The sequence below is a fragment of the Drosophila miranda genome (assembly GCF_003369915.1).
Source record: "Drosophila miranda strain MSH22 chromosome Y unlocalized genomic scaffold, D.miranda_PacBio2.1 Contig_Y1_pilon, whole genome shotgun sequence".
NCBI lineage: Eukaryota > Metazoa > Arthropoda > Insecta > Diptera > Drosophilidae > Drosophila > Drosophila miranda.
The window spans coordinates 3,499,843-3,570,207 of record NW_022881603.1 but is presented as its reverse complement, the minus strand read 5'-3'; the positions used below and the strand labels follow the sequence as shown (position 1 = coordinate 3,570,207).

The window sequence follows — 70,365 nt, the reverse complement described above, 5'->3', positions numbered from 1 at the left end:
CATGGAAATTGACGACTACGCGGAGACGTCAACACGACGCACCCCGACGCCCGAGGCGTACGAGCCATCTGCTGCCGAGTACGCCGCCCGGTGGACGGTGGCTCCGCCAGCATGGACAACGAACACCGCCAGCCGGATCCTGCCGACGCCTCTAATCCAGGAGGTACGGTGGCGACTAGAGCCGCGGGGTCGAACCCTATTCGACAGTTGGTGGTTCGAACAAAGGTACAGGACCCACCGCCGCGCACCCGACGCACGAGTCTTCGTAACTCTCGTCGGGGAAGAAAGGGGAGGGTGTAACGATGGCCGTCAGCCATCGGGTGCTACAGGGGGACAAACGGATGACGGGTCGGCTCGCACAACTGTGAACTCGGAACTGAGGCGCAGCCGCTCCGGTTAGTAATACCCGGTGCGGTCTGCGTCTCACACCCCCCCCTAGGACACAGAGGGTTGCGAGCGAACCGTCACCCGCCGTAACTGTGCACACCGGTGGAAGTGCGACTATACTCTCCCCGTGAGGGCGGCTGGAAACAGGTCCTAGCACGGTCATGTCTCTGCTATGATGCTGGCGAATGGTAGTCGGGCGGAGAGAAGAAAACTCTCAGTGAAATTACCCCAATCCAAGGTGACACTGTTATATGCCGAGGGATGCATGGCCGGGGGGGTGCCCGGTCGCTAATATGAGGACTCTGGATACCTGCCGACCTCCAGTTTAAACCAGGCTTCCCGGGGCAAGCGGGCTATGCCTCGGGTGACCATCCCCTTCCCGCCTACTCGTGGGAACTACTATGCCAAATAATAAACAAATAAAAACCAACAAAGCCGCAAAGGAGCTCGGTACTCCTCTTAAAGTACCGGAGGGACAAGCCAATCCCTCTGCACCAGCGCCTGGGAAACCGGGTCCAAAGAAGACGGGGAAGGAGACTGAGTCGGTCCACCGTCTTCAGGCCGCAGCCGCAGTGAGGGGGGGCCCGAAAAGCCAATCGGGTCCTTCCAAGTCGGGTGGCTCCAAGGGCGAAGCGGATACCGGGGTGGCTGCCAAGCAGAGCGTAATCGCGGCTGGTGAGCGCACCGGGACCGAAGAACCCATGGGAGCCCCGGCGGGCAGCGTCTCTGCACCACGGGGTGGAAAGCCGTCGTACCAGGACAGGAGACGAGCGGCTTTCATCCTGTCCAACGAAGACCCGAACTTCAAGGCGTCAGCCGAAGGAAAGGAGCAGAGGCTGTGGGCCTGCTCAATCCTTCCACTGTTCCAGCCAGCCAAAGCCGGAAAGGGCGCAGCCAAGGCCGCCAACAAGCGGCAACGCTCAGCGGAGGACCCCGCAAATCAGCCAGGCCAAGCCCAGCAAGCCAAGCGGGTGAAGACCCACCTCACGAACCGGTCGTTCGCTGAGGTGGCGAGGGGCAGGACCCTGATCGGTGTCCTGGACAGGGGCGCCGAGGACGGCCATGTCCCTCGCGATAAGTGGCACCTGGTGGAGAACGAGCTCCAGGACCGGTTCCTACTGGAACTGGAGGAGAACGGCGGACCACCGCCAAAGTGTGAGGACGCAGGGTGGCATCAAGGCAAGGTGAAAGCCATCGCCTGCCAAGACGCTCGCTCTGCGGCCCTCTACATGAAGGCGGTGGCGGCCCTAAAAGAGGTCTATCCAGGGGCGAAACTGGAGGCCGTGAAGTGGGAAGATGTCCCTAGTCGCCCGAGAGCCAGAGCGTGGGTCTCGGCTAAGCCTGCAGAGCCTGAGAAGATCCTCAGGTTACTGCAGGTCTGCAACCCCCACCTTCCTACAGCCGATTGGAAGGTGGCAAAGGTAGAGGATATCCAAGGGCAGAGGCGCCAAGTTATCCTCGTCCTAAATGAGGAATCCATTGATCTCCTCGCAAAGTCGGACGGTGTAGTGGATTATGGCTACAAGAAGGTCACCATATCCACTTACAAGTCCGATCGCAAGGGCAGGCAAGTGGAGGTCGACCCAGACCCGGAGCTGCCGGAGATCCCGAAAGAGAGAAGCCTCGTGCGAGGAAGACAACCCGGCGTCGGATGCGGCGTCCATGATGTCGGACGATATCTTGGACGACTACGCGTTCGACGAGAGCGACCTAGCCAGAGGTCTCAGCCACATCGTTGTCGGGGAGGAGCCGGAGTCCCCTGACAGCGATCTAGAAGTAACAATGGTGGAGGCGAGCCTCAGGAATGTCGTTGACGCTCCTGCAGATAAACCTCCACCATTGTAAGGCAGCATGCGCTGCTCTACTGCTCCACCTGGCCAAGGATGGAGCCGACATAGTCCTCATTCAGGAGCCCTGGATCCTCGGAAACAGGGTCTCCGGTCTGAGGACTTCTGACTACAAGCTATATGTAGCTGAAACCGCAGGTAAAATTCGTACCTGCATTCTTGCAAAAAGAGAGTTGCACCTATTTTTGCTCCCAAATTTCAGCAATGAAGACCACACCGCAGTGAGTCTCGAAGGCCAGGAGCGCTCACTGAGGATCTGCTCCGCATACATGGGGCATGAACAACCAGACCCCCCCTCCACACGCGCCTCTCCGGGCTCTAATCGCAGACTGCTCGGCCAAGGACATCGGCCTAATTGTGGGGTGCGATGCCAATGCACATCACTGTCAGTGGGGAAGCACTGACACAAACGAAAGGGGTGAGTACCTTTTCAGTTACTTACTGACCACTCAGATGGTCTTACTAAACCGGGGTAGTGATCCCACCTTTATCATTAAAAACCGCAAGGAGGTCCTGGACCTCACGCTTGCCTCTCATGAGATACAGCGTAACATTGTATCCTGGAGGGTCCTGGAAGAGCACTCCTTCTCGGACCACAGGTACGTGGAAACTGTCTTCTCCTTCTCAGTACCGAAGCCAGTCCGATTCCGAAACATCAGGCGGACAAACTGGACTCGGTACTCTGATTTCCTCTGTCGTGTTCTCCCTGAGCCCCCATCTGAGGAGGAGTTCTCCACGGAGGCCACGACTCGTCTTCTTAAGATCTTTACCGACGCCTGCAATAAGGCGCTCGACAAAGCATGCCCCTCTGGCAAGAACAGAGGCCGGAAGAAACCTGAATGGTGGAATCCGAAACTGGGTGAACTCCGGAAAGCCTCCCGGAGACTCTTCAATAAAGCTAAGGCTGAAAACGTTGAGCAAAACTGGGCCGAATACAAGGCCAGTCTGTCAACCTACAACAAAGAACTTAGAAAAGCCAAACGCGCCTCCTGGCGTAAGTTCTGCAGCGAAATCGAGAGTAACTCAGAAGCCTCACGCTTGCGCAGAGTTCTCTCGAAGACAACACCCACCCTGGGCTACTTGAAGAACACCGACCAGTCGTGGACTACGTCCAGCGAGGAGTCGCTAAATCTTCTCCTAAATACCCACTTCCCTGGCTGCGATGAAAACAGACCCAACTACCTCGCGCCTCCTTCTGTCGCCTCAAATGCCATCTTGGGACTGCTAAGCCAGGAAAACATTTCCTGGGCGATCAGAAGCTTTAAACCCTACAAGTCCGCGGGGCCAGACGGCATTTTCCCTGCCCAACTGATTCACGCGGGACATAAAGCCATTAACTGGCTCAAAATAATTTACGAGGGAATCTTCTCCCACGGGTGCATTCCTGACACCTGGCTTCAGACCAAAGTCGTATTCATACCCAAGGCAGGCAAGCCCTCGCACACTGCCCCAAAAGATTTCAGACCCATAAGTCTATCGTCTTTTCTTCTAAAGGCGATGGAGCGGCTCCTGGGGCTGCATCTAACGGCGTGCATTCCGTCCAGTCTGATCTCAGACTCCCAGCATGCCTATCGGAAGGGAAGATCCACCGAAACGGCCCTACACTCGATCACATCGATCATCGAAGCATCCCTTAATTTTAAGGAGTACACCCTAGTAGCCTTCCTCGACATAGAAGGCGCTTTTAACAACATCCTTCCGACCACCATCACGGGCGCACTGACGGATCTGGGCGTTGACTCCAGGACGGTGAGCCTGATCGATCAGATGCTACAATGCAGGACGGTTGAGGCATCACTGGGGACGTCAACGTGTACCAGATTTGTCAGCAGAGGCACACCGCAGGGCGGAGTCCTCTCGCCCCTCCTATGGAACGTGGCAGTGAACACACTGCTGCGGGAGATAGAGGGGGGTGGCTGCCGTGTGGTGGCGTACGCGGACGATGTTGCCATAGCATTCTCCGGAAAATTTCCGCAGACATTGTGTGAGTGCATGACAAGTACTCTCACGAAAATGTCGAAATGGGCAGACAAATGCGGGTTAGGCGTCAACCCGTCTAAAACGGAACTGGTGCTTTTCACTAGGAAGTACAAAGTTCCGGTACTGATTCCCCCAAGACTATGTGGGGAAACGCTAGTCTTCAGCAACAACGCCAAGTATCTTGGCCTAATCCTCGATAGAAAGCTCGATTGGAAATTGAGCATAGAGGATAGAGTAAAGAAGGTCACAGTGGCCCTCTATACCTGCAGGAAAGCCATCGGACTAAAATGGTGAATGACCCCCTATATAGTTCGGTGGCTCTACACCGCCATCATACGACCAATCATGCTCTATGGAGTGGTGGTATGGTGGCCAGCCTTGGACAGAAGGACATGCCTCAATAAACTCAGCAGAGTTCAACGCATGGCAGAGCTATGCATAACTGGCGGGCTACGCACTACTCCAGGGGAAGCCCTGGATACTGTGCTGGACCTCCTCCCTGTGGATCTCATGGGAAAGAAGGTGGCAACACTTTCCGCCCTCAGAATGAGAGAAGCCAGACTGTGGAAAGCATCCGCGGTTGGGCACTCGGGAATCCTGATGAGACTTCCGCAATTACCAGAGAGGACAGATTACTGTATCCCCAGTGATCACCTCTCGACGCCCTTCCAGGTATCAATCCCATCTAGGGAGGACTGGGAGATGGGCGAACCAGGACCTGCAAATGCGGTCCACTTCTACACTGATGGCTCAAAGCTAGACGGCCGCGTGGGAGGCGGAGTCTACTGCAGCGAGCTGAACATCAGTCATTGCTTCAGGCTCCCGGATCACTGTAGTGTGTTCCAATCGGAGGTTGAAGCCATCAAGGAGGCCATTTCGATTGTCTCCAAATTACTTCTAGATACGCACTTAGTGTGCGTCTTCTCGGACAGCCAAGCAGCTATCAAAGCTCTAGGCTCAATATCGTCGAACTCAGCGACTGTAAATGACTGCCGCAGGTCTCTGCACGAGATCGCCGAGCAGTTAGATCTCTTCCTTATATGGGTCCCCGGCCACAGGGACATCGAGGGGAATGACGCCGCCGACGAGCTAGCCAGGCAGGGTACTACGATTCCTCTCCTACCGGAGAGGGAGCAAGTAGCGATGCCCTTGGCTACCTGCAGGCTCCTAACGCACGAATTGTTCGAGCAAAATGCCAATAGGAGATGGCAGCAAACCGTTTCCTGTAAAGTCTCAAGATTGATATGGCCATATCGATCGAAGAAGCGCTCAGCAGAGCTGTATAAACTCAGCAGAGCACAGTGCTCTGCAGTTACTAGAGCCATTACGGGACACTGGCAGATCGGCACTCACGCGTCTAGACTGTCAATCCCTCATAACGACTTCTGCAGGAGTTGTCGCGACGAGGAGGAGGAGGAATCGGTCCCCCACTTCTTCTGCCACTGCCCAGCCCTTGGAAATCGTCGTCTTCGTATTCTCGGGGCCACTTTCCTCACGGACATTTCGGACCTGTCTGTAATCAAACCAGGGACCTTGTCCAAATACATCCAAGCCACCGGATGGGACTGCCCTTAACCTGCAGTAGTATGCTCTCACGGTTCGGGCAACGCGAAGGGGCACATGCCCATGCGGCAACACAACGGACCTTTTATAGGTCCAAGTGAGCTTGGGGGCGGGAGGCTCTTATCCCCCCCTCCCGGCTACCGCCTTAACCTAACCTAACCTAACGAACCCAAAAGGTTTCGATACAATCCGTCTACCGACCTATAATGGGCGCATCGGACCGCACCCCACAACCAGCGCCCCCTCCGCAAGCAACTAACGATCAACACGCGCCAACTCTAGAACGATGACCAAAGACATCAGGTCACACGAGCTTTCCCCCCACTCCAGGCCAAGCCATCGGCCAAGTGCAGTCTTCCGGGTTCATCGACTGCGGAAAGATGACACCGCGAAAGTCTGCGACGGTCACCAAAAACGGCGAAGTGCACCCCGACGCGGAAGTGCACTTTCGAACCCGCGGAGTCAGCAATACGGGCCTATAAAAGGACGGCGACGAGAACCAAAGAACAACTTACGCAGAGACCCGGCCCGGAGTACAGACGCGGTACCCAGAACTCACCAGAAGACATCGGCGCCCAATTAAAAATAAGTTCATTTAAACCGCTAAGAAATACAATAAAGTGTCAAATTATCAAAGTAAAAACACCCGATTGCGTAAGTTCACCCCAATTAGCCGAGGCACTGACGTCGCCCCGCCCGAGTCCACACGGTCGTTTCGTATACACGACGAGCGACGCCCATTCTAGCCCCGATCCACCTCTCTACGACAGGCCGCCCCCCTGACGACACCTTAAGGTTCCATCACATTTCTACAAATTTCTTGTGGATTGACCCCTGGACGGGACTGAGCTTACCTCAGCCTGAAATAGGTACATCACAAACGTTTGCAATTTCCGGAACTTTTAGAACTTTTTTTGCGCATACAATATATGTATGTATAGTAAATTGAAAGTTCTGATTTGGAACTTCAACTGCTTATGTTGACGGAAACGAATAATGTATATAGAAACGCACTATGATAATAGATACGTCACGCAAATATTTTTCTTCTCGAGTCAATTTAAACTCATCACGAAAAATATATTTTTTAAGGACATCCAGTGTACATGGTGCAGTGATTCAGGTAATTGCACATTACTATAACAAGTTGAATGTTAACTATTATTTATAGATATCAATATTTTGATACATCAAGTACATAGCTGCCATAGGAAAATATGGTATTTTTCAACTTTGAGCTCAAGGAAGGAACATTGTTAGACCCTGATATCCTTGATATCTTCAAAAATTACACTGATATAAATAAGCCCAACAGTAATGCCCAGAGTATAGAATTTGGTAAATACAATATTGTTTAGACACCACATCCCATGACGCGAAGTCATCTGAAATAAGTCCTGAATTAGTTCGTATTATCTTGAGGAAGTGGAAACCGGCCCTCGTATAAATCCGTACTCATCCTGCATTTAACATAGTCAAGCAGAAATTTGCTAACCTAAAACATCACAGTTTAGAACTCGGTGAAAGAAGTTCCATTTGATGATTCATCAAAACTGTACTCACTATATAAGCACACAAGATCACAACAACGATGGCGTAATAGGTGAAATCCTGATCTCTGAATACCTTGAAGCATGATTCCTTCACGTTGCTCTCATCATGCAGGCAGCTTTCGGGAAAATATTTTGGCTTTCCCAAATTCATGTATATATAGTACTCGGGGTCCATAAAGCCGCAGCAATTGAACTGTAATAAACCAACCTGAATGACCTTCAGAGCTAAAAAGTGGCGCCTGGAACGTACCTTCTCCTGACAACGGAACATTGCAGCCGTGTTGTTGTTAGACTTTAGATCAGTCCATGCGTGAGCCAGGTTCTGCCAATTGGACTTGTGGTCCTGAACTCCCGTCCAAAGGAAATAGTAAGTCACTCCAAAGATAACCAACAGCAAGAGGTGGCAAAGGGCTTCCTGTTTAAGGAATGTTCCAACACAAATACTATTAGTTTTCCTGTGGACACTCACCTGTTTGGATTGCTTATAAATATCCTTCAATTCAAAAAAAACGAGGGGGAACGTTGTGAGTTGCTGCGGACACCGCAACTCTACGGTTATACCCGATACTAAGTCAGTATGGCTCTCCTCCGGCAGACGCCGCTAATATTAAACGACACGACAAAGAGTGCGTGCGAGAGAGACAGAAAATCAGTCTGAGCGTGACGTCGGGCGCTGCGTAGCCACTGCAAATTGATTTGTTCCTATTGGCTATAAAAATGGTCTGATCTGATCCAGATTCAGCAATCTGATAGATATGGTCATTATCTATGATTCTGCGTTTTTAGTTTTCTCGAATGTGCAATATTGTGGATGCCACAGATTTTCGTCCTTTGTGTGGGCGGAAGGTGGTAAGGCGAAATTTTGAGATACACGTTTTATAGTGAGATCTAACAGGAGTGCGGATAACAAATTTGGTTACTCTAGCCTTAATAGTCTCTGAGATTTTTGAATATCCCCAGATTTTCGTCCTTTGCGGGGGCGGAAGGGGGGGGGGCGAAATTTTGAAACAAACTCGTCTCGGTCCGATATATTAGGAGTGTGGATACCAAATTTGGTTGCTCTAGCTTTTGTAGTCTCTGAGATCTAGGCGCTAATGTTTTACTCTAAGCAAAGCCGCCTATGCTACGTGTGTGTTAGAGAGAGACAGGGCGAGAAAAAATGAAATTGTTTTCTTGATGCTGGCTATAATAATAATACGATCCAATTCAGATTCCGCAGTCTTAAAGATATGGTCATTCTCTACAATTCTACGTTTTTGGTTTTCTCATATCTTTAAAATTGTGGATGCCACAGATTTTCGTCCTTTGTGGGGGCGGAAGTGGGCGGGGAGAAGTTTTGAAATATTTTTGTATCAGTGACATATCACAGAAGTCTGGATCCAAAACATCGTTTCTCTAGCTCTTATAGTCTTTTAGCACTAGGCGCTGAAGGGGACGGACAGACGGACAGACGGACGGACGGACAGACAGACAGGGCTCAATCGACTCGGCTATTGATGCTGATCAAGAATATATATACTTTATGGGGTCGGAAACGATTCCTTCTGGACGTTACACACATCCACTTTTACCACAAATCTAATATACCCCAATACTCATTTTGAGTATCGGGTATAAAAACAGCCTCCATATTGTTAGTACAGAACAAAGTAAGAGAACGGCTAGCAGCAGATTATAAATGATACGAAATAATCCACCCACTTCGACGTAGCTGGGAATGCCGATCCCAAAAATAATAAAGACCAACAGCTGACGGAGAAGGTAAACGACGGGGAACGTTGTGAGTTGCTGCGGACACCGCAACTCTACAGTTATACCCGATACTAAGTCAGTATGGCTCTCCTCCGGCAGACGCTGTTAATATTAAACGACACGACAAAGAGTGCGTGCGAGAGAGACAGAAAATCAGTCTGAGCGTGACGTTGGGCGCTGCGTAGCCAGTGCAAATTGATTTATTCCTTTTGGCTACAAAATTATATGATCTGGTCCAGATTCAGCAATCTAATAGATATGGTCGTTATCTATGATTCTGCGTTTTTAGTTTTCTCGAATCTGCAATATTGTGGACGCAACAGATTTTCGTCTTTTGTGTGGGCGGAAGGGGTTGGGGCGAAATTCTGAGATATACGTTTTATAGTGAGATCTAACAGAAGTTCGGATACCAAATTTGGTTACTCTAGCCTTAATAGTCTCTGAGATTTGTGGATGCCCCAGATTTTCGTCCTTTGCGGGGGCGGAAGGGGGCGTGGCGAAATTTGGACACGAAACGGTCAAGGTCCGATATCACAGGAGTGTGGATACCAAATTTGGTTGCTCTGGCTCTTATAGGTTCTGAGATCCTTGAACTCATATTTTGCAATTGGCAAAACCGACCATGAAACCTGTGTGTTAGAGAGAGACAGAGCGAGAAAGAATGAAATTGTTTTCTTGATTCTGGCTATAATAATTATACGATCTGGTTGAGATATTACTTTCTAAAACATATAGTCATCCTCTACGATTCTGCGTTTTTGGTTTTATCGTATCTTTAAAAATGTGGATGCCACAGATTTTCTTCCTTTGTGGGAGCGGAAGTGGGCGGGGCGAAGTTTTGAAATATTTTTGTAGCAGTGACATATCACAGAAGTCTGGATCCAAAACATCGTTACTCTAGCTCTTATAGTCTTTGAGCACTAGGCGCTGAAGGGGACGGACAGACGGACGGACGGACAGACGGACAGACGGACAGACAGATATGGCTCAATCGACTCGGCTATTGATGCTGATCAAGAATATATATACTTTATGGGGTCGGAAACGATTCCTTCTGGACGTTACACACATCCACTTTTACCACAAGTCTAATATACCCCAATACTCATTTTGAGTATCGGGTATAAAAAGTGACAGCAAGCTATAGATAACAGAAATAAAGATAACCGAACAAAAAGTATTACCATCAACAGTAAATGCTGAACGAGGAGCAGGAAATTTGCGGGGCAACCCATTTCGAAGAAAGCTTACAAGCGACTGACCCGATTATCAAATATCTTTGCATTCAAAGAAATTACTGTTTCTGTCCTGATAAGATCCAACAACAAAATATCAGTGAATCATTTAAATAGTCACAACAAACTGGTGTCCCGATGATAATAAGTGTGACGGTGTATATATATATGTATGTATATATACTGTATGTGGTTAGTATATACTAACGTTTTGATAACAGCAATCAAATCAATTATTCCAATAATTATATCAGACAATAAAAAGTCTTTATTTGGCAATTTTTGGTACAATTTAAAAGTGTTTTCCAAAATATTCGATTATCCAAAAGCGATTAAAATCAGACTGATGTTCTCGAGCATTCTACACAAAATTTGAAGAGATTTCAGAGTCTATGGATATGCAAGGTACGACAGCGGCGTCGTCCATACTTAAATGTTACGTTGTTGCACGGGTATGTGGCGCACGAATGCAACGATCTATAAGAGAAAGACGGAGAGTCGGTGAAATGCAGGCATAGGAAGTGAGAGCTCAATGAACCTACCTCAATCGCAAGAAATATCCACCCAGCTACCTTGGAGCCCTTCAGGACTTGCACATAGAATTGGGTTAGCTCGGAAAAACAACCCTCTTCGTAGACTTTTGTCTTGCTGTTGGGATAAAAGCAGCTAAAGGGAAGTGTGAGATTCGCAGCGGTATAGTCTCCGGGCCCATTTATTCCGCAGCAATGCATCTATAATACATACATATATACATAGAACGGGAAAGAAAAGTGAGCAATGTTGTTTTACACCTACTTTCGACTGGAGAATGGACATTGCATTGGTGTGGTTCTTTTCCTGTGCCCAGGCGGCGTCCAATTGATTTTTGGCCAGTGTTTTCTCGTCGCTGTTCCCAGCGAGGATACACAACAGGGTGATGGTAATGATTCCAGCAGCAAGCACGGTAATAGCATACTGAAAAGTGTGGAAAAGTTTTATTAAAATGCAGTTCAGATAGGGCTTCACTTACCGTCCAGGTCATGCACACATTCGCCTTAATAGCGCCAAGGCATCCGAGAAACGAGACCACAAACATAATCACACCGACCAAAATAAATAATATGAGAAGGGGTTTCCCCTCAGAACTCATCTCGTTGAGGGCCAGCGAATTTACCACCGCAATGACAAGGCCCAGAACCTACAAATAAATTCACAAGGGCATTGTATAAAACACACATTTTTATTATACACACAATATTAAAATTATATTTTAAATCCTCAAAAGCAAACAAAGCGGCTACTGGAAAAATAGTTGTTCCGTGGATAGTTTTGGTGGAAAGAAGATAACGAAATTGAATGAATTCGGCGCGGAATTCCCTTACGAAAAATGACTCATATTGTGTTTTCACTCACCGAACTTAAGGTATTGAATAGGAACACCATATACATAATTGTTATACTACCACAGCCCATCATGTTCGATTTATATATAATTGATACTATGAAATATATATGTACAAATTTTGATCAAGCTTTGATGAGAGCTCACCAACGGCTAATACTGGACTGAATAACTATACAAACTAGAGCTTTGTTTACGCTTCGAAGAACAGAACAGAACATAACAGATTTCAATTGAATCAGCCACAAGGCAGAAATCCTGCCGATATGCAAGGCGAAAAATAGGCTTGTGGCTTTCGCAACTCCCATCTGACTCACTGTCCAAGTCGCGTCAGTAATCGGTAGGGGCCAGTCCATCGCGGGGCTGCGGTTACGCCTTCTTCTTAGCAATGATCCTAAATATAATATAATGATGGAAGTAGTGGAAGAGGTTTGCCCTTGGCCATAGTTTAGTTGTATCAATACCCATTGTTTCTATGCGAATACTATAGGAGCAGACGTCTCTGCTTGGTTCTGCGAAAAAAATATAATTTTCATACGTGTAAATCGAAGTTTAAGTTCTGTTACACACTTCTAAAAGTACAATACATCGATGTGAATTAAATGAAAAGGTAAGTGCAATGTGTATAAAGACAGTAAATTTATGTTATTTTGTGATTCCATAACGACTGCCAGCACAATTGTACGTAACCTATATTTTTTCGTAACGTTTTAAAATCACTTCAAAATTAGTGATTGGCCACTCAATTTTTATCGGTTGTGGCCACACCTTATTTGAAAAATATGTCAAAATAATGTAGCACTGCTTTCTTCTAAAACCACTGCACATATATTATTAGTTCTTAGGCCCACTTTAATTGCTTCGCAGCTGACTATGTGGAACCCGTTGAGCTTTCATACTCAATTGCTACCAGCGGGAATCAAATGGACGAGGACGACCCGACTGTTGGCCACGTCAAAGAAGCTCGGATAAAGTCACAGGATCACTACTTCTTTGATTTATCTGGGCCCTTGTCAATCTAAAGTAGTCCAATGCAGAGCACCATTCTCACTTCTGAAAACGAGCTGACTGATTTGAAAAATAAGGCGAAAAAACAGCCAAGGCCTTGATGCTTGCGCTCCACATAATTTATTATACCCGATACTTAAAATGAGTATTGAGGTATACAAGATTTGTGGTAAAAGTGGATGTGTTTAACGTCCAGAAGGAATCGTTTCCGACCCCATAAAGTATATATATTCTTTATCAGCATCAATAGCCGAGTCGATTGAGCCCTGTCTGTCTGTCCGTCCGTCTGTCCGTCTGTCCGTGCCTATCCGCACCTAATGCTCAAAGATTATAAGAGCTAGAGCAACGACATTTTATATCCGGACTTCTGTGATATGTCACTGTTACGAGAATATTTCAAAACGTTGCCCCGCCCACTTCCGCCTCCACAAAGGGCGAAAATCTGTGGCATCCACAATTTCAAAGATACAAGAAAACTGAAAACGTAGAATCGTAGAGGATGACTATATGTTCTAGATTGTAAAATCTGAACCACATCGTATCAAGAAAACAATTTCGTTCTTTCTCGCTCTGTCTCTTTCTAACATACAGGTTTCATGGTCGGTTTTTCCAATTGCAAAATGTAAGTTCAAGGATCTCAGAACCTATAAGAGCTAGCGCAACCAAATTTGGTATCCACACTTCTATGATATCGGACCTTGGCCATTTCGTGTCAAAATTTCGGCACAACCCCCTTCCGCCCCCGCAAAGGACAAAAATCTGGGGCAGCCACAAATCTCAGAAACTATTAAGGCTAGAGTAACCAAATATGGTATCGGCACTCCTGTTAGATCTTACTATAAAACGTATATCTCAAAATTTCGCCCCACCGCCTTCCGCCTCCACAAAGAACGAAAATCTGTTGCATCCACAATATTGCAGATTCGAGAAAACTAAAAACGCACAATCATAGAGAATGACCATATCTATCCGTTTGTTGAATCTGGATCAGATCGGATCATTTTTGTAGCCAAAAGGAACAAATCAATTCCCCCTCGTTTTTTTTCCGCTCATACAAGTTTGTACAATTTACACAAAAAATAAAAACCATTTCCTTCCTAAAACATGAGCTGAAAAACGCAAGTGCTTTCGATTCAACTTGAAAGGTCCACCCCAAACGCAATGTTTCGGTTACAGTCACACCGATATAGAGGCATGTTTTGATGGTGCTACTCGAGTGATTCTCTAATTTGTTTGTTAACTGAGAGGATTTCCCACCCGTATTCAGATTGGACTCTTTCGCTGTTGCTCTGCGCTCTCAGGTCGGCACTATCTTGCACAGCTGGGGAAGGCAACCGCCTTATCAGTTGGAGTGGCCTAGGAAAGGCAGATAACTCTAAGCTTCAATGGACTACTGGCTGGCGTTGGCTGGTTGCTTCCAGATAGTGCACTTTGCCGAAACAGACGTAAGGTTTTATTTGCCCCAAAATGAGCTGCGGCACGAAGACCTTGAAGATATCCTCCTTCGTGTTGGACTTTCTTTGCTGTGTGAGTGTGTTATCGCCAAATCCCCAACTGATAGTCATCACTTACTCATTCTGTCTCCACCTAACAGGTGCTGGCGGCCCTGACCATAGTAGCATGCTCCTACGCCTTGATTGCCTTCAGCCATAGTATGGTGTGCCCTGCATAGTGGGGATTGTCCTGGGGGCCCTCCTCTTTGGCAGCACCATCTTCGGCTGCATTGCCGCTCTGAGGGAGAGCATTCGTCTGACCTGGATTGTAAGTGATGATCGCATTTTTTTGAGCAATTACGAGTACGATTTGTACAACCTTTCGTGTATTCCTGAAAGTACGCTGCGATTCTGATGGCTCTGGTATTCGGGCAGATAACCGTGATATTCGCCCAGCCCATCAACTTCGAGCTGCTGGCCAATGAGACCATCTACAGTGCCTGGCAGGGCCAGCTGTATCACCAAGGCAGCATGTCCTATTATGAAATTAAGGTACGCTCGAATATCGATCGGGTCCAGTTTTAATCAGATTCCATTCCTTTTCAGTATCATTGCTGCGGAATGACTGGGCCCTCGAACTATCCGGACAGCGGCCTACGCATTCCGCAGAGCTGCCACTTCAACCAGAACTCAACAGTAACCACAGATCTTTACACAGTGGGCTGTGACCGACAACTGGGTGCAGCATTTATTAAGGGCACTCGTTGGGAACGCATCAGCGACTGGTCAGTTGTGGGTGTGGAAGTAAGTGTTCATAGTTCATAAATTAAATCAATATCTGAACTACTTCTCAATCCGATTTTCAGATGCTTACCGTAATATTTGCTGGTATTTTGGCCATAACCTTACAGAATGCAGAGCGCCGACGCCCGTATCGTTAGAAGCTCGTCTTGAATACATCTGTAAACAGTATTAGAAGCTGTACAAATATGTTGACCCAATATGTTTAGTACAAACAAAATTTACAAAACTCGAACTAAGAACTTTGTATTTCAATTAAAAATGTTTAATGCAGTTTGAGTATCAATAACTGCGCGCCACAACGAGCCAGGGCCGCATTTGAACTATTAGAACAACATCAACTGACCAGGGCGAGCTAGAGGAACCAGTCGAACTAACAATCCAAATAATCGTTGAAAACAAAAGCCGTTACGTATCTTTTTCCTAATCGGATTGAATAAAAATCTACCGTCTCCAGATGTTATAGAAAAATTCCAACGAATCGACACGGAAAATTGGTTACGGTGTAAATCACAAGGAGTAATTTATCATGGCCGCTGCCGCCGAGGCAGGGAAGAAGAATAAATCAAGACTGTCGAACAGCTTCTATGCAGCCTCGTATAATCCAAATACGGCAGATGTGCGGATGTTGCAACAACTCCAGCCGCTGGCGAGCAGCAGCCTGTCAATAAAACAAACGAGGGGGAACGTTGTGAGTTGCTGCGGACACCGCAACTCTACGGTTATACCCGATACTAAGTCAGTATGGCTCTCTTCCGGCAGACGCCGCTAATATTAAACGACACGACAAAGAGTGCGTGCGAGAGAGACAGAAAATCAGTCTGAGCGTGACGTCGGGCGCTGCGTAGCCACTGCAAATTGATTTGTTCCTTTTGGCTATAAAAATTATCTGATCTGATCCAGAGTCAGCAATCTAATAGATATGGTCATTATCTATGATTCTGCGTTTTTAGTTTTCTCGAATCTGCAATATTGTGGATGCAACAGATTTTTGTTCTTTGTGGGGGCGGCAAGGGGTGCGGCGAAATTTTTAGATATACGTTTTATAGTGAGATCTAACAGGAGTGCGGATACCAAATTTGGTTACTCTAGCGTTAATAGTCTCTGAGATTTGTGGATACCCCCAGATTTTCGTTCTTTGCGGGGGCGGAAGGGGGTGTGGCGAAGTTTTGAAACAAACTCGTCAAGGTCCGATATCTCAGGAGTGTGGGTACCAAATTTGGTTGCTCCAGCTTTTATAGTCTCTGAGATCTAGGCGCTAATGTTTTACGCTAAGCAAAGCCGTCTATGCTACGTGTGTGTTAGACAGAGACAGGGCGAGAAAAAATGAAATTGTTTTTTTGATGCTGGCTATAATAATGATACGATCCAATTCAGATTCTGCAGTCTAAAAGATATGAGGTCTTGAGGGTCACGACGTCAAACCCAAATGTGTCCACATGTGGTCCGATTCCAAGACTGTCTTAGCATGGATTAAATCAGATCACAGAAAATATAAGCCATATGTAGGACTCAGAATTGACGAGCTACTTGAAGCCACAAGGTTGGAAGATTGGCATTGGGTGCCTACTAAGGATATCCCGGCAGACTTTGGCACCAAACTCAGATCTGGAACTCGAGAAACCTCCTGGTTGAGAGATCCTCAATTCCTTCAAGAGGACGCAAGCCAATGGAATCTAGGAACTTCAGACGTTGGTGACACGGAACTGGAAGTAAGAAGCAAGTTTACGTTATCAATAAATGAGATGTTTTCAGATGAATCTGTCAATATCGTATTCAGGGAGTTGCTGGAAGGGTTATCTTCATTTACATGGCAGATGCGAGTTGTCGCTTGGGTCTACAGGATGTGTGATCGTAAGATCAAACGAAAAGTCTACCTTAATGTAGCTGAAATTAAAGATGCTGTACTCATAGTGTTCCGCAATGTACAGGATGTTTCTATTGACTGGACAGGTTAGAGACTGGTTGTCAACGAGTTGACAACCAAGCAGATCGAATGGCTGCTTAACTGCCCGCTAAACCCCAATGCAGGTGGGTGCTGGGAATGATTGGTACGAAGACAAAAAACTGAAAGAAGACATACTGTATAACCTAATGTGTACCGCTGAAAACATAGTAAATACCAGACCGCTTACACACATTGCTCTGGATAACCCCACAGACGATCCGTTAACCCCTAATCACTTTCGTTTAGGTTCTCCCAATTCCAGCCAGACACCACATCCACAAGAGGAGAAGTACCAGCCAACTCGAAAGGAATGGCGCATCGCTCAGCAGAACTCACACTCATTTTGGAACAAGTGGCTCCATGAGTACCTACCAGACCTATGCAGACGGACAAAGTGGCAGCACCCAGAGCCACCAATCGCTTAAATGGACATTGCTCTTATCTGTAATAAGAATCTTCATCGATCTCAATGGAAAAAGGGAGTTATTCTAGCAGTCACGCCTGGACGCGACGGACAGGTTCGCTCAGCCACTGTAAATGAAAATGAAGAAAAATGGTCACACTATGAAAAGACAAGAAGAAAAATGGTCACAATATGAAAAGACAAGAAGGTCACATTAGTTTGAGCAGTCGATAAAAGAGCGTGGAGCACTTCCTTTTCATCCGCGAGCGAGACCGATCGTGTTTTTTCTTAACAGTCTGAAAAGTGACTTTTTCCATGCAACAAAGGCTTAATTAAAAGTGATTGTAAAAATTGGATCATTTTTTATTTCATACAAATCTTCATCAATATATAAATTTTTCCTCTTTTCATTTCCCAAAGGAGAGGTATGTATGTAAGTCTTTGGCAATCTGGTTAAACCAGCAAGTATGGCGGAAGCCGGTCACTCGGTGTCTGCCAAATTGAAACCCCCTGATCAGGTGGCAAAAAGCAGCAAAATTCAAAACCAAAAAACAATAGCAAAAAACTTCAGTGCTTTGTGTTCAAGTGTGAAAGAGGACATATTCGACAGCTTGACGAACGAAAAGTACCCAGCAAAAAAGATGCGCAGGGAACAAAAAAGCGACAACACGACGATGACAGTAACAAAATGGTGGAGGCTTCTGACGGTGTGACCGTTCACAATTCTCACACAAATGCCATAAATGGTTTTACTGGAAATACTGAAATGACTAAAACACTGAATAAAAATACTAATCCGATTATAAACCCATCAAATGTAGGTATCGAAAGAGAAACAGTGCTGTATAGTGAGTGCCACATCGGTGATGCGGCTGTACTAGTATCGACTAAGAACAGTACCATCTTCGAAAACAAAAACACCAAAAATGGCTTATTCTTTTTTGAAAAAATAAGACACCTTAAAATCAAAGGAATTAAAGAAATCGTAGCTATTGCGCCTACACTATACAAGATTTATTTTAAGGTTTTCAGCGAAGCAAATGATTTAGTTTTAAATGAGGAGTTACAAAAAATGAATTTAGTGGTATTTATACCAAAAGACTATGTGGAATCCTATGGAGTCATTAAAGGGGTGCCCCTCGGTTTTTCTGAGAATGAAATTATGGATAATATTACTTCTAACATAAAAATTAAGTCAATTGAAAGATTAGCAAGAATGCAGAAAATTACAACCGATGACAACAACGAAACATTCAAGCTCATACCATTAGAAACAGTCAAAATTGGTTTTGAGGGTTCAGACATCCCAGAAAAGGTATCTCTTTTTGGGATATGTGGGATGAAAGTAAGCATATATGTTCCCAGAGTAAGGCAATGTTATAATTGTGGCAGACTTGGTCACAATTCGACCAGATGCAAATCAGCTAGGAGGTGCTATAAATGCGGAGTCGATGAGTGCAATGGGTCGTGCACTGGTCTCAAGTGTATCCTTTGCAATGGGAAAAATCACTCAGCTAGGGACAGACTGATGTGCCCAGTATGGGAAAAGGAGATGGACATAAACAAAATAATGACAATCAAAAAAATCGCGCGTAAGGAAGTGCTTAGCACTTACTCAATAGATCAAAACTTTTCGCTGTTAGATAATTATGAAAAAAACTATTCAAAACTAGACATAAATGAGGAAAATGTTCAAAACAAAAACGTTAAAGCAAATGAAGTTTTAAAAACACACAGTCTTGCGAGCAGGTTAGTGCAGAGACCTTTGGTTCCTGCACAAAAACCCCACTATGACTTAGAATCATATACCAGCGATTCTAGTAATCACGTACCATTTTTTGAAACCAAAAACTAAAAGAAAACAAATTTACCATTCAACAGATGGTTGACATGTTGTCTAGTTTAGTCGACTCAAATGATGTGTCACATCCATCAAAAAAAGTGACTAGTACAAATGATTACAATATGGAACATAATGCAGACAGAAAAATGAACAAACAGACAGAAACGAACCTTTTTAAAACATCTAAATAAATATGAAATTTTTACAACATAACATTCAATCTATTAAAGCCAATAAAAAGGACCTAGTATTCTACTTAAACAATGAAAACTTCGACTTTGCCATTCTGGCTGAAGTTCTCTCTCACGATCTCCGTTTTAGGAAACTAGCCAGTATGTTAGAAAAACATAGAGAGGACGATTATGGAGGAGTGGCGATTGCCTACAAAAAAGACTTAAGAGTTAAAAGACTGATATATGAGACAGAGCAAGATATAATTATAGCAAGGACCATCAACAACAAAGATAAATTTTTTATCACCTCAGTATATTTTGAACCTTTGTTGTCTCTTGCATCCTTCAAGCAAGCGATTAACAATCTCCTTGAATATTTAGATGCATTCGGAAAAGTCATAATTGCAGGAGATTTTAACGCAAGACATACCTTTTCTGGAGACAGAACCAACAGTGGAAAGGGAACTTTTCTCATGCAAGCTATGTCAAATGCTGGCTATAGTCTCGCAAATGACCACAGTCTCACATTCAGAAGACACATCGATTCAACATCAGGGTCTGTACTCGATTTAACTTTCACAAAGGGTATTCATATGGAGAATTGGAAATGTGAAAAGTTTTACGTAGGAGGCAGCCACCATCACCCAATAACCTTTGAAACAGCAGGATATCAACACAAACTCAAAACTTTCCTTGCCAAAAACAGGCTACTGAAAAAGCTAAGCCAGTTTGAGGCCGACAAAGATATGGATAATTTAGCGAAGAACATTCAACAGGAAATAAAAGCGGCTACTTATGAAATCAAAAACAAATGTCCAAAATTATGGTGGGACGAGAATTTAGCCAAATTATTCAGGGAGTTTGCAGAGTCGCAGAAGAAGGCAGCTTCAGAACCCTGCTTTCAAAATTATTGTTCTGCTGTTAACCTCAAGGTTAAATGGAAAAAATCTGTTAAAATTGCCAAAAGAACTACATAGCCAGGAAGTTAACAGAGTTAAATGTAAAATCGAACTCAAGAGAAGCCTGGAGATTCCTCAGAAATCTAAAAAACTGTCAAGAGGACACCCCAGAAATTTTCGACCCTGACAAAGCTGGGCAATACCTGGAATTCCTTAACGAACAAATAACCTCAGAAGCAAAGGATGTAGACGAAGAAATGTACTCAACCAAGAACAATGAAAATCCTTTCTTTTCCTTGGAAGAGCTAGAGGCTGTGTTAGTCAGAAACAGAAAAACGGCAGGAGGAATAGATCACATCACATACGAGATGCTGAGTGCTCTTAACACTAGTATAAAGACAGAACTTGTACATTTTTACAACCGTCGAGTGGCGATTTTCCAGTCGAATGGAGATCTATCAGAATTGTACCAATACCAAAAACAAACATGGATCTGACTGACTTAAAACATTTTCGACTCATATCCCTCATTTCGGTTCTAGCCAAGACAGTAAATGGCATGGTGAAAGCCAGGCTGGAAAAGCATATACAAGAAAACAAGATTATACCCTACAGATCTTATGCATACCAAAAAAACAAGTCTGCAGTGATGTGCATTAATGATGTCATCAGTGTGGTAGCGACAAAGAAAAAGAACAAGGAACACGTTACTCTTGTGGTTGTTGACCTCAACAATGCCTACAATTGTGTCAACCTGAAAATCCTAAAAAGACTAATGGAAAATGAGTGTTTTCCTAAAACATACATTAACTGGATCATCAGTTTTATGTCTATGAGACTACTGAAAATAGGGGAAGCTGTTCAGGTAGTTCAGGGAGGAATCCCACAGGGCTCTTGTCTGTCGCCCCTCCTTTTTAATGTATACACAAAAAGGCTACATCAGATCTGTGATAGAAATACTCATATGATGCAATTTGCAGATGACTTCGTTATAATCTCTCACAACAGAGAGTTTACTGTAGCGGTTGAAAACCTTAATGAAAAACTAAATGACTTTAACCTTCTATGTGGTGATCTAGGTTTTAGCTTCAATCCAAGCAAATCTGCAGCAATGAATGTAGGAAAAGGACAGGTCAGAGCGGTAAATATTTCTGTTGGAAATGTGCCTAAACCAAATCGAAAAGATATCCGTTTCTTAGGCAGACTGATTAGCGCAAACATGTCAAATGTCAGTCATGAAAAATGGTTAAAGAACAAACAAAACGAGGGGGAACGCTGTGAGTTGCTGCGGAGACCGCAACTCTACAGTTATACCCGATACTAAGTCAGTATGGCTCTCCTCCGGCAGACGACGCTAATATTAAACGACACGACAAGGAGTGCGTGCGAGAGAGACAGAAAATCAGTCTGAGCGTGACGTCGGGTGCTGCGTAGCCAGTGCAAATTGATTTGTTCCTTTTGGCTATAAAAATGATCTGATCTGATCCAGATTCAACAATCTGATATATATGATCATTAGCTATGATTCTGCGTTTTTAGTTTTCTCGTATCCTCAATATTGTGGATGCAACAGATTTTCGTCCTTTGCGAGGGCGGAAGGGGGTGGGGCGAAATTTTGAGATACCAAATTTGGTTACTCTAGCCTTATTAGTCTCTGAGATTTGTGAATATCCCCAGATTTTCATCCTTTGCGGGGGCGGAAGGGGGTGTGGCGAAATTTTGAAACAAACTCGTCTCGGTCCGATATATTAGGAGTGTGGATACCAAATTTGGTTGCTCTAGCTTTTAAAGTCTCTGAGATCTAGGCGCTAATGTTTTACTCTAAGCAAAGCCGGCTATGCTACGTGTGTGTTAGAGAGAGACAGGGCGAGAAAAAATGAAATTGTTTTCTTGATTCTGGCTATAATAATTATACGATCTGGTTCAGATTTTGCACTCTAGAAGATATAGTCATCTTCTACGATTCTGCGTTTTTAGTTTTCTCGTATCGTCGAAATTGTGGATGCCACAGATTTTCGCTCTTTGTGGGGGCGGAAGTGGGCGGGGCAAAGTTTTGAAATATTCTTGTGGCAGTGACATATCACAGAAGTCTGGATCCAAAACATCGTTGCTCTCGCTCTTATAGTCTTTGAGCACTAGGCGCTGAAGGGGACGGACAGACGGACGGACGGACAGACGGACAGACAGACATGGCTCAATCGACTCGGCTATTGATGCTGATCAAGAATATATATACTTTATGGGGTCGGAAACGATCCCTTTTGAACGTTACACACATCCACTTTTACCACAAATCTAATATACCCCAATACTCATTTTGAGTATCGGGTATAAAAAGGCAACAGACTCCTCCAGCTTGCGACTACTATCAAATCAGGTCTAAAACCTAAAACGAGGGGGAACGTTGTGAGTTGCTGCGTACACCGCAACTCTACGGTTATACCCGATACTAAGTCAGTATGGCTCTCCTCCGGCAGACGCCGCTAATATTAAACGACACGACAAAGAGTGCGTGCGAGAGAGACAGAAAATCAGTCTGAGCGTGACGTCGGGCGCTGCGTAGCCACTGCAAATTGATTTGTTCCTATTGGCTATAAAAATGATCTGATCTGATCCAGATTCAGCAATCTGATAGACATTGTCATTATCTATGATTCTGCGTTTTTAGTTTTCTCGAATGTGCAATATTGTGGATGCCACAGATTTTCGTCCTTTGTGTAGGCGGAAGGGAGTGGGGCGAAATTTTGAGATACACGTTTTATAGTTAGATCTAACAGGAGTGCGGATAACAAATTTGGTTACTCTAGCCTTAATAGTCTCTGAGATTTTTGAATATCCCCAGATTTTCGTCCTTTGCGGGGGCGGAAGGGGGTGTGGCGAAATTTTGAAACAAATTCGTCTCGGTCCGATATATTAGGAGTGTGGATACCAAATTTGGTTGCTCTAGCTTTTAAAGTCTCTGAGATCTAGGCGCTAATGTTTTACTCTAAGCAAAGCCGCCTATGCTACGTGTGTGTTAGAGAGAGACAGGGCGAGAAAAAATGAAATTGTTTTCTTGATGCTGGCTATAATAATAATACGATCCAATTCAGATTCCGCAGTCTTAAAGATATGGTCATTCTCTACAATTCTACGTTTTTGGTTTTCTCATATCTTTAAAATTGTGGATGCCACAGATTTTCGTCCTTTGTGGGGGCGGAAGTGGGCGGGGCAAAGTTTTGAAATATTTTTGTAGCAGTGACATATCACAGAAGTCTGGATCCAAAACTTCGTTGCTCTAGCTCGTATAGTCTTTGAGCACTAGGCGCTGAAGGGGACGGACAGACGGACAGACGGACGGACGGACAGACAGACAGGGCTCAAACGACTCGGCTATTGATGAGCACTAGGAGCTGAAGGGGACGGACGGACGGACAGACGGACGGACGGACAGACAGACATGGCTCAATCGACTCGGCTATTGATGCTGATCAAGAATATATATACTTTATGGGGTCGGAAACGATTCCTTTTGGACGGTACACACATCCACTTTTACCACAAATCTAATATACCCCAATACTCATTTTGAGTATCGGGTATAAAAAACAGATTATCCTCAGTAGGTGCCGAACTCGTAGGCCTTAAAAAGGCCTGCGAACAATATCTTAAATATAATTACAAAAAGGCTGTGATTTTAAGTGATGGATTAGGAGCTATTAATTTAATTAAAAACGAGGGGGAACGTTGTGAGTTGCTGCGGACACCGCAACACTACAGTTATACCCGATACTAAGTCAGTATGGCTCTCCTCCGGCAGACGCCGCTATTATTAAACGACACGACAAAGAGTGCGTGCGAGAGAGACAGAAAATCAGTCTGAGCGTGACGTCGGGCGCTGCGTAGCCACTGCAAATTGATTTGTTCCTATTGGCTATAAAAATGATCTGATCTGATCCAGATTCAGCAATCTGATAGATATGGTCATTATCTATGATTCTGCGTTTTTAGTTTTCTCGAATGTGCAATATTGTGGATGCAACAGATTTTCGTCTTTTGTGTGGGCGGAAGGGGGTAGGGTGAAATTTTGAGATACACGTTTTATAGTAAGATCTAACAGGAGTGTGGATACCAAATTTGGTTGCTCTAGCTTTTGTAGTCTCTGAGATCTAGGCGCTAATGTTTTACTCTAAGCAAAGCCGCCTATGCTACGTGTGTGTTAGAGAGAGACAGGGCGAGAAAAAATGAAATTGTTTTCTTGATGCTGGCTATAATAATAATACGATCCAATTCAGATTTCGCAGTCTTAAAGATATGGTCATTCTCTACAATTCGACGTTTTTGGTTTTCTCATATCTTTAAAATTGTGGATGCCACAGATTTTCGTCTTTTGTGGGGGCGGAAGTGGGCGGGGCGAAGTTTTGAAATATTTTTGTAGCAGTGACATATCACAGAAATCTGGGTCCAAAACATCGTTGCTCTAGCTCTTATAGTCTTTGAGCACTAGGCGCTGAAGGGGACGGACAGACGGACAGACAGACAGGGCTCAATCGACTCGGCTATTGATGCTGATCAAGAATATATATACTCTATGGGGTCGGAAACGATTCCTTCTGGACGTTACACACATCCACTTTTACCACAAATCTAATATACCCCAATACTCATTTTGAGTATCGGGTATAATAAGAATACAGACTCGTACCTAGTTAATGATATTCACAACATAATTAACCAATCAGACATTCAGAAACTTGACATTCTATGGGTCCCTGGTCACAAGGGTGTGGCCATCAACGAAAAGACTGACATAGCAGCAAAGGCTGCTACAAGTGAGGGGTTTAAAATAAATATAAAATACAGCTTCAAGGAGGCTCAAAGAGAAATTAGGAACTTTTTAGTATACAAATGGAATGAGGACTACAGGACGAAGTGTAGGACGAAGATCTGGTCCAGATTCAGCAATCTGATAGATATGGTCATTATCTATGATTCTGCGTTTTTAGTTTTCTCGAATGTGCAATATTGTGGATGCAACAGATTTTCGTCCCTTTGTGTGGGCGGAAGGGGGTGGGGCGAAATTCTAAGATATACGTTTTATAGTGAGATCTAACAGAAGTGCGGATACCAAATTTGGTTACTCTAGCCTTAATAGTCGCTGAGATTTGTGGATGCCCCAGATTTTCGTCCTTTGCGGGGGCGAAACGGTCAAGGTCCGATATCACAGGAGTGTGGATACCAAATTTGGTTGCTCTGGCTCTTATAGGTTCTGAGATCCTTGAACTCATATTTTGCAATTGGCAAAGCCGACCATTAAACCTGTGTGTTAGAGAGAGACAGAGCGAGAAAGAATGAAATTGTTTTCTTGATTCTGGCTATAATAATTATACGATCTGGTTGAGATTTTACATTCTAAAACATATAGTCATCCTCTACGATTCTGCGTTTTTGGTTTTATCGTATCTTTAAAAATGTGGATGCCACAGATTTTCGTCCTTTGTGGGGGCGGAAGTGGGCGGGGCGAAGTTTTGAAATATTTTTGTAGCAGTGACATATCACAGAAGTCTGGATCCAAAACATCGTTGCTCTAGCTCTTATAGTCTTTGAGCACTAGGCGCTGAAGGGGACGGACAGACGTGGCTCAATCGACTCGGCTATTGATGCTGATCAAGAATATATATACTTTATGGGGTCGGAAACGATTCCTTCTGGACGTTACACACATCCACTTTTACCACAAATCTAATATACCCCAATACTCATTTTGAGTATCGGGTATAAAAAGTCCATTAGGATGGAGTGCAGCAGACCTCTATGCCACCTCCTCCTCCGGCTGGCATTGCATAATTTCCTTTGGAGCCCACGTCTGGCCATGTTGCAAGTGACTGGCTGTTGTTGTTCCACTCGAGCGGGTCGCCTCGACTTTCGGTTTTCGGTGTTTTGGTGTTCGGTCTTCAAACCACTTTGCATTTCTTCTTGTTTGTTTTGCCATCACCTCGCGTGATTCGAGTTATTGTAAAATGCTAAATTTAATACCATTGTCACATCTTTTTCTATGCCTTTGTGGATCACTTGCCCTCGGATTGCCGCGTATCGAATCGGATCGCATTGGATGGGCTGGTGATTTAATGGGTTTCTTGCAAAGTCATTTGAAACCGCTGCCGAAACGTCGCTCCCTCTGGCCGCATAAAAGTATCGTGGCCCATTATATTGGCAAGGGAGACATCTTCGGCAACATGACTGCAGGTGAGTAGACATCAAGCATCTCTCATCACCAATGTCACAATATGCAGACATAAATAAATAAATGAATGTATAAATCCATTCATTGGCAGACGATTACAACATCAACCAGTTCAAGCCTGTCCCTGGCGAGGGAGCCGACGGGCGACCCGTTGTTGTACCGCCCCGCCACCGCTTTCGCTTCAACAGCTTCAACCTGCTGGCCAGCGATCGTATTCCCCTCAATCGCACTCTCAAGGACTATCGTACCCCGGAGTGAGTGCGACCTGCCCTCAAGGGAATGCTCTCCATCTAAGACAGTACTTTCGTTGTAGATGCCGCGACAAGAAGTATGACAGTGGCTTGCCCAGCACTTCAGTGATCATTGTGTTCCATAACGAGGCCTGGTCCGTCCTGCGGCGCACCATAACCAGCGTCATCAACCGCTCGCCCCGCCATTTGCTCAAGGAAATCATTTTGGTTGACGATGCCAGCGAGCGCTGTAAGCAAGGCTCTTGGTAGTCCAGAAGACCGAATAACACTAGTTTTGGTTTTCTTTTTCGCAGCTTATCTGAAGCGTCAGCTGGAGAGCTATATACGGGTTCTGGCGGTGCCCACTCGGATCTACCGCATGAAAAAGCGCAGCGGTTTGGTTCCCGCTCGCCTCCTAGGTGCCGAACATGCCCGCGGAGATGTACTAACCTTCCTGGATGCCCACTGCGAATGCTCGCGTATCTGGCTGGAGCCCCTGTTGGCGCGCATCAAGGAGGCACGCAATGTGGTCATCTGTCCAGTGATCGACATCATATCCGACGACAACTTCAGCTACACGAAGACGTTTGAGAACCATTGGGGTGGCTTTAACTGGCAGCTGAGCTTCCGCTGGTTCTCTTCGGAGAGGAAACGCCAGACTACGGAAATCACAGCCAAGGACTCCACGGCCCCCATAGCCACTCCTGGCTTGGCTGGCGGTCTGTTCGCCATCGATCGCAACTACTTCTATGAAATGGGATCCTACGACAACAACATGCGTGTTTGGGGCGGAGAAAATGTCGAGATGTCCTTCCGGATCTGGCAATGCGGCGGAAGGGTTGAGATCAGCCCCTGCTCCCACGTGGGTCACGTATTTCGCAGTAGTACGCCCTACACGTTTCCTGGCGGCATGAGCGAGGTGCTCACAGACAATTTGGCTAGGGCTGCCACCGTCTGGATGGACGATTGGCAGTACTTCGTCATGCTGTATACTTCTAGACTATCGCTGAGTGTCAAAGATAAAGTTAACGTGACGGAACGCTTGGCTCTACGGGAGAAGCTGCAGTGCAATTCGTTTGCCTGGTACTTGGAGAACATTTGGCCGGAACACTTCTTCCCAGCACCCGATCGCTTCTTCGGCAAGATAATCTGGCTGGATGGAGAGACGGAGTGCGCCCAGGCCTACAGCAAACACATGAAGAATATTCCGGGACGTGCCCTGTCACGGGAATGGAAGCGGGCCTTCGAGGAGATAGAGAGCAAGTCGGAGGAGTTTATTTCTCTGATCGATCTAGAGCGGGACAAGTGTCTGCGTCCACTGAAGGAGGTTGCGCCGCGTTCCTCTCTGCAACCCGTCACAGTGGGCGACTGCACGTCGCATGCCCAGACCATGGACATGTTCGTGATCACCCCCAAGGGACAGATTATGACCAATGATAACATCTGCCTGGCCTACCGCCCACCCAAACAGGGAGTGATCAAGCTTCTTAAGAACCGCAATGCCACCACCTCAAACGTGATGCTGACTCAGTGCGCCGGTGATGCCAGCCAGCTTTGGAATTACGACATGGATGTGAGTGGGCTAAAGAGAATGAAGCAATGCTGTTTATACCTCCCCTTTCTACTGCCCGCAGACCCAGCAAATCTCACATCGGGACACTAAGCTGTGCCTCACACTCAAGGCGGCTACAAATGCACGACTTCAGAAGCAGGAGAAAGTGGTGCTCTGCATGCAGTGCGACTTCAAGGATATCACACAGAAGTGGGGCTTCATCCCACTGCCATGGCGTTTATAGGACGAGGAATGGAATGGAAGAGCTAGGAATGCCAGGACATGATCCAATTACCCTGCCATCAACTCTTTTAACACAATGTGATATTTATTAAAATTTTTGAACGGGGCGCCACTCGTTGTGTTCTTTATTTAAACATGTAACAAACCAACACAAATAGCCGACATATTCAGATTAATACCAACACCACCACCACCCCTCTCACCCGAACCACGATACAGACCCACAAGAATTGTTTGTGAAACATTTTATGTATCCAAATACGCTCGAGAGTTTGTTTTTCTCTCGAGCCATATTGCGACGCGATAGAACTTTAGATTTACTCGTATTCTATGTCTATGTCATATTTATTAAGCAAGTTTTTAGACAATTTTTAGCTGTACAGAAGTACGGAAGTACTTACTACCATCGAACACTTGTATATGTCACTTGATTAAACCCTCTGATTGTAGAAAGTGTCGCTGCACTTTTTCCTTTACGAGTTTTCGTTCTGGCTTATCGCTTGCCTCTTGTAGAGATTGCAAATTGCTTAAATTCGGCGCATCTGCTAGAGATTACAGCATTCTCGCCATGAACCGCTGCTACAACACAATCAAGCTTTCGGGCCTGCTCGCCAATCTGCTCTATATGGTAAGCCACTGAATCTACACATATTTATTTCTGACTTAGATATTCTCTTCTCCCCCAGCTGCTGGGCATTGGTGTTATGTGCGGGGCAGGACTGGGCCTCCAGGCAGCAGAGCCCAATACGCCGGAGCACACGTACTTCGTAAAAAGCATGGTTCTTGAGGGAACAATCTGCATGATCGTAATGTTCGGCTGCTACGGCCTGATCTGCAATCTCTTGTGTGTCAATCTAATCGTAAGTACCCTTAAGATCCGCCAGAAACCCAACTGAAATAACTTTTCGCCTGCAGTTCACACTGTTTATACTGATTTGCCTGGGTGTGCAGTACCTGCAGCTGCATCACTACAACAATCCGTCGCATATAGCTACCGACAGTGCCTGGCACCAGCTGGAGCTGGCCTGGAGCTAATGCATCAGAACGAGGCCACACAGCACTGTTGCGGCTAGAACAATTCAGACGACTACAGGCAGTTGCATTTGCTGGTACCCGCGAGCTGTTATCAGGCCACTTCCAATGACACCTATCAGCAGAAGCATGTCTATCCGCGCGGCTGCCTGGAGACTTTGAGCAACAGCCAGCGCTATATACAGCATCGCGATAAGCTCTTCATGTGGTCCATAGTTGGCCTTGAGGTGGGCAATTGACTGCAGCTGTCAGACAAATAACCCTGCCTCTGTACTCCTCCCATAGATCTTCATTCTGGTGCAGACAACCGCCCTGAGTGTCGTGCTCTTCAAGCTGCGCGAGCGACAGCGTCTCGGCCGTCACCAAGTGCCGCCTGGTGTTAGACGAGAGCCGCGCTCCAACCATGTAACCGGCTCACGGGCACAGCTGCTGAATGATGCCGATGTCTGATGTTAGATTTTATCAAATGTTTCGTTCATTATGTTTTATTATGTGACTATGTTGCAAATGCTTCTGTACGAGTATAAATAAGTGTGTGTGGATCAGTAGGCATATCGGTGTGTCTTGTTGGTCAGCTCACAGCATATCGTGATGCCCAATATGATGCCCACAAGCTGCAACAGACAGAAAGGGAAGTATTAATTAATAATCGGGGCCGAGAGTATCGTGCAGTGAATACCTCGTAGCCAATGAGTCCACAGTGGGCCCACTTCTCATAGCGGTAGATCTGGAGGAAGGCGCGCTTCACGGCCGCCATGCAGCCCTCGGCATAGGGATGCAGGGCGTGAAGGCCGTCCCTGGTATGGAAACAGCTGGAGGGCACCTTGATGTTCAGGCTCGTGTAGTCACCGAACCCCTTGTTGCCGCAGCACTCGAACTAAATTCATGGAAATTAGACCGTCAGAGGAGTTTTCCCAGAGGGGTATACAATCAACAACTCACCTCTCGCTGCAGCTGCTGAATGGCGCCCTGATGGACTAGCTCATCCATCCACAGGGCCTTGACGTAGACCTCGGTGGCATCCAGCTGCTTGTTCTCGTTGTAGTGGGAGAGCTTCCAGATGTGCGACACAATCAGGATTCCCAACAGAGTCAGGTGCTAAAACTTGTTTCCCTTGCAGTTGACTTTTTGTATTGAACCCTAGGACAGCTGATACTCACCACCACCAGGATCTTGATGGAGCCCAGGAAAGCGCCGAGGCATCCAATAAAGGCTGCCAAAATCATAGTCCCCGCCATGCCCAGCTGCACGAACTTTTGCAGGTGCTCGGCGGAGCACTCGTCATACCTATCCAGCTCGTAGACACCGGCGGGCGGCCAGGATGCCGATGATCTAGATGATGATTAAAAATAAATATATATGCACATTAAATATTTGTTAATGGGCCGTGAAATGGCCAAACAAAATACAACAAAAATCTTTAGAGACAGAAGTTCGCTATGTAGGCGAAGTCATCGGAGCGCAAGAGAAGCAAAAATACAAAATAAACAAAATATTGGCATAAAAATAAATTGAATTACTTTGGGCTTTATTTTTTAATGGCATATACACAGATCTCTCTCCGATTTCTTTAGTTTCAAATGTGCCAAAAGAACCACAAGCGCAAAATGAGGAAAAATGAACGCCAAGTGACATGTTGTCTGGCAGAAATGGAAAATTCGGAATGGAGTGGGATTTGTTTGCTGCCAAATTGGCCATCTACACAGGCAGCCGCAGCCCAAAACGAAAAAAATTACATTCGACAATGAAAAATGCCACAGAAATGTAAGAGATTAAATGATTTCGCTTTGACGGTCGACGGCCGAGATGAACTCGAATACAATATAATCCATTACTCATACGCCGTGTGAGTCAATGAGCGGAACATAGTACATATTTATTCTCAATGAAATGATTTACTACAAGCCACTGCTTAGCACTTAATTTATGTATTTCAATTGTTTGCAGACGAATATTTGTGATCGTAAATAACTCATGCGCCGTGTGGAGCGACGAAACTCTTACCAAAGTAATCGTATTAAAGACCACCGCAGTCCATTGCTGGCACACGCGAATGGTTGGCATTCTGACACCTCTTTATTACCAATATATCACCCTCGTACGAGCTATAATAATTATATTTTCAACACTGTGAAGGCACAACACTGCGACTCCAGCTATACACGCTTTTCTCTCGGAGGAAATTCGTTTTCCACTCGCGTCCGACTGTTTCCGACGCGCGCCGCTTGTGACCCAAACTGTTAATGCCTTCGGCTGCCGCGAATAGAACTCGTTCAGGCCAAAGCAAAATAAAGCCAAAACCCAAAAAACGATCACTAAGAAGCAGCGAAATGTTTACAAATCCGCTGAGTGGCTGTCCGTGCCGTGTCCGCGTCCGGGTTCGGGTTCGTCTTGGTCTCCGCCTCGGTATTTTGTGTGTGCCGGTCGTTACTCGTAGAGTCCGGCGCTCATCTTCTTTCCCGCCGCGTCCCGACGAGTGGCCGAGATTTATATTTTTATATGCGTCTTTATAGGCAGACATATACTCGTACTCGTACATCTATGTACTTAGTCGCATCTCTGATATTACGCATATAGTTGGCAAAAATAAAATTAATCGAATATTTCTGGTATGTTCTTATTATTTATTCTACGTATTTGCTGCCTATTCCAGATCCACGGGGGGTGGCTGGCGTACATAAGTGTTTGTTACGGGTTTGTTTGCTTCCATCGGTCCCAGGCCATGGTTGGGGCAGGTGCATCGCCATTCGGGAAACCTGTTAGAATCTCTCGCGCCGCAATTTGTTGTGCACCGTGATGCCCAAGTGTGTAGCGGCTCCCAGGGCGGCGAACTGTGTGATGGTATTGGAAAATTTTATTAGAAAACCCATCTATATCTGGTGTGGAAGCTATTTCCGGCCCGCCATTGACTTGCTAAGCCCCATGTAATTTATAATCGAGGCTGACAAGAGACTCACCTCTACCACCAACAGCAGCCACTTGATGACGAGACCGATGGCCACGTTGTCGTTGGCATGAGCCTGGACAGCCGCCAGACAGCCCTCGGTGAAGAGGTTGTCCTGCTGCCTGTCGAAGTTCCTGTAGCAGTTCGTGGGTATTCCCCTGCTGAGCAGTATGTAATCATGGGCACCGACCTGACCACAGCACGAGTACTGAAAGGGAATCCAATTCCATTTCATGCGTGAGTTCGTTTAGGGACACTTCTCCTCACTCACCTTCTGCTCGATGAGGGAGAGGCGCTCGACATTGGTTCTGGGATCTGACCAGAGGGCCAGGAACTCGCTCCGCGACCTCTCCACATAGTTCGTTGAGTGGGCTGCAGCAATGATGTAGATCTGCAGGCAGAGCAGGATCAAGAGGCAGATCACATACTGGGAGCAAGGGAAAGATAATGTCAGATGTGGTCATTGCTTAAGGAGCCTTTATTTACAGTCCAAACGAGTCCCAGGGAGACCCGGGCCGCGGCAAAGCAGCCAAGGAACGAGGTCAGTATGACGAAGGAGCCCACAAAGATCTGGATGACGATGGCAATGTGCTCGAAGGTGCCTGGCGTGGAGCTGTTCAGCTCATACACAGACAGCGCAATCAGTGTCACGCCAATTAGCTGTCAAAATAAACGCCGTTTCGAAGGAGCCCTCTCAGATATTATGCATACGCACCGATAGCAGGACATTGAGAATGATGAGAAGTGTTTTCAGAAACGACACGCGACAGGCCATGTTGCAAGACGCTCCAGAAGGATAAACAATCAATAAACGCACCAATTACTTATCGCTTTATCCGTCCTTCCTGTCCTCTTTCGTTTTTCCGATGCGCAGTTACCTAGAAGCGGTGACCAGCGGAGACACGACCAGGCAATGCTCAGCTGAACGAAAGCCCTTTTCCTATAGACGTTGACGTTCGACTGAATGGGACGCATTCTATTCGAAATTATGGCGCCCCCCGAGGGCCAGTTGGTGGATTCCACCGCTCGTATAAAATCAACGAATCCCATGGCTGTTCTTGTTGCTGCTATTATTGTTATTGTCGGGTGCTTTATGCGCGGTGGTGGTGGTGTGGGTGGGGGTTGCGGTGCTTCTGTCATAGATTTTTGGGTGGTATGATGTCACAGTGCTTCGAAAGCTTTCTTCCGCAACGCACCTAAGGAGTATTGAGGCGCAAAAGCTTTCTCATATGTATCGGAGAGGGGATACGGAAGCGGATTTCAGGACATCTTTGTAGGATTTATAGCCATTTCCCGACGCCCATTTACCTAATTATTATGCAAACTCTGGCCTTGGCATTCCCAGCAACAAGTTATCTGTCTCTGGCCAAAAATTTCGGCATTTAAAGCTCACTGGGGCCTCACGTCGTATGCTTAATGTTTCCATCAAGTTACGAAAACAAACAAACGCCAAGCGATGAAACGTTTTCAAACAGACACAGACACATTTATTTCGATAATTATAATGGATAATTGGACTATATGATGTACTTAATTAGAGGAAAGGTTTAGGTACGAGTAAATAATGAATGACTTTGGTTTTTGTTGTTTTTATGTTTGTAATGAAATGCCTAGGCGGGAAATACTTGAGAGACCCAAAGTACGAAGCATTTGTACTGTGGGATCAGGTCGATTCTGAGCCATCCTAGAACTGCAGGCGGCGCTGCTTGTTGCGGAAGCTAATGGCTAGAAAGACGGCCGGGACAAAGCAGAGCAACTGCAAACGAAATTAAAAGACGAAACCGGTTAGATATGATTTTTAGGAGGCAAAAGAGAGATGTAGGCCCACCTCGAATCCAACCAGAACCCAGGACACAATGATGGAGCGCTGCTTGTCGCTCTCATAGAAACTCTGCACCTTCTCGATGCAGCCCTCCAGAAAGAGGTGGTCGGTGGTCTGCTGAAGATCGGCATAGCAGCTGGGCGGGATAAGCTGGTTAAGATGCACATAGTCCTGGGCGCTGCTCTTGCCGCAGCACTCGTGCTTCTGCTGCAGTGCGTCCATGTTGTTGGCATGCCAAGCCACCTCCACCGTCTCCTGTCCGCCTTGCACCTCGTACTGATGCAAAAGCATGCAGGTGCTCACGATCTGCGGTATGGCCAGTACCAGCAGGAACACGGCACTCTGGGGATTGAAATGAAAATGAATCCTTATTAAGAGACTTCCTGTTGAGATTATTCTGAGCCCCTTACCGTTGCAGTCAGGGCCACCGACTCTCGGATGACCGTCACGATGCCCAGCATGGCGAACAGGAGGATGAGCGAGCAGGCCACATAGGCGGCGATGACGAACTCCTCGCTCTCGGTGTCCGCATTGTAAGCGATCTATCCAATGGAGCCCAATGCCAGAAGCTGAAATAAATTACGGGATGATGCCCTTCAGTGGCAATCTATTTGTATGACAATTAACACCAGCAACAAAGGGCATCCAGCCATCCCGTCCATTATTTATCGCTTGGGGAAGTTCGCCTGACTGGTCTGTGATAAAGATTTCCCCGCGCTATTGATTTCTCTGCTTCCCTGTTTCCCTTCTCTGTTGCCATTTCGGGGTGGCCAACCAGAGTGCGGGGTTATCCGAGTATGTACATACATACACATGTACATTGGCATGACATCATCATCCTGCGGGAACGGAATTGGAACAATTGAAGGCTCTGGCTGGGTCCGTCTGGGAATGGCGTAAACCGTAAACAAGTTCTCCATGGCAACCGCAGGGAGGGCGGCGGAGAAGGCAGGGTGGTCAGGGTAGTCAGTCGGCTGCCACCTTGAGGCCATCATTCAGGTGTGCTCGCGACTGACAAACACGACAGAAATCGGTTAAAAATACACCCAAAGTAGAATGAAAACATTCAGCTTAGTATATGCTCTGAAGCTCTCCTCCGCCGAACACTAGTCCGTACATATAGGAATAATTTTTGAAAATAATTCATTTTGAGGCTGTTTTTGTTGGACTTTTGAAGTGCGTTCACTTGTCCCCCATGACATCATGCTAATTTCCTTGCTCAAATGTAATACTCATACATACATATATCATATATACTCGTATGTACTTGCGCTATACTTGACTCTGTTGCTGCTGTTATGGCTAATTGGTATTCCTTATAGGCAATGATGACTTACCCCTAAAATGGCATTCAGTATAATGGAGGTGATCTTAACGCTGGTCGTGGCACAGCCCATGTTTGCAAAATTCGCTCAAGAAAGACCTTCTTGAGACCGTCTCTTCACCTTGCTGTTGTTGTTTGTTTCTCTCCCCCTCTCTTGCTGTTTGTTTATTTACTTTCACGTTTTTCTTTTGGCTTCTTTTGGTAACGATCCGTTCTTTTCCCGTCTGATGCAGCTGGGCTGGCTCAGCGGTCGGTAGGCTCGCTGCAACAATATTTGTATGTTGCCCCGACGACAAGTAAGAAGGCACGGGTTGGGTCTTGTACTGGTACGCTAATATGCTTTATTGGTATCTTAAGTCTTACGCTATTCCGACTCCGGTGCGGGTTCTCCTCGTGGTTCTCCTCTGTGGTTCAATGAGCGTGTCGCTCCCTGGGCCCCCCACGGCGTCGCCGATCGTGGCACCGCCGGCTCTACTGACTGGGGCTAGCGATTCTTGGCACGTGGCCCAAATCCCCCTCTCAGTCAGGCGCCTGACGCGTTCGCTCTCACTCGACTCACTTGGCCTTGCGGCCCGAGGGTGCCTCACTCCTGGTGGGATGCGCGTCAAGCGTGGCACCGTTGGTTCAAGGGATTGGGGTCTTTGGCTCTTGGCTGCACGCTTGAGTCCGCCTCTCAATCCTCACACAACGTGTTCGCTTTCTAACGCTCTTTTCCCTTCGCTCGGTCTCACTCTTCTGGCTCACTGTTCACTTCACTCTTGCTAGCTCCGTTGGCTGACTGTCCACGTTCCTGGTCGCGGCCCTCCTCTTATAGGCTCGCTTCTGCGTCGGCGCCGCCGATGCCGCCTGGCGCTAACGGCACTTTCCGCCATGCGGTGCCCGTATTTTTCCATCGGCGTTCCTTCATTCCCTTGTCGCTTTCCAACGGGACCTGGCTGGTGGCGTGATCTCATGACCATATTTGGTCATGCGCTGGGCCACTGCCGGCCCGATCCCGTCATCCCGCGGCTCTCTCTCCAGGGGTCCTCCCCTCTCATCTTGGATCCCCGGGAGAGCTCTCCTCGGGAATTCGCCGCCTCCGGATATCCCCGGATAACGGCCGTTAGCGCTTAACCCTGCACTGCCCCCTACGTGTGGGAATACCTTTCCTCACACTTCCCCCTTTCTTTTATTGGCGGAAAACCCCGGTTTTCCGCGTCCCAGGTTTGGGATGCTTCAAAAGCCCCGCGCGACCGGCGCGCGCGTGCTTTGTTCTCGACCCGGGTGCCCCCTGGCGCCCTCTTTCGGCCTCACGCCTTGCGGTGTTGCCGTACCTCTCCGATGAGCGCGATCGATTCGATTCCCCTTACCGATAGTTCGCATAGGAGCTTCTTTTGCCCCGCCCGATATAGGGTACGGTCGCTATTCTGACCTACTCGATATGACACAGCGTTGCCCTTACGCTCCACTCGATACAGCGTAGGGTCGTTTCTGTGCTCTACTCGATATGTCGCAGCGTGCGTATTCTACTTCCGGATCGCGAATTCCTCAATGGAATGGAAACGTACTATTTTCTCGCGATGCCGGGTGTTTTCTTTGTTTACCTTGTGCGCGTCTGGTTTTCCCTACTACCCTTCGCTTGGCCGCCTGCTTTCCGCCGGCCCTCTGGAGGCTTCGGGTAAGTTTTCCTCCCGCTTTGACGCCTTCCGACGCCTTCATTCAAGCTCCCCCGATTCCCCGCTGTTCCTCTGCTGCAAGGTAAGACCATGTTTTTTTTTCTTCTTAAAACACCCCTTTTTTTTGTTTTTTTTTTTCTTTTACTTGTTCTTGTTTTCAGTTACTTTCTTCTCCATTCTTCTTCTCTACTCTTCTTTTCTCCTTAATACCTAGCCCGGAATACCTCCTGCCGGTCGGTGGACACCAATAGCCGGTACCGGACGCCCCCGTCGTTGACCAGACGCTTCACCTTCCTTGCGGTTGGCTTTATCCGCGCGAGATAGCGCGTGACGACGGCCGGCCACTCCTCGCGGTTGACGGCCCGCCACCGTGAGTTGTCCGCCGACCTCGTCTGGGGCCACGATGCCTGGCGCTGGAGCTCGGGCCGGCGCGCCTCCGCCCGCTCCCCTGGGCACGACGACTGTCGGCCCAGCTTCGGACGCTCGCCCTGGCCGGGTTCCGGCCATCGCCAAGTACCTCTCTCCCATGGCTCAGGTGAGTGTTGTTCCGCGGCCTCGTCCTTCTTCGCTTCCGCCGTTGCTCTTGCGCCGTCATCCGCTTCGCCGTCGGCCGCCACCTCGGCTTCGGGCGCCGCCGCTGGGCCCTCCGCCGTCAGTGATGTTGGCGTGTTCGTCGTGCCCTCCGTCTCGACCTCTGCCGTCCTCCCGGGCGCCTCCTCGGGCACCTCTTCGGCGGTGGGTGCCACCGCTGGGCCTGTCGACTCCTGTGGCCCTGTGGTCCCGCGCGTGGTGCCTCCTCCCACAGTCGAGCCTCCCTCGCTTCTTGCCCGGGCTGCTGGGGCGCGGGCCCAGAGGCCCACGATATGTGCAGCGTTTGCACGTGCCACATCATGCCGTCTCGCACCGCGGAGCGCACCTCCTGCGAGACGAACGGCCCGATGGCGGCTCCCTGTGGCCCGTGGCAGTGCTGCTGCTGCTGCTGCTGATGATGATGCTGCTGCTGATGCTGCTGCTGCTGACGCTGCTGCTGCTGCTGCTGATGCTGATGCTGATGCTGCTGTTGCTGATGCTGCTGCTGCTGACGCTGCTGCTGCTGACCCCCTTGACCGCGCGCGTTGTCAGCCGGCGGCCGACGCCGGAACAGCTCTTCCTCTGCCCCCGGTGACGGTGGGGCCTGCGGCCGTGGCTCCTCCTCGGACTCGACGTGTTCAGGGGGTGGCTGCCAGAGCTCCTCCTCCTCCACCTCGGCTCGTTGTAGCCTCTCCTGCCACTCCTCTTCGGGCGACTGGACTCGAGCCGCCTTCGGCGCTGGTGGGCACTCCGCCTCCTCCTAGTCGCTGGAGATCACCGCCAGCCCGCCTGCCGCGCCCTCCGCCCGCGTCGCCCTTGCCTTCTCCACTTCCGCCCGCAGACGCGCCGTCTCCCTTTGCTCCGCTGCGTCGACCCGGCTAATACACCGCCATTGGTGCGCGACGTCTCGCTCGTGGCGCTCCGCCACCGCTTCTTGCGCCGCCTTTTCAGCCTCCTGCGTGGCCTTCAGCCTCTTTCCCAGCGTGAAGGCGTCCTCCCATACACGCCGTTGCCTCCGCTCCTCCGCCGCCGCGGCCAGCGCGAACCGCCGGTGCCATTCCGCGAGGCGTCGTGCCTCAGCGGCCGCGTTATCTTCCGCGATGTCGGCCTGCGTTGCCTGCGGCTCTTTGACCGCGGTCTCGGTCGGCGTTGTCTGCGGCTCTTTGACCGCGGTTTCGGCCGGCGTTGGCTGCGGCTCCTCGACCTGTGGGTCTGTCGGCCGCTGTTCCCCTCGCCCCTCGCCCTGCCGACGACTCCTCTTCCTTGGCCGTACGCGTCGAACGCGTGGACGCCCGCTTCGAGGCCCGCTCACTGGGCTCCTCCTTCCGCGTCTCCGTGCGCCCCTCCTTCCTCCCTCAGGCCACTCCTCGCGCTTGCTGGGGTGGGGCTTCTCGCGCTTTTCAGTGCGGGGCTCTTCGTGCTTGCTGCTCCGGGGCTCCTCGCGCCTGCTGGTCCGGGGCTCCTCGCGCTTGCCGGTGCGGGACTCCTCGCGTCTGCTGGTCCGGGGCTCCTCGCGCCTGCTGGTCCGGGGCTCCTCGCGCTTGCCGGTGCGGGACTCCTCGTGCTTGCTGGTCCGGGGCTCCTCGCGCCTGCTGGTCCGGGACTCCTCGCGCTTGCCGGTGCGGGACTCCTCGCGTCTGCTGGTACGGTGCTCCTCGCGCTTGCCGGTGTGGGGCTCCTCGCGCTTGCTGGTGCGGGGCCCCTCGCGCTTGCTGGTGCGGGGCTCCTTGCTACTGCTGGTCCGGGGCTCCTCGCGCTTGGTGTGGGGCTCCTCGCGTCTGCTGGTCCGGGGCTCCTCGCGCTTCGCCTCGCGTGCGCGTTCTCTCCGTGGCGCCGGCTCCCAGCTCACCAATTCTAGGTCACTTTCCGTCTCGGTGTACCCCGGCGATACCACGGGGGACACCGTCGGTCCCATGGATCCCGCGGTTGACACTAGCGGTGAGGCCAACAACTGAAGCTCCGGGGACCTACTCCTACTCGCCCTTTGCTAATCGCGCTCGACCTGGTACGCCTGCCGCCGACTTTGTGTATCACCCATAGCCTGATACCCGCGGCGAATCCATTTTCGCTTCTCCGTTATGTACCTTATTAAGTGCTGCTGACGTGACGTGACGGTGCTCACCGTTCCCTGTAACGGTGCCTTACATGGGCCCGTGGGACGGCTCTCTCTCGTCTTCCAGCTGGCTCTCTCGCTCGCTCCCGTTTTGAAAGTTATCCGCGCCTCTCGCCGCGTTAACCCTAGGGTGCCCCCTGGTTTTGTTAGCTTTCCTTCGGTTCCCACTTTTCTTCCTTTTCCCTTTTTTTTTTTTTATTGGCCCTTTCTACTTCCAGGTCTGACGACGTGTTGCCTGGCTTCGCCTTGGATCTGGTAAGCCTCCCGAGTTCTTGGGTTCCTCATCTCACCTTGCCTTTCTTCCAGCCCGTCCTTGGGTTCCAGTCCAGGGTGCTGACCGATCTCCCAGCTCGTGAACAATAGGTCCTCCGACCTTTCGCCCGTGCTGCCAAACATCGGCCCGCCCCCCGTGGCCAGCTCCGCCCGTCTCTGGATCGGCTTAGACGCGGATGTCACCCCCGTGCAGCGCCTCGGACCCAGGGATCATCCGATTCCCCAGCCGGTAGACCGCGCACGGGCGGCATCCGCTTTTGTCCCGCCATCCCCGACGTTAGCAGCTGGCTTCGATGCCCTGGACCCGGACCCGCACTTCTGCTCATCTCGGAACCCCCTTCTCGGGCGCCCCCTCGTCCGTCGACGCACCACGCAACCCGCCCCCCCTGGGATAGTGGTAACCCGGGTATCTTCTACCTTCTTTGCCTTTGATCCGTTCCTATTGGCTGACGAGCTAATCCTCCTTTTTATACCCGATACTCAAAATGAGTATTGGGGTATATTAGATTTGTGGTAAAAGTGGATGTGTGTAACGTCCAGAAAGAATCGTTTCCGACCCCATAAAGTATATATATTCTTGATCAGCATCAATAGCCGAGTCGATTGAGCCCTGTCTGTCTGTCCGTCTGTCCGTCCGTCCGTCCGTCCGTCCGTCCGTCCGTCCGTCCCCTTCAGCGCCTAGTGCTCAAAGACTATAAGAGCTAGAGCAACGATGTTTCGGATACAGACTTCTGTGATAGACTTATCTAAAGACTTCTTCCCTGCTTTTCCAAACGTCTAACTAGTTGGGCTACGGACTCCATTACTGTAGGGTATTTAATCGCCTACTAAGCTCTACGTCTTCAGCCGTGGCTTGTCGATCGCTGCTAGCAACTTCTCAACAATAACTCCTATGCGACTGATTTGCAAAATTTAGCTGACTGTGAAGCTCGTTATTCTGGCCCAGATGCTGCAGCAACCGTAGTTTGAGAATAAAAGCGGACCAACGTATATGCTTCTCTTTTCAAGCTCACTACATAGTATCTAGTTTGCCAGAAAAATCGAAAGTGTTTTTGATGTGTGTTCCTGCGATATTGTTGACCACATCGAGATGCGGTTCTACCAATTATTTTGGGTCCCATTGTTGGGCGCCACTAACCTTATAATAATGGAATTAATAATTACTTATAACTGTAACGAACTTGGCAGGTGTCGGGGAGTGAGAGAAGGGGGCACGCAGATATTCCCGGCTGGGAGGCTCGTCGGCTAGTTGGGGTGGTGATCTTGCCCTCCTCTCACTTAATGCCTATTCTCATTATTACAAGGTTATAATCTGTGCGTGCTACGACGAGAGTTAATTTGGACCTAAAATTCGACTGAACACATAATTGGCTCTTTCTTCTACCTGTTCCCGAACGCTTTTCCTCGCCTCCGATCTCGTTGAAGCGGATTGACCCTCCCTTCCTTGGCCATCCCTAGGTCGCAATTTTCACGGAATGACCCCTCTGCGTTCTCATGGGGCTCTCAGGGGCATCTGGCTAGCCGAAGGCAAACAAAAACTATATTCTAGAACATTATAAAATTTATTGAACCCTACATAAACAAATTTCTAAACTAAAACTAAACCTAACCCAAAAATAGGTACGCATAAAACAGATAAAATAGATGGAATTTCAAAATGACTTAATAATAGTGATAAACGAAATGAATAATTATTTCACATATAAAAAGATTAACAACGGCCAAACCGAAAGGGGGGAAGAAATAGAAACAGTAAGGGGGGAAGCATATAAAGTATTTGTCCCTCTCCTCTTTACTTTTTCAGTGGGACTCGAGTCAAATCGTTCGAGTTGAGTCTTTCACTTTTCTCTTTCACACTCACCCGCAGATCCGCATGTCCACCGACGAAAGCGCTTTCCGGAGGAGAATCGGACCTGGAACGAGAACTCCGATAGGGAGTGGCATAAAGCACAACAAAAACTCACTCACAAATTCCCCACTTTCCTCTCTCCACACTTACTTTGAGCGACTCATTACATTAAAAAAAAACTTTCTCGCCCCTTTTCTTTTTCTCGTTCGCGCCGCCCCTTGCCGACTGCCGATGTCTTTCTCAAAAAAAAAACTAACAAAAAAAAATTATTTAAATTAACATAAAACACTCGACAATACACATATTAATTCTTTTCAAATTTCTGCCTTCCCGATCTCTTCCCGACCTTCCCGACCTTCCGCAATCGGGCTGTTTTCGTCGACCACTCGCGCCGCCACTCGAAATCTCAGACTGTTCTTGATTGCGCTCAGTCTGCGCTATGTAGCCCTTCCTTGGCTCGCTCTCCAACCAGAAGATGGAGTTTTTTTTCTTCCAAAAACCACTCAACTCCCGCTAGCGTCGTTGGTGCCCGGGTACTTGGGCCTGTAAATTTTCCACCGCAGCTTCGGCTGCTCCTCTGGACCTCTTTTGCGTCCCTCGGTCTCTCGATCTACTCGACGCCTCGGCGTCTTTGGATCCGTGAAGCTGAACCGGGTCGGTATTGTAATGTAAATGCGGCGACACGGCGTTCCTCTTCTGCCGTATAAACTGCGCCAATAGCCGGTCCTATGTGGATGAAATCATCTAACTAGTTTGAACAATTACTTTCTCCCCTTCTCCATCTTACCTAGCTTGGAAAAACTAACGCCGGATTAACTCGAGACTTTCTCGTTTCCCAAGCACTTAGATAAAAAATATTTTTTTTTTTTCTGATAAAAGAAAACGAATGCTCGGGTCGAGCGCCAAAACGGGAAGAGACCGAAGCCAAGCCCCTCAACATGCTAGAACCTTCGGGCCCTCTCATAGAACAAGGGAAATGCCAGAGAAAGTTGACAATCTGGGCTGTTAAATCTATCACCCTTTCCTATGCCCCTTTTCGTGACCTCCCAAACCTAGCCCATAGAGGGTGTATGCTCTGCCACGGCCATTACGGTGCCGACCACTAGATGGCGCTGCGAACTAGCTCTCTCGGCTGATCCAAGCGTTACAAATACCCCCCGCCGAAGATCTGACTTAGTGGTATCACACAAGTCGGATCCCAAACTGCGCGGATCAGCTATTGTTTTAAGTCTTTCGCGTGGTATCGACCAATAGACCGTCCTTGCAGATCCTCTAATTCATAGTAAGCATTCCCTATTTTCTTGCGTATTCTGGCCTTCACATATGCTGGGCCCAGTTTGGCACTATAGCCAGCCTGGAAGTTACTCTGCTTGAAGTTCTTTCTGAACACCTCTTGTCCCACTTGATACGAAATCTCCCTTGATCTCAAATTGTAAATCCGTTCGTTTTTCGCCCTTTGCTTCTCCATTATCGTTAAAGCCTTGCTACGTACCAACTCTAACGAATCCTCCTTGGAAAACACTAGGGCTTTATCCTCCAACAATCGAAGAGCTCTCAGAATTTTGTATGTTTCCCCGGAGCTAACGAACTGTTGCCCAAATACCATATAATACGGCGAAGTTCCGAGGCTGGAATGGACCGCGGTTCGCAATGCGCAACAGATACTGCTCAGCTCCTCGTCCCAATTTTTCTGATCTGCCCTCACGTATGAGCGAATGGCGGCAATTACCGACCGGTTTACTCGCTCTGACGCATTCGACTGCGGAGAGTATACTGCTGTGGCCGTATGTGATATCTTGTGCGCCTTGAGAAACTTCTGGAAAACTTCCGACTTAAATTGAGAGCCATTGTCCGATACAATGATCTCCGGAAAGCCAAAAGTATGAAACAGATCTTGCTGCAGATACTTGATCACAAGATCAGCCGTTAGTTTTTTAACAGCTTTCAGAAAGACGAGCTTTGAATAGTGATCTAACACTATAAATATACCAATGTTCCCGCTTTTTGAGCGTGGATACGGGCCTAGAAAGTCGACGTATAGCTTTTGGAAAAACCTCTGCGACTCAGGTGCCACTCCCATCGGGGGTCGATGGACAGAGTTCGGTGCTTTAGTAGATTTGCACGTGTCGCACGCGAGTACATATGCTTTTACATCTTTGACTAAACTTGGCCAATAGAGAAACTGTCGCACTCGCTCTAAAGTCTTATGAACTCCCCCATGCGATGCTAAGGGATGGTCGTGAGCATTGGCTAATACCTCTGGAATAAGACTCTGTGGGATCCATAACTTCCAGATAAAATTATCATGAAGAGTACTCCCTGTGGCAAAATCACACTTCCTGTACACAAGACCTTCGACCACCCTCAGATCCGGCAGGTTAACGTCATTGGCTTTTATTCTGCTTGCCAGTTCTACATACTCGGCGGACTTAAAAGCTGGGGACTCGAGATCAACTGCTTGACCATAACCAACATCCACGGCCGCCAAATCTTCTTCATTGACTCTGGACAAGGCATCGGGTACAACATTTAAACGACCACTCCGGTGTTCAATTTTGAAGTTAAAGCCCTGTAACTTTAATGCCCATCGGGCTAGCCGCGAATGTAGATCCGTCTGAGTCATGAGCCATTTCAGAGATGCATGATCGGTGATAACCGTAAAATCATGCCCTTCAATGTAGGCTCTGAAACGGTTGATGCAAACGATTGCCGCCAGACACTCTTGCTCGGTCACAGAATAATTTCTTTGCGCCTTATTAAGTTTTTTCGACACAAAAGCTATCGGAAATTCGTCTCCCTCTGGAGTCTTTTGAACCAAGACGCCTCCAACTCCTGATTTGCTGGCATCGCAATGCACAAAGAACGGCTGGTTGAAATCCGGACTGCGAAGAACTGGCGCAGAGCACAACCATTTTTTAAGTTCCTCGAACGCTGTACGTCCTTCTGGTGTCATGACAAATCTGCACTTAGGTTTCAGCAAGTCAGTGAGAGGGGAAGCTATCGACGCAAAATTTGCTATAAATTTACGATACCATCCAACCATTCCAAGGAATCTCCGTAAGGCTTTCAGAGAGTTCGGTACTGGAAAGTCTATCATGGCCGAAATTTTCCCGGGATCCGTTCGAATGACACCCTCCCCGACGATATGACCAAGATACTTCACCGAACGCATACAGAATTTGCTCTTTTCCACGTTAAGCGTTAATCCGGCCAATCGAACATGCTGCGCTACAACTCTCAATACCTTTAGATGCGACTCAAAGCTATCGGAAACAATTAACAAGTCATCCAAGTAGACGAAGACTTCATTGCGAAGTTCCGCCGGGATCATCTTGTCCATCAATCTGGTCATGGTTTGCGACGCGTTGGTGAGACCGAACGGCATGACCTTGAACTGATATAGAGGTTTACCCGGAATTGTGAAAGCAGTTTTGTCCCGAGACTCCGGATCCAAGGGTATCTGCCAATAGGCATCCTTGAGATCCAGACTTGAGATGAACATTGCTCTGGGGAGACGACTTAGTATACCGTCTATTTGCGGCAACGGATAGGCATCCTTTCGTGTAACGGCATTGACCTTCCGGCTGTCTAGGCAAAGTCTAACCTTTCCCGGTTTCTGGACTAGCACAACTGGAGAGGACCAGGCGCTATCAGATTCCTCAATAACTCCTAATTTGAGCATCCTGTCCACTTCAGAATACAGCAATTTCTCCACTGCTGGTGACACGGGAAAATGCCGTTGTTTTACGGGCTTGGCATCTCCTGCATCGATCGAGTGCGACAAAACCGATGTTCTACCCAAACCAGAGACTGCAAAGGATGGAAATCCCGACACAACCTTCTGCAAATCGTCTTTCTGGCTTAGAGTTAGTTCATGCGATTCCTGACAAATTTCTGCTACCTGCATCTCCGGAGGTAATAAATTGAACGTGGACCAAAAATCGATTCCTAGATATAAGTCCTGGCTAAGCGACGGAATGATATGTAGTTCCAAGTCCTTCACAACCTTATCATAGGTGACTGGAGTTCTCAATCGCCCAAGATCCTCCTGCCGCTTGCCATCTGCAGTATCAGCAACTGAGATTCCCCGTTTAAATGGAATCCTACTGGTGATTATTTGTTTAGCCAAATTCCCACCAACTACACTCATCGCTGCCCCCGTATCTAACAACCCAAGCACTGGCCGCTCAAAAATGTTTACCTCTGCGTACGGACGTTTATCTAGCTCTTTGTACCTAATCGCATTTATTGATTTAGCTGCCTTCCAAAATGATCTCATCCGTTTGGAGTGTCTTGAATTGGATTTACGACGGAACAGTGTTTCTGCAGCCTCTGCATCTGAATGAGAATTAATGAAATTGTGCCATAAATTTGTTGCTACACTACTGACGGACTGGACTGGAATGGTTGTATCTATAACTGCCTGGTGTTGCTTTCCTACTGGCTGGCGTCTGGGTTCGCGGATTTTTGGCGAAGCACACTTTGAAGCTGACGAGGCTGTGTGCTCGCCCTGCCGTTTTTTTTCTGACATTTTTGACAAGCTGGTTTGTAAATGTTTGGAATGCCACACCCATAGCAAAAGATCTTGCGTTTGGATTCGCAATCCTGGTACCGATGTCCTTCCTTATGGCAGTTCCAACATACCAAGGCCAACGCTCCTATTTCGCCTTCGCCCTCCCCTTCGGAAAACTCCGTTGCGTCATCAGACATGTGCTCCTCCACCAACTCAGCCACTTGCCTACGGAAAGGGACACTCTTTTGATAACCATAATTCCGTCTCACGTCATCCAGGAAACTCTCTCTTCGTCTGCATATTTCCCTGAGCTCCCCAACCGAAGTTATGTTTATATTAGGCAACTCGTGCCTTACTTCGGGCCTCAAATTCCTTCGCAGTATGTCTACCACAGACTTTTCTGACAAGGGAGACTCTAAACTATCCATTAGCTGAACTATGGCGTCATAAAAAGCATCGAACCCTTCCTTTTCTTTTTGCTTCCGGTCCCTGATCGCTTCTCGAATGTCCACATCCGTGCGAGTGTCTCGGAACTGTTTCCTTAATGCCTGACAAAGCAAGTCCCATCGTACAACTACCACTGACTTATGAAACCTCCAAAAGAATTCACGAGCCTTTCCGTCAAAGAGGATGCTAGCGTTGCTACATAGCACCGCGAAGTTGCTTTCCAGCGTTGAATGGGTAAGAGCTTCTACTCTATAGATAAAATTATCAACGCTAATTCTTTCCGCATTCCCGCTAAATCGTAGCTTCCAACCATTCATAATGTGTACGACCTTGTCCGGCCTTTGGGACAGGTCGGAAGCTAAACTTCTAGGAGTGTCTCTGCCCTCTCGGCCTCCGCCTGCTTCCTGACCCTGCGAACTATGGTCCTGAGCTAAGTTTCGAGTATGATGATCTCGGCCAGTCAGTTGAAGATGAGCAGCGACATTGGTTTGTATTATTTGCGCCATCTGCTCCGACAACTGGGATAAAAGGTCGTTTTGCATGGCCCGCACTGCTTGGGTAATCATGATCTCTATATTCCCGCTATCCACTGGAGCCGACCCTGGGGTGCTCCCGCCGCTGGGGTGCCTGAAGCTTTTTCTTTGCCTCCTGCCTGCTGTTTGGCGGTTTGCATGCCCGAGCCCGATGCGCCGCCTTGCAAGTCAAAAGTGACTCTTCCACACCTAGGACATTTGGCATTTTCCCTCGAATATGGCACTATGCAAGCTTTATGAAATTCGTGGCCACACCTGGTCTTGTATAACTGCTGAGATCCAAACTCTTCTCCACACAGCATGCAGACGGACGGATCTACAGGTTCTCCCTCCATTATTAATACGTTCCCTTTATCTCCAACTGCTAACTTCCGCTTACTCTGTCACTCACTATCAACGATTCGAGATTCAAAACAGCTGACCCGCTCAATTCCCTTCGGTACTTCAACTAGCCTTTCCTTCTTCAGCGCTCACAACTCTCTGCCGGTCAATGACCTATCTCAACTGAACCAGCTGTTCCGCGTTTTATCACCCTTGTTCTCTCCTAACACCTTCGTTTGTGACACTTTTTTTTTTTTTGCCGCTTGAGGAATTGAGACGCGTTTATTGTTGAAAACAAAACATAAAACAAATTATAAATAAAAAATAATATTTTGTAAAAACCGCAATATATAAAGAAATACAAAAACATTTATTTGCCTTCAAGCATAGCTTAGTTCACCTGAAAAAAAATTCTTATTGGAACTGGTGTGAGAAGAAAGAACAAACATAATTTACCGCTACTTGTGCCGTGCTAATCAGCCCTCGCAACACCCAAACGTCTTGTTGCTTTGGCGCGCCGATCCGCAAGACAAAAACAACGACTGCAAGCTAAAGTGCGAGTAAATCGAAGCTAATCAGTTTCGTCTTCTTTACTCTCCTTCGCACTCTTGCTTCTGCGGACAGGTATGCTGGTTTTCCATCACCCGTGGCCAGGCAAACTCTTTATAAAGAGATTGTTCTGTCTTTCCAAGCGTTTGATGGCTAGCTCTGCCGCATACTATTGCTGAAAGTGGATGGGTCTTTGCCAAAACTTGTTATCCGTGGTCAGGGTAGACTTATCTAAAGACTTCTTCCCTGCTTTTCCAAACGTCTAACTAGTTGGGCTACGGACTCCATTACTGTAGGGTATTTAATCGCCTACTAAGCTCTACGTCTTCAGCCGTGGCTTGTCGATCGCTGCTAGCAACTTCTCAACAATAACTCCTATGCGACTGATTTGCAAAATTTAGCTGACTGTGAAGCTCGTTATTCTGGCCCAGATGCTGCAGCAACCGTAGTTTGAGAATAAAAGCGGACCAACGTATATGCTTCTCTTCTCAAGCTCACTACATAGTATCTAGTTTGCCAGAAAAATCGAAAGTGTTTTTGATGTGTTCCTGCGATATTGTTGACCACATCGAGATGCGGTTCTACCAATTATTTTGGGTCCCATTGTTGGGCGCCACTAACCTTATAATAATGGAATTAATAATTACTTATAACTGTAACGAACTTGGCAGGTGTCGGGGAGTGAGAGAAGGGGGCACGCAGATATTCCCGGCTGGGAGGCTCGTCGGCTAGTTGGGGTGGTGATCTTGCCCTCCTCTCACTTAATGCCTATTCTCATTATTACAAGGTTATAATCTGTGAGCTAATTTGGACCTAAAATTCGACTGAACACATAATTGGCTCTTTCTTCTACCTGTTCCCGAACGCTTTTCCTCGCCTCCGATCTCGTTGAAGCGGATTGGCCCTCCCTTCCTTGGCCATCCCTAGGTCGCAATTTTCACGGAATGACCCCTCTGCGTTCTCATGGGGCTCTCAGGGGCATCTGGCTAGCCGAAGGCAAACAAAAACTATATTCTAGAACATTATAAAATTTATTGAACCCTACATAAACAAATTTCTAAACTAAAACTAAACCTAACCCAAAAATAGATACGCATAAAACAGATAAAATAGATGGAATTTCAAAATGACTTAATAATAGTGATAAACAAAATGAATAATTATTTCACATATAAAAAGATTAACAACGGCCAAACCGAAAGGGGGGAAGAAATAGAAACAGTAAGGGGGGAAGCATATAAAGTATTTGTCCCTCTCCTCTTTACTTTTTCAGTGGGACTCGAGTCAAATCGTTCGAGTTGAGTCTTTCACATTTCTCTTTCACACTCACCCGCAGATCCGCATGTCCACCGACGAAAGCGCTTTCCGGAGGAGAATCGGACCTGGAACGAGAACTCCGATAGGGAGTGGCATAAAGCACAACAAAAACTCACTCACAAATTCCCCACTTTCCTCTCTCCACACTTACTTTGAGCGACTCATTACATTAAAAAAAAACTTTCTCGCCCCTTTTCTTTTTCTCGTTCGCGCCGCCCCTTGCCGACTGCCGATGTCTTTCTCAAAAAAAAAACTAACAAAAAAAAATTATTTAAATTAACATAAAACACTCGACAATACACATATTAATTCTTTTCAAATTTCTGCCTTCCCGATCTCTTCCCGACCTTCCCGACCTTCCGCAATCGGGCTGTTTCCGTCGACCACTCGCGCCGCCACTCGAAATCTCAGACTGTTCTTGATTGCGCTCAGTCTGCGCTATGTAGCCCTTCCTTGGCTCGCTCTCCAACCAGAAGATGGAGTTTTTTTTCTTCCAAAAACCACTCAACTCCCGCTAGCGTCGTTGGTGCCCGGGTACTTGGGCCTGTAAATTTTCCACCGCAGCTTCGGCTGCTCCTCTGGACCTCTTTTGCGTCCCTCGGCCTCTCGATCCACTCGACGCCTCGGCGTCTTTGGATCCGTGAAGCTGAACCGGGTCGGTATTGTAATGAAAATGCGGCGACACGGCGTTCCTCTTCTGCCGTATAAACTGCGCCAATAGCCGGTCCTATGCGGATGAAATCATCTAACTAGTTTGACCAATTACTTTCTCCCCTTCTCCATCTTACCTAGCTTGGAAAAACTAACGCCGGATTAACTCGAGACTTTCTCGTTTCTGAAGCACTTAGATAAAAATATATTTTTTTTTCTGATAAAAGAAAACGAATGCTCGGGTCGAGCGCCAAAACGGGAAGAGACCGAAGCCAAGCCCCTCAACATGCTAGAACCTTCGGGCCCTCTCATAGAACAAGGGAAATGCCAGAGAAAGTTGACAATCTGGGCTGTTAAATCTATCACCCTTTCCTATGCCCCTTTTCGTGACCTCCCAAACCTAGCCCATAGAGGGTGTATGCTCTGCCACGGCCATTACGGTGCCGACCACTAGATGGCGCTGCGAACTAGCTCTCTCGGCTGATCCAAGCGTTACACGATGCAACGAAAAGGACATGTTTTAGACAGTTTTGGAGCACACAACACATGTCCGATGCGTGAAATGAACTGAGCCATACTTTCACCAGCAGAGCAGTCAAAAATAAGTATGAACACTTGGGTTTATACGGATACAGATGACACTTCAATTATTACTTATAGGCCTGTGCCTATTTGGTACGCAGATGTACAAATGTACATGTTGGTGTACACTGCAGGGCATAATGTTTAGAGAAGCGAATAAGGGCAATAGGTTGGTGCCATGGCAACTAAGGACCTAACAAAGCCCAGCGATTACAGGGAAGGGGGGCATGTTTACCAGTGAAATTATATAATAACATTGCTGTGGTATATAAATACATAGTAAATGCTTTATTCATAAATGTTCGAGGTTCTCGCTGACCTGATGCATTTTTACAAAAATCCAAATCTTATCCAGAGATTCTACTATACAAATATGAATAGAATGAACAGTGTACATATATGTATGTATTGTATATTTAATAACTTTATATAAAGGTATATTTCATTTGGAGAGGAGTTTTTTCAACAGTTAAAAAACAATAAAATGGTTATGGTTACGTTTTATCGTGGCTCTACCACCAGCTCCATTGGGGGTATTCTCGCTCGGATTTCGGCTCAACAAGTTCGAGTGGATTGTACAAAGGCTTTGGGAATTGTATCGCTTGCTCATTCAGTACGCAAATATACGAATTATTTCAATAATACATAGGATATACAAAATGTAAGCGTTTCATATCGCCTTAGACTAAGCATTTTTCTTGTTTACTCCATCATTTTTTGACAAATAATTTAATTATTTTTAACCAAATGGTTTACTCCAAAGTGTTCTCTCTCCTCCTTGGCTTCATTTTTTGAGTTCTGTGTGTGTGTGTGTGTGTGTTGGTGTGCGTTCAACGACGATAAAGAGTTAATGAGAATGTGTGTGCGTGTTTTTGTGTGTGTTTTGTGGATGGTGTGCTGATGCGGATGCGTCTGAGCTGCACATTGCCTTAGTATGCATTCCGACGCTTGTAGTTGCGCACATTGTTGGCCAAGCAGCAGGCGAAGATGAAGCCAACCAGCTGTAAGTGTAATTTGATTATTTAACTGGCTCCAAAGGTATAATCTTATGGCAGCCCTCACCTCAACTCCAATCAGGCCGATGGCCACATACTTGGCGTTGTCAGTGCTGACAGACATAAAGTCCACGAACTTGCCACGGCATCCTCCATAGATGTTAACCGGGTTCAGGCAGCTTCCGTCGCAGCAGCTATCGGGCAGTGCTTGCAGATTGATCAAATAATCGGCCGATGAAGCACGACCGCAGCATTTCAACTAGGATGCGGGAAGGAATTCGTTAGCATCGCAATAACTAAACATCAAATTGTGCGAGGATTACTCAACGATTTCTGAATAGCATCAAAGACACCTCCCTCACGGGCCTCACGCGACTCCCAGGCCTGGTCGACGACCCTGCCCATGGCTTACTCGAACTTGTCCTTGCTGGTGTACAGCAGCACCACAATGGTCAGCTGCACGATCAGCAGGATCAACAGGAAGACAGCATAGCTGATGGTCATGCACACCGACTCGCGTATCGCTCCACAGCAGCCCAGGAACGAGATTAACACGACAATCGACCCGATGCCGATCAAGATGATCGGCATGAGGGCCTGCGGGGGAAAGCCCACCTGTCCATTCACCTCAATGGTGCCAATGCTTTTAAGGATCAGCACGCCATACACAATACTCAGAATGCCGATGACCTGTGGACAGACAGAAAGAAAGGATAGTCATGTGGTTAGAAAGAGTGCTGCAGTGCTGCAGTGTAACTATCGATCTAGACCGGTCGACAAACTTGGGCCATAAATGGCTTGCATTGCATAAGGCAGCTAGCTGGCCGCTGCCAACACTTGCAGCTAAATATAGTTCAAATTAATCTTCTGCACGCTCGTTTAGTTTAATTGAAAATGGAGTGCAAGGGAGCTGCCAATTACCATGCTGAAAGACTTAATTACCGCCGAGACCCGGAGCTGACCTCAGGGATCCCGCCTCCCCGGCGGCTAACTAATGATAATTAAAATAAGTAAACGCGTTACGTAATACCCAGTTAGCACTACAATTAATATTAAGATAAGGTAAACAGAACAGAGTAACCTTCAAACAGAACCTTCACATCTCCCACATCCCACTTGGCATTCACATTCACACACGACAATGCTGCGGGATAAATCTTCACAAGGTCTAAAGTGCACTGCAATTTGGCGGCTTTTTTATGACGATCGAGGGTCCCAGCGAGAGCCAGACAACTTGAGCAGAGCAACTTTGATCTCTCAACGCCAACGACAGCTCTACGAGTATTAATTGAATTTACTTGTTTTCATGATGCATACCAGCTCGTTTGCTTAAACATCTGTATCCATATTGTAGACGAGTACTGTATCTGTATATATATCTCAACACGATGTGTATGTGCGGGCAGTGTGTGGGCATACCTCAATTCCAATTTCCACTTGTTTAGAACTCGAGAACTCGAACGGAGATCGGAATATCTGGCTATGAATGATTTCATCTCAAAATTGACCCAAAAATCGATTTGTAATATTTAAACAAAGTGAGTGTTGGCAGCTCTGCTAATTTTCCCACTTTGTCTACACTAATCAACAGAAATACTCGTATAGTGCAAACAAGTAGGTTATACTCGGGTGCTACAAAAGAAATGAAAAGAGTTGGCCGACTTGGAACCCGTTTTGGAAGCCAGCTTTTCCTCTCCAACTTTTACTTAGCCCCGTTTTTCGCTAACGAGGACATTACACAATTCATATCAAAATGGCCGAGACAGAGACAATGTTGTGTGCCACATTCCACAGAAAGCTGTCAGCGGCAGGCAGCTTCAATGACGTCAGACGGAAATGAAATTGGAATGCAAATTATTTTCGCCAAATACCGAGTACTCCAACAAGGGTCTGAGATCATTAGTGGAGAGTGGTGCGCCCCCGAAAAGAGCAGAAAACAACCCTCCAAAATAAAAAACTTGTCTTACTGCAATAAAGAGATGGATATATGTATACATACATATATTTTAATGGGGATTGGAGGGGGACCACACCCAGAACTAACTCTGAATTGCGTTGTTTGGCGCCAAATTGTATCTTCTGTGTCCATCGCAGCGAACAACAAGAGACGGAAATGGAGGGATACACAGATAGAGAAAGTGTGAGACTGAGAGAAGAGTTACGCATTATGCAACAGGACAGACATATACGTGTCTAGAACGTGTAATTGAAAGATGACAATTAACAGCTAAATTACCCGAGACATGCAATTGGGATTTGATAAGCATATACATATGTACATTAGTGTTGGGTAAACATTGCTCATTTTGGTGAACATGTTCACTTGTTCTTTTTTAGTAAGTGAGTCAACTCACTCATATTGCTCACTTGCTCTCTTAGATTGCTCAGTTACTCACTTGCTCAGTTGCTCACTTGATCAGTTGCTCAGTTGCTCACTCAGTTGTTCACTATTCACGCACAGATGGTTCCAAATTTCAATATACTTTCGAATTAGCGACATACTGAATTTTTGAAAGAGTTAACAGCTTTGCCGGTAATACAAAAAGTGTGAAGTAAACGCAAATATGAGCAACAGCTGACAGATCGCAAAATGCCCTTTGAGGAGCAAAATTGCGCAAAAAGTGAGTAAAGAACAAGTGAACAAAAATGAACAAGTGAACAACAAAGAACAAGTGAGCAAAAAAGAACAAGTGAACAACAAAGAACAAGTGAACAACAAAGAACAAGTGAACAAAAAAGAACAGCTTGGAAGGAACATGTTCAGTTGCTCACTTAAGTGAACAACTCTTTTTTGTTCACTCACTCAAGAGCAACACAACACTAATGTACATACATACTGTGAAAGCTCAACAAGCAGACACCCTTTTCCCTCACTGAAAGGGGTTGGGGGGGGGGGGGGGGGGCTTACTCTTGGTTTTGCTCAGCAAATGTGTACATAAATTATTTATTTAGTTGCTCAGAAACGCAGACCACAAGAAGTTGCCATATGTACATACATACATTTATAATATATGAATAGCCCCGATTCATTCGCCGAGTGCAGGTCATTCATAATCCATACGATAGTAATACTCATTCGCGGTGCTGTACTTATCTTTTCGCCGAGTTTCCCAGCTGAAAAAATTACCGAGAACTCGGAGCTGTTGCACTTAATGGCCGCCAGACACAGTTCAGGTTTGTCATTAGCCACGGCTGCAATTGTCGCTAGGTTCTGACTCGGACTCGATTCGATCCACAGACGTGCGGAGACTACGAAACTTGAATCTATGGGGGTAAATACACATATCCACAGACACAGTCATAGCCATGTTTTGAACTTGGATTTTCCCCATAGCTCGCAAATAACTGTTGACACTTTCGGCGTGTCTGATAAAAACCTCTCATTGACGGACACATTGAGAAAATGGACTGAAAAGACCCGATCAAATCTGTTTTTGCTCAACTCGCTCTTTGCTAAAGCAAAGACCGATTTCTTCACTTCTCTTTTGTTCCTGTTTTTCACTGAGCATCTTGTCGCGAGTGAACGAACAAAGTGTCTTTTGCGTATATATGCGTGCTTATACGTGTGAAGCTTATGGCAACGATCAATTTTTGTGAATTCTATACGGATTGACTATTGGAGCTTAAAATGAATCGTGAAAAGCAAAACGAAAATGTTCGTTTGCCAATTTGCAAATAAATATACATATTACAATACAATAGCCCAAAAGATGCGGAAAACATGAATAAATAAACATATACACGAAAAAAACTAAAAACACTTTACTCAGACACTTTTTTGGTTCTGCTCATCTAAAGACACTTTTGCTGTGAGCGCTTGACCCATGATGCAATTATACAAGGTGGTCTCGTCGGGAGCCGAAGTTCGTTCGTGTTGTCCCTTATCGTCAGTGCATGCTTGCTTGTTGATGATGAAGGTTCTTCACGGACGAATTTTTTGATATATTCTTAACCCTTATGTCCCGACAACACCAAAATTATAAAAAGCATATAAAAAAAATACCACAGAATTAGAAGTAATCTTTATATATTATGTAAAAGAACATTTTAATATAACTAAAAATGTTGAAGAAAAATTATTAATGGCTGAATAAAAATTAAATATTAATATATCAGTAAAATCATTTTATTTTAAAATTTTAAAACCCACGGGCCTGTTAAGGGTTAATCAACATCAACATATACCGTCTCACTCACACTCACTATACTATGTGCCCTTCACTCGCACTTATTGCTAGCATACGTTAAGGGACTAACTTTTGCCGACGAGACCACCTTGAATAATTGCATCATGGCTTGACCAAAGTGTCTCTCTAAGTTGTTATTGTGAGACACGATCGTGTGTCGGGCTCACCCGAAAACCCGAAACACATAACACGAGCGAAGAGGCCAAAAGTGTTCTGCCCAGTGAGAGACCGTGTCTTCGTGGTCTTTTTCGGTTTTGTCAGTGACGAGACAGCAAAGGGAAAAAGTGTTGACCGTCGTTTGCGAGCTATGATTTTCCCCCTTATATGCGTAGAGGGTATTTGTAATTTTCGTCAGTTGTTTGTAACAGCAAGAAGAAGCTCGAAAAATATAACCAAGGTATTTAAAGGCTGTATGGGCGAACAGAATATTGATGTAACCAAAAAACTAGCCCCTAAAGACTTGGATAAAATTTTAATGGATAGTCCAGTCCCTCAACTACTAGGATATATTCACTTCGGGGTGCGTAAATCATTTTTCATGCTTTTGTTGCAAAATGTATTAGCTTTTGTTGATATAGTGGTTGTTGCTATGGTTGTTGCTGTGTCCTCAAGCGTTGCGGGGTCATTGTTGGTGGGGGTTTTGTTGTCGCTACGGGGCCGGCTCTCCAACAGGCGGCTTGGCTTGGCTCGCTAATTATTTGGCTGTCTGGCTGTCTGTCAGGTGTGTTATGTACTCGGATAACGCAGTTAAATAAGTATGTATCTGCACACAGCGATGCACTGCGAGTGTATCGTGTCCCCGGATTTTCTTGCACGTGTAAATGTAGAGTATGGAAACAAAAACGAGGGGGAACGTTGTGAGTTGCTGCGGACACCGCAACTCTACAGTTATACCCGATACTTAGTCAGTATGGCTCTCCTCCGGCAGACGCCGCTAATATTAAACGACACGACAAAGAGTGCGTGCGAGAGAGACAGAAAATCAGTCTGCGTAGCCAGTGCAAATTGATTTGTTCCTTTTGGGTATAAAAATGATACGATCTGATCCAGATTCAGCAGTCTGATAGATATGGTCATTATCTATGATTCTGCGTTTTTAGTTTTCTCGAATCTGCAATGATGTGGATGCAACAGATTTTCGTCCTTTGTGGGGGCGGGGCGAAATTCTGAGATATACGTTTATAGTGAGATCTAACAGAAGTGCGGATACCAAATTTGGTTACTCTAGCCTTAATAGTCTCTGAGATTAGTGGATGCCCCAGATTTTCGTCCTTTGCGGGGGCGGAAGGGGGTGTGGCGAAATTTGGACACGAAACGGTCAAGGTCCGATATCACAGGAGTGTGGATACCAAATTTGGTTGCTCTGGGTCTTATAGGTTCTGAGATCCTTGAACTGATATTTTGCAATTGGCAAAACCGACCATGAAACCTGTGTGTTAGAGAGAGACAGAGCAAGAAAGAATGAAATTGTTTTCTTGATTCTGGGGATTCTGCTGCCCCGACAACAACCAGTTGATTGTTCTTGTCTTTTTCTTGTTGTTTTATCTCGTTTCTCTAGAGCAACAAGTTTTTTTGTGTTTGTCGTTTCTCGTTTCTCTTTTTTATACCCGATTCTCAAAATGAGTATTGGGGGATAACAGATTTGCGGGAAAAGTGGATGTGTGTAACGTCCAGAAGGAATCGTTTCCGACCCCATAAAGTATATATATTCTTGATCAGCATCAATAGCCGAGTCGATTGATCCATGTCTGTCTGTCCGTCCGTCCGTCTGTCCGTCTGTCCGTCCCCTTCAGCGCCTAGTGCTCAAAGACTATAAGAGCTAGAGCAACGATGTTTTGGATCCAGACTTCTGTGATATGTCACTGCTACAAGAATATTTCAAAACTTTGTCCCGCCCACTTCCGCCCCCACAAAGGGCGAAAATCTGTGGCATCCACAATTTCGACGATACGAGAAAACTAAAAACGCAGAATCGTAGAAGATGACTATATCTTCTAGAGTGCAAAATCGAACCAGATCGTATAATTATTATAGCCAGAATCAAGAAAACAATTTCATTCTTTCTCGCTCTGTCTCTCTCTAACACACAGGTTTCATGGTCGGCTTTGCCAATTGCAAAATATGAGTTCAAGGATCTCAGAACCCATAAGAGCTAGAGCAACCAAATTTGGTATCCACACTCCTGTGATATCGGACCTTGACCGTTTTGTGTCAAAATTTCGCCACACCCCCTTTCGCCCCCGCAAAGGACGAAAATCTGGGGCATCCACAAATCTCTGAGACTATTAACGCTAGAGTAACCAAATTTAGTATCCGCACTCCTGTTAGATCTCACTATAAAACGTTTATCTCAAAATTTCGCCCCACCCCCTTCCGCACACACAAAGGACTAAAATCTGTTGCATCCACAATATTGCAGATTCGAGATTCGTTTTCCTTTTGTGATGAGTTTCTGTCTTATTTGCTATCTTGTATATATGTATGTACATACATATGTATATATACTCGTATATATTTTTAAGTTTCGCTTCGGTTTTTCAGAGTACACTTTTTATTTTTTGTGATTCACGCGGCGTTAATTTGCGACCCCACAACGAATACTAAATATTCACAAATTTTGTTGGCTTTACGATGAGTTTAATAAGATTTGCTTGAATTATTATTTACAGCACATTTCGCTTAAGGCCGAAGATCCAGAAGGTCGACAATAACGGGGACGTACGAATGCGGGAGTGAATCGTTTTATTTGAAACATCCCATTTCCATGACATCAGAAAGACATCCGATCGGAGCAGTGTGCTTTTTGTGACGCCAATCAAAATATGAGCTTGAATTACAGGAATCTGCAGACTCTCAGATTATTATGCCAGAAAATAAGCAGAGCGTCCACGGGCAGGAAAACAAACAAATGAAAGGCGCCTCCTATCACCGCTCCCGGAATCACAGTGCTCCCCCTCCACTAAGCATAGAATGAGAATAGAGGAGATAAATGCGGAATTTCAGTTTTTGTGACGGCGTTGGAAGCTGAACGGATGGCGATGGATGATGTCATCAAACTTCAATAGCAAGACAAACAACACAGTCACGAGGAGCTCAAAGCGTTCTCTCTGTTGAAATTTCCCAGAACGCCAATATGTGCGGAATACTGAAGGGGTTCAGGGGCGCCGTCTGTCTGCCCTAAGGCGTAACGCTGGAAATGCGCTTTTAATATGCATATTGCATATGCCATAATATTGAATAAATTTCACCAATTTTTTATTTGTTCGTATTTCAACAGACAGCGTTTAGGTAACAGTTTGTCTCCCACCTAATGGAATGGCTTTCGAGCTTGTTTGTACCGGTTTCGTTTTCGTTTCGGGGTTTCGGTTTATTTTCGCTTTGGCAATAGTACTCACCGACACAATGGTATTGAATATGAAGAGTATGTATTTGGCCAGAGATGTTCCACAGTCCATTTTGATGGGAGTTTTTCGGAAATCACCTGCGATTGGAATAAATTTCGTTTAAACAATGCTCATGTTAATGTCAATTATCAAATTACTCTACGGATATATAAAATAATTCCTAATATTTGCTGTTTATTCAACTGCAAATGAATGCCAACAAATGTTCGCTTTAATGTACATATGTATGTTTATTGTGGTTTAATTCCCCGGAACCAAGTATTTACTTTACTGCGGCTGGTGCTACATTCACGACTTTTCCGACCTTACTTTTTTTGTAACGAGGTCTTGAATCAGAATATACCTTTGTACTACAAAGGTCGCCTTTCCTCGCAGATAAGGAGCTCTCAGCTCTCGAAGCATCCATTGTCTGCAACGTCATTATCATTCTTTTCTTTTCCTACGTGCTTCGAAACGAGTTGCGAGGCCAACAAAAGAAAATAATACAGCGTGCAACTTTTTCAACAACAAGTATGAGGAGGAGAAGAAGAAGAACGACAATGGCAGGCGTCAATGGTGCTAGAGAATTAAAGGAGGAAAACGAGAGGAAAAAAGTTCAGTGCACTCTGCATCATCAGAAAACAAGAGCCACAATGCCGCCGTATTGTTGTATTAATTTCATACAATTTTCTTCCGCTTTTCACACACAAGTTTTCCCCTCGCCACGCCACGCCTCGCCATACTTTGAGCTGCGCATACTACGTCTCGGCACATCTTTCTTCTCCCTCCCCGCACACAAACACACACATACTCCATCAACAACCACTTTCAGCGGCGTCGGGACCCAGCATCTATTTCTTGGCTGGAGTTTCGAGCAGCTGTCAAGACAACAGGGAAAACTCTGTGCAGTTCTGTTCTCCTAATTCTATAAACCATAAACACAAAACCACTTTTCTATTCAAAATAGCGCACGCCTTCTGTTACCTTTTCTTTTAAAAAATTGCGTTCGAAACCAGCGCGTAACCGACACGTTCAACGGGAAAAATTCGACAAAGCTGAAGAAACAGTGTGACCGCGGACTTATTGATAAAAAAAACGAACTTAGCCCACAAAAGCCCCCTCTACTTAAAAAGTTCAACTACTTGAGGTAAATAGCGGAATATATTAACGATTGTTAATTCTTCTTTTAGATTCATCCCATCTTTCATCTGAACTTAAAAACAACCACGCTAACTTTCACCTCAACTACGCTAACATTATTAAATTTTCATTATTTTCGGTGGAAAATTGAAATACCCCCTTGGCTTGCAATGGGTTAATCGTTCTCCGTCGAATATTGGAAACAATATTGCTCAGTTTTGATGTTCCGTCGAATATTACAAGCTAGATAAAACATTTAGTCATGCCCACCCAATTTTATCCGATTAATGAATCAATTTTCTACTTAACTGGCTTATTTTAACCACTTGCTTTTATTGCATTTTGCGTAAAAATTGGTTTTAGCGAAAATGGTCAAACAAATGAAACGTAAGAGAAAAATCGTTCTAATTGCTCAATTTCTTTGTTCCGTTGAATAATGCTGCCTAACTAAAACCCTTAGTTTGGTCTGTGTAAGAAGAATACTAATTGCAAAATATCCTTTAAAACAGAGACTGACTAGTTTCTGCATTAATTAGAGCCTGGGATGAAAAATATTTTCTCAGTTCTATAACATCCATTTCCCCCAGGGTGAAATTTGTTGTGAACCGGGTATTGCCAAAATTATCTCCCGTTGAATATTATGTTACGAACCTTTGTTTTCTTGGGGGCAAGGCCGGCTAGCCAGTCATCCCAGGGCTGGGTACTCCCAAGCCCTCAGGTCGCACAATATACCAACTAATTGGACATCTCGAACAAATTGAAACAACAAAAGTAACCGACAAAAAAAAACTGCAAACGGACTCTACTCGACAAACAACATTACAGTAACCTCCTTCAACACAGACGTGGACCAGGTCAAGGTGTCGATGTTTTTACCCCTGATGTACCCTCCCTACCTTCTTTGATGGTAGAGCCAGGACTGCGAGTCCACTTCCCTGTCTCATATTGGGCGCCATTATAGTTACGAACCTTTGTTTTCTTGGGGGCAAGGCCGGCTAGCCAGTCATCCCAGGGCTGGGTACTTCCCAAGCCCTCAGGTCGCACAATATACCAACTAATTGGACATCTCGAACAAATTGAACCAACAAAAGTAACCGACAAAAAAAAACTGCAAACGGACTCTACTCGACAAACAACATTACAGTAACTTCCTTCAACACAGACGTGGACCAGGTCGAGGTGTCGATGTTTTTACCCCTGACGTACCCTACCTACCTGAGATCTGAATAACAACGTTTTGGATCTCCCTGCCATGTGCAGCAGCCTTACCCTCTCGTTGCTGTGGCTCCTCTTCCCCCCATATGAAATGCTTAGCAATTCATTTTCTTCGTTATAATTTTCACTTCAATTTCCTACTTTTACACGGTATCATCTCTACGCTAAGCCTGCCTATTCATACCCCCTCATCGTATCACTACGGGCGGTTAATAAATAAATAGATAAATAGAAATAATTAATATGGGCGGACTTAAATTAGGGGATTAACATATACATATAAATGGAGACGTCTAACAAAAATAAATAATGGGAGTAAATAAGTTAATTGATGCTTTTTTTTTCTCTCCCTAAATGGGCGAGGGACCCGCTCTACGTGGCCAGGATTGTGTCTTCGAGCCCAGCAAAACCAAGCCAGGATGGCGGAGCTGTGACCTATTCCCTACGGATTGGCCAACAAAAAAAATAAATTTGGGGTTTCTTTACTCCCCCCTTTGGAGCGGACTCACTCTTATGCTTCTTGGGTCTCTTTCCCGTCCCGCTAGTCCTGATTCCTGGTCTCTCACTGATCTGGATCCCCTGGAATCACAGATTTATTTATCTTTTTTTCAGGGTGATGGCCACTACTCCATCCTCATCCCACTCACTTTTTCTTTCAGAACAAAAAAAAATCACTAGATCACTATGTCCGGCGCGCATGCTCCTCCGTTGCGGGAATTTCTTTCTCTGAACCCCCTCTTGGCTTAGCTGCTCTGTTTAATGCTCCCGGACCGCTGATCCCCATCGCTCTCTCTTCTATCGCCCTTGATCTAGGTTCAAGGGTATGGCCTGATTCGGGCTGCTGGCGGCTCTCTTTTCTTTGGGGTATGGGTGAGCTGGCTTGGGGACTCCGTTATGGGATGAGATCGGAAATCTTCTCTCATAACGGCTCCGGAGAGCGCGCGGAACTCTCACTCTCCAGGACCAGGTGGCGCCACTCTTCGCTAACCTTTTCCCCTTAAATTTTGGCCCTGCCACTCTGTTCAAACTTCTTTCCTCCTCACCGCTTCTATGGGGTATCACCTATCGATATCTTCGCATGCAACAATTACAAGCTATATAGAGTTTTCAGCTTTGCCGACTTAGCTTTATCCCATCGATGAATACATTTTCTACATTTTTAACAACTTTAAATTGCTTGTAAGTATTGTATTTTGACTAAAAAACGGTTTACAAGTTAATGTTGCCCGCAATTGTATGGATTGGTCAATGGTCTCTGTAAGAACACAATGAAATAGCCTTAAAACAGAGACTAAATTTGTTTGCCTGGGATAACAAATCTACAATTCTATAATACCATTTCCAACAAATTTTGCATTTATATTTTGACGTTTTGGCCGAAAGCAAAAATCGCGTCGTTCCGTTTTAGCCGGTTCGTAGTTTGGCGGTATATTTAAAAAAAACTATGTTTATATGGATGTATTATAAGGTATAAGGTGAACATCAAATCCATATTTAAACTAACTTATCAGTACCAATTTGAATAGTAGTTAAAGTGATCAACATGCTGAATAGCAGAATCCGCGACAGAATGTCCGGATGTGTCGTCTTAATATTCCCCAATAATTGGGCATATTCACCCTAAGTCGATATCCAAGTACAGTAATTTAAGTACATAATTTTAAAGTATGGAATGAGTCTCATTGTTGTCAACCGGGTGAAAGAGGTCCTTATATGCTATTCACCCTGACGACCATCCACCATCCATCCATTTTGGGATGGTTGAAAAATCGGGTCACACTAAAAACAACACGGAATGGAACTGAAGAAGAAAATTTTGCAAACTCCGACGGGCAAAAAATTATTATCCGAATATCAGTTAAATTTACTAACAAAAAACAATATCGAAACTTTGATCGACTTCCACGATGCTGAGGACCAGAAACTGCACAAGCTGCTGGCCATCAGTACTGGAGATTAAGAAGGAGCTGGATATGCTGCCATGGCAGTCGGAGACATTTGTGGAGACTGTTAAGGAGTTGGACTTTGGAACGGGCATAGAAGAGTAAAGTAGTTCAAAGGCCAATGTGAACAGAGTTGTTGTATTTACTGACCGGCCTATTTCAGATTGGACAAGTTTTTGGACTCCATTGCGCAGACGTTCAGGCGAGGCAGAGTCTGGGAAGTCTGTGGCCAGACTGGCGTGGGAAAAACCCAACTACACCTTGGCTCTTAATTTTGTATGGAAACACAAACGGCAAGTGCTTTTCATCGATACCAAGCAAGATTTCTCCACGAAAAGGATACAAGACATGCTGCTGGAGCGCAAAGTGGATCAGGAAACAAGCGAGAAGGCAATGGCGGACATTCAGGTGGTAGAAGTCCTTACATCAAAGGAGCTCATTGAAGTACTCAAAGCCTTCGATCAGCAAATGACTGACGATGTCCAGGCTGCACTAAAAACAAAAGTCGTTGTGGTCGACTCCCGCTTGCTTTGTGGACCACCGAGGCAGGGAAATGCGAAGAACGAGGGATTCCCTCCTGACAGAGGTTGCATGCAGAGTGAGGAAGTTAGCGGTGAGGGGCGAGGCTTTTGTCATCGGCAACATATCGTTCTCTCAGGATTCAGGTACATTTTAGTTTAAAGGACGATTTATTTACATAACTCTATATACTACGCTTGTTCTACTATAAGATAATTGTGACGATGACGGCTTAGAGGATGGCAACAGTGATGGGTCTACGCGGCAGCCGAATAAACCAATGCTAGGCTCATATTGGAGTTCAGTGTGTACGCTGAGATTGTCGCTGGATGTACCGGAGAGTACAAACTGCGGCGACAGCTGCGAAGACGACGGCCTCCGAATGGTAAATGTAATGACGAACACCTATGGTCCTGCGGGAGACAATTGCTTGCTACAGATCACAAGCCAACACCCAGGACGGGACGTTTGCGCGTGTTGGTATTTCCAGTACCTGGACTGCTTGGACTGGCTTAAAACTATTTTTGGGAGGAGTCTCTTCTGTCATCGCCAAATCAGAGTCATGGGCGTATTGGCAGCTTGTTCCAAAACGACATCGTCCTTTCCTGAAGTTCCCGCATATCTTGCGTCCATTCTTTAGCTGCAAATGTGTGTCGTTGTTGACCATTGCCGTGCTGCTCCAGGGATTGGAGAACACCTCGCCCGTCTTCTTGCCGCCTGCTTGGCCCAGCGCCTGGTTCGCGCTCGGCAACTTTGGCGGCAGCTTCTCGGTTGGCGGCGTGCTGTACGAGGTTTTTGTTATTTTTCTTCCCATATACATATGTACATACATATGTCATCGAATCTGCTTACCCATTTACCTCTTCGCTTTCGGATTCTTTGCTGCTATCCTCATCGGATTCAGTCGCTATAATCTGCCACAAGCGACATTGTTTGCCGACATTGACAGCGAAAAAACGAAAATAAAGAACAAGAAGGTAACCATATTTACAATTTGTGTGGGGGTGGGGGCTTGCGCAATCACGACCGAAAGAGCAGGACTACACGGTAACTAAACATTTTCTACATAATGGGAAGAAAACGAGAGGGGTATGACCAACAGGCAAAACGGCCAAAAAAATGCAACGCATGCTAAGTAAAATCCACTCCTTTTGCCTAATATACCTTGAAGACAATATCGGCTTTTTGATTTCAAGCTATATTGTCCTTACACGAAAGGTGAGGTTCGTACGAACCTTGCAACTTTCCACGGCTGTTTTTTCCTGTAGTCCTCTTTTAATAGCCCATTTAAAACTGCGGAAAATAATGCTAATAATAATAAGTCTTCTTGTAGAACTGTAAAATTCTTCATGATTCATTATTTTCGTGTAGAGTATTTTAATACCATTGGTCGACAATGCCCTTGATGGGAAATCATGCTCCTCGATTTATATATTCGGTTTAATATTTCTAGCTAGCTAGACCCTTTAGCTTTAAACACATAATTTTATCCCATTTGTTTGAGATGCCAAGCTTTTTTGGCACCTATGTGTTTCAAAAATGAAAAGAGATTTTTGGTTAAAATTTATAATTCGTATTTAATCTTGGTGGCTTAGCGGAAGCCGATTGCTTGGCATTGCCAGATAAACTTTATGCGAGATCGATATGCAACCAATGCGCAGAGGGGTTATCATAGAACTAAACTATAGACGACGGCGTTAGATCAAAGTGATTGCCGAAGTGGCGGCAGCAGATCAAAGTAGTTGCCGAAGTGGCGGCGGCAGAGAGCCCCTTTAGCGGGAGAGCGCAGCAGCTCTGCAGAACGTCAACGTTTTACAACATAGGCGGCTCTCTCTGCTCATACAATAATGTTAAAGTTACGGTTATTCTTCCCCCGTTGGGAGCTAGTCTCTCAACAGATTACAACAGCAAACATAGCCGAGTGACGGCCCTCCTGATGTTTCCTGAGGATGTCTTCAGGTCAGCGACGCGACACACTCCGTCCTTGCCCAAAACAACATCGACCACTCTAGCCAGTGGCCAACGCATTGGAGGAAGATTTTCGTCCTTCACCAGAACGAGGTCGTTCTTGCAGATGTTTTGCGCGGTGGTACGCCACTTCTCGCGCTCTTGCAAAAGAGTGAGATACTCTTCGCGCCAACGGCTCCAAAATATTTGCTATAGTTGGGTGACCCGCTGCCAGCCATCCAGACGATTGTAGTTCAGCTTCGTTAGGTCAGGCTCGAGGATTTGCTCATGGGGGCCGCCTAAAAGCAGATGAGCAGGAGTCAAAACGTCTAAATCATCAGGATTTTCTGAAAGCGAGAGCAAAGGGCGAGAGTTAACAATTGCAGTGATCTGACAGATCAGAGTGCGCAGCTCGTCGAAGCTAAGCACAGATGGTCCAACTGAGCGGAGAGCGAGGTGGGATGAAACGCCAGTCGATCGAGTCAGCCAAGCAGGATTCGTGGACCTCCTTCATATGCGGTTCGCTCAGACAAAGCTTCTTTAGCTCCAGAAGCTCGTTCTTGGCCCCAACGAAGTTTGTCGCATTGTCCGACCAAATTTGACTTGGCCTTCCTCGAGTGGAAGTAAAACGCTTTAGTGCGCCTAGAAACGATGCGGTGGTCAAATCCTTTACGAGCTCCATGTGTATAGGAGGCCACTTGATCGGAGGCCTCGTGCGGATTTCTGATCGGTAGAAAAAAGGTCCACAGTAATCTACTCCAGTGACTTCAAAAGCTCGAGATCCATCAAAACGTTCCTTAGATAGCTCTGACTGGATAAGATGGTTGGGAAGCGAGCCTCTCGAGAGAATATCAGCAGGATTTAAAGATGTGGGAACATAGCGCCATTCCATGGCTGCCGTCAACTCCTGAATTGATGCCACTCGATTTGCCACGAAAACTTGAAATTTAGCTGGCTCGTCCCTAATCCAAGATAATGCTGTTGACGAATCCGACCAGCAATAGAACCGACCTGTAAAGATTCCCATGTCCTTTACATTCTGCATGATTTTCGCAAGCAAATGGGCTACACTTAATTCCAGCTTAGGAATCGATATAGTCTTTAGCGGCGCCACTCGCGACTTTGAGCACAAAACGTGGCTCAAAGACTGGGCTTCCCTGGACACGACATACACGCAAGCGCCATATGCTTCCAAGCTGGCATCACAGAATCCGTGAACTTCTGTAGCCACACTAGAACGAAGAACCAAGCGAGGAAATGAGATCCGAGAAATGCTTGCCAAACTATTTCTCAAGTCCATCCAAGTTGAATGCAACGCTGAGGGTAGGCTTTCATCCCAATCCAAATTTTCTCTCCAAAGCTGCTGAAGGAAGATTTTGCACCTGACAATGACTGGATTTATCAATCCAAGAGGGTCGTAGAACCGCGCAATCGTAGATAAAACCGACCGCTTTGATGGCTTTGAGTTTGTGTCCAGTGCGGACAAGGCAAAAAGCAGCTGATCCGAAGCAGGGTCCCACGCTAAGCCGAGAGTTTTGGCAATGTCGCTTCCATCATTAAACTTTAGGAACTTCTCTATGTCATCTTCAGGGGTTCCCTCAAGTACTTCCTGGTGACTGGAGCACCATTTCCTAAGTCTAAAATTACCACGGGACAGTAAAGCTGATGTTTGGTGCATCTTGTCCATGACCTGTGCGACCGAATTACCGCCCGAAATAAGGTCATCCACGTAAAACTCCTGCCGCAGAGCAGCTGAGCCAAGAGGGTAGGACTGGTGCATATGATGCAAATCAATGTACTCCCTCATAAAGGCGGAATACCGCTCCTTGAGTGTAGGATTACGCTCCAGTTTTCGCTCCAGACTGATGAACCGTCGATAAGCCTGAGCATAAGATTCTCCTAAACGATCAGTATTGTTATTGTAGTGTATTGACACTCAGACTTAAGCACGCGTTGTCTTCAAGATTCTCTTTTATTCTATATCCCTTGGATGGTGTGACCGTATATAGATATTAATATAATACCTAACACGCCTCTCCTTAGATGTTTAATATACATGTCATTTACAAATCTATTTTCTTATAACAATTTGATTTGTGTACTTAATCTAATTAGCGTATATAAAATTTATGTGATTTCGTATTTTTCTTTCTTCTTAATCTGTTTAGTATTTGTTTCAGTGTTTATTTTGTACATAATTTGATTTCATAATTCCTTTCTTTATATTATTTTATTGTTAAATACGCTTTACTACCTTCCCTGCCTCACGTGGTCTCAACTCTCTCCTGGTGGGTGTTGGTTGAGAAACTATTTGTTCATTGTTGGTTTTGGAATTGTCATCTACTGAACAATTGCTTTCGACATCAGGTGTTTTCGCATTAGGCGATGTATGATTGTTAGTGCTTTGGTTTCTAATTTGATCCAGGTGACGTTTTATTTCTCTGTTATTGTTCGCCAAAATACAACAATACGAACGCGGGCCCAGTTGTTGTTTTACAGTTGCCTGAGTCCAGCTTGCTTTGTTAGGATTTTTGTAGTCCCTAACCATAACTTTTTGACCCTTTAAAAATTCTGTGCTTCGTCTACCTTTGTGATTTACAACACACTCAGTCTGTTTTTTATTTATTATGCTTTCGACCGTAGGTGGTTTTAACAACGAAAATCTTGTTTTTAGTGTACGACCAAAAAATAATTTAGCAGGAGATTCGCCCGTAGTACAATGAATCGTATTTCGGTAATCGATCAAAAATCTATTTAAAATTGTATTAAAATCTTGTCTTTCATTAGCCTTTATGTTTGCATATAGTGATTTCTTAACAGTCTTTACAAAATTTTCTGCTTGACCATTAGTCGCTGGATGTCCTGGAGCAGTAAAAATGTGATTAACACCATTGTTTTTCATAAACGTTTTAAAATCATCAGAAGTAAACTGTCGTCCATTGTCACTAACTAACACGTCTGGTAAACCATATCGACAAAATACTTCTCTAAGCTTGTTGATAGTAAACAATGAAGTTATTTCCTTCGTTTTGAATACTTCTGCCCATTTTGTATAAGAATCTATAATAACCAATAAATGAAAACCTCTAATTGGTCCTGCAAAGTCTATGTGTACTCGACTCCAAGCCTTTCCTGTGGATTTCCACGGTATTAACAGACTCTTTTCTGGACTTGATTGTAGTTCCTGACAAGGAATACAATCTCGAATTAATTTCTCAATTTCAGAATCCATGCAAGGCCACCACACATAAGAACGTGCTAACATTTTGGTTTTTACTATTCCCAAATGCGATGCATGAAATTCTGCTAAAATAGCTTGTCTCAGTTTGGTTGGAATTACTACTCTGTGTCCCCATAAGATACAATCATATTCCACTGAAAGTTCATTTGTTTTAGAGATGTAGGCAGAAAACTCGCTGCCTTTTAATCTTGTCTTCGAACCAGTGTTAATTGCCTCACAAACTTTTGATAATATTGGGTCACGTCGTGTTTCACGAGCTATTTCTTTGAAGCTAATTTTGAACACCTTTTCGGACTGTATAAAATGTATGTAATTATAGTCTTCGTTTGGTACAGCCGTTTCCCATTGAGGCATTCTTGAGAGTCCATCTGCTATATTTAAGGTCCCCTTTATGTGTTCAACTGTATATTGAAAACCTGACAAAGTCAGTGCCCATCTTTGCATTCGTGCAGAGGCCATCAATGGAAGTCCTTTCAGGTCTCCAAATATGCTTAGTAATGGTTTGTGATCTGTTCGAAGGATGAACTTGTTTCCTAAAAGATACTGTCTTAATTTACTCACACAGAACACTATAGCCAGGGCCTCTTTCTCGATTGTACTGTAATTATGCTCGCTTTTGGATAATGCTCTTGATACAAATGCTATTGGTTTGATATCTTCATTGCATTTATGTGATAAAACACCTGAAACTGCATGACTGCTAGCATCAGTCGTTAATACTAACGGTTGATCTGGGTTGTAGTGAACTAAAACTTGTTCAGAAGTTACTTCTTTCTTTACCTCTTCATATGCACTCTGACATTCGCGTGTCCAATTAAATTTTGTATTTTTCTTTAATAATGCATA

The 70,365-nt window shown here is 46.0% G+C and overlaps 4 protein-coding genes, 2 long non-coding RNA genes and 6 pseudogenes across 6 annotated transcripts; 5 read left to right on the top strand and 7 right to left on the bottom strand.

Moving 5' to 3' along the window:
* Nucleotides 1-6,837: 6,837 nt before the first annotated feature.
* LOC117192060 lies at nt 6,838-10,322 on the bottom strand. Its single transcript, XM_033396774.1, has 4 exons — nt 10,267-10,322; nt 7,581-7,745; nt 7,341-7,523; nt 6,838-7,272 (listed from the first exon to the last, which is right to left on the bottom strand). Exons 1-4 carry the CDS (start codon nt 10,315-10,317, stop codon nt 7,180-7,182), a joined length of 492 nt encoding a protein of 163 aa, XP_033252665.1. The 5' UTR covers nt 10,318-10,322; the 3' UTR covers nt 6,838-7,179.
* Nucleotides 10,323-14,127: 3,805 nt separating this feature from the next.
* LOC117190927 lies at nt 14,128-15,157 on the top strand (annotated as a pseudogene).
* An 11,141-nt stretch (nt 15,158-26,298) lies between these two features.
* Nucleotides 26,299-28,903, top strand: LOC117190919 (polypeptide N-acetylgalactosaminyltransferase 3-like). Its single transcript, XM_033395922.1, has 5 exons — nt 26,299-26,431; nt 26,521-26,683; nt 26,743-26,909; nt 26,974-28,232; nt 28,294-28,903. Exons 1-5 carry the CDS (start codon nt 26,314-26,316, stop codon nt 28,453-28,455), a joined length of 1,869 nt encoding a protein of 622 aa, XP_033251813.1. The 5' UTR covers nt 26,299-26,313; the 3' UTR covers nt 28,456-28,903.
* Nucleotides 28,904-28,957: 54 nt separating this feature from the next.
* LOC117190920 lies at nt 28,958-30,085 on the top strand (annotated as a pseudogene).
* LOC117190922 lies at nt 30,020-32,003 on the bottom strand (annotated as a pseudogene).
* Nucleotides 32,004-32,085: 82 nt separating this feature from the next.
* LOC117190921 (protein late bloomer-like) lies at nt 32,086-33,395 on the bottom strand. The gene is made up of 5 exons (XM_033395923.1): nt 33,146-33,395; nt 32,917-33,090; nt 32,702-32,857; nt 32,444-32,638; nt 32,086-32,317 (listed from the first exon to the last, which is right to left on the bottom strand). The coding sequence occupies exons 1-5, from the start codon at nt 33,203-33,205 to the stop codon at nt 32,246-32,248; spliced, it is 657 nt and encodes a 218-aa protein (XP_033251814.1). The 5' UTR covers nt 33,206-33,395; the 3' UTR covers nt 32,086-32,245.
* A 528-nt stretch (nt 33,396-33,923) lies between these two features.
* On the bottom strand, nt 33,924-35,919 carry LOC117191743 (annotated as a pseudogene).
* A 2,520-nt stretch (nt 35,920-38,439) lies between these two features.
* LOC117190204 (proteoglycan 4-like) lies at nt 38,440-39,716 on the bottom strand. The gene is made up of 3 exons (XM_033395259.1): nt 39,651-39,716; nt 38,689-39,557; nt 38,440-38,590 (listed from the first exon to the last, which is right to left on the bottom strand). Exons 1-3 carry the CDS (start codon nt 39,714-39,716, stop codon nt 38,440-38,442), a joined length of 1,086 nt encoding a protein of 361 aa, XP_033251150.1.
* A 7,179-nt stretch (nt 39,717-46,895) lies between these two features.
* On the top strand, nt 46,896-48,864 carry LOC117189502. Its single transcript, XR_004473423.1, has 2 exons — nt 46,896-47,230; nt 47,299-48,864. It is a non-coding gene; the product is annotated as an uncharacterized LOC117189502 (long non-coding RNA).
* Nucleotides 48,865-51,621: 2,757 nt separating this feature from the next.
* On the bottom strand, nt 51,622-59,612 carry LOC117189496 (annotated as a pseudogene).
* Nucleotides 59,613-62,116: 2,504 nt separating this feature from the next.
* LOC117189501 lies at nt 62,117-62,629 on the bottom strand. The gene is made up of 3 exons (XR_004473422.1): nt 62,517-62,629; nt 62,379-62,448; nt 62,117-62,311 (listed from the first exon to the last, which is right to left on the bottom strand). It is a non-coding gene; the product is annotated as an uncharacterized LOC117189501 (long non-coding RNA).
* Nucleotides 62,630-63,619: 990 nt separating this feature from the next.
* LOC117185852 lies at nt 63,620-65,342 on the top strand (annotated as a pseudogene).
* The last annotated feature ends 5,023 nt before the right edge of the window (nt 65,343-70,365 follow it).

What these genes read in the sequence shown, in the direction of transcription:
- LOC117190919 (XM_033395922.1), top strand. Translation starts at nt 26,314, where the DNA reads ATGGGTTTCTTGCAAAGTCATTTGAAACCGCTGCCGAAACGTCGCTCC. An exon ending in CTTCGGCAACATGACTGCAG is followed by an intron (nt 26,432 to 26,520) that starts GTGAGTAGACAT and finishes ATTCATTGGCAG; the next exon opens with ACGATTACAACATCAACCAG. An exon ending in TGACGATGCCAGCGAGCGCT is followed by an intron (nt 26,910 to 26,973) that starts GTAAGCAAGGCT and finishes TCTTTTTCGCAG; the next exon opens with CTTATCTGAAGCGTCAGCTG.
- LOC117190921 (XM_033395923.1), bottom strand. Translation starts at nt 33,205, where the DNA reads ATGGCCTGTCGCGTGTCGTTTCTGAAAACACTTCTCATCATTCTCAAT. An exon ending in TTCTCAATGTCCTGCTATCG is followed by an intron (nt 33,091 to 33,145) that starts GTGCGTATGCAT and finishes TTATTTTGACAG; the next exon opens with CTAATTGGCGTGACACTGAT. An exon ending in GGCTGCTGTTGGTGGTAGAG is followed by an intron (nt 32,318 to 32,443) that starts GTGAGTCTCTTG and finishes ACCATCACACAG; the next exon opens with TTCGCCGCCCTGGGAGCCGC.
- LOC117190204 (XM_033395259.1), bottom strand. Translation starts at nt 39,716, where the DNA reads ATGGGACCGACGGTGTCCCCCGTGGTATCGCCGGGGTACACCGAGACG. An exon ending in CGGAAAGTGACCTAGAATTG is followed by an intron (nt 39,558 to 39,650) that starts GTGAGCTGGGAG and finishes CCCCACACCAAG; the next exon opens with CGCGAGGAGCCCCGGACCAG. An exon ending in GACGTCGCGCACCAATGGCG is followed by an intron (nt 38,591 to 38,688) that starts GTGTATTAGCCG and finishes AGGGCGCGGCAG; the next exon opens with GCGGGCTGGCGGTGATCTCC.
- LOC117192060 (XM_033396774.1), bottom strand. Translation starts at nt 10,317, where the DNA reads ATGGGTTGCCCCGCAAATTTCCTGCTCCTCGTTCAGCATTTACTGTTG. An exon ending in TGTTCCGTTGTCAGGAGAAG is followed by an intron (nt 7,524 to 7,580) that starts GTACGTTCCAGG and finishes GGTTTATTACAG; the next exon opens with TTCAATTGCTGCGGCTTTAT. An exon ending in TGATCTTGTGTGCTTATATA is followed by an intron (nt 7,273 to 7,340) that starts GTGAGTACAGTT and finishes GTGATGTTTTAG; the next exon opens with GTTAGCAAATTTCTGCTTGA.